The 72,089-nt window shown below is 39.7% G+C and overlaps 1 protein-coding gene across 1 annotated transcript; it reads right to left on the bottom strand.

Annotated features, from left to right (window-relative positions):
* Nucleotides 1-34,178: 34,178 nt before the first annotated feature.
* si:dkey-90m5.4 (leucine-rich alpha-2-glycoprotein) lies at nucleotides 34,179-43,720 on the bottom strand. Its single transcript, XM_062468142.1, has 3 exons — nucleotides 42,747-43,720; nucleotides 34,382-34,475; nucleotides 34,179-34,199 (listed from the first exon to the last, which is right to left on the bottom strand). Exons 1-3 carry the CDS (start codon nucleotides 43,718-43,720, stop codon nucleotides 34,179-34,181), a joined length of 1,089 nt encoding a protein of 362 aa, XP_062324126.1.
* Between the last annotated feature and the right edge of the window lie 28,369 nt (nucleotides 43,721-72,089).

Consider the following 72,089-nt stretch of genomic DNA (forward strand, 5'->3'; position numbering starts at 1 on the left):
TACAGCATCCGGATGCGGATTACAACAGCTGTATGTTGTGCACACGACTTGACATGGCCTCCATAGCACTTGTGCAACAATTAAGTCACAACAACCTGTTGCATTCATGCAACACACCAAGTTTGGATGAAATATATGTTTGCGTTCAAGAGTACTAAGAGTTCAAAGTAATGTTTCTGGTATAACACTGCAGGCCTCCTCTGCTCCTCATGGGAACGATGGAACCCAAGTTTGGTGACAATCGGACAAATGGTTGCTGAGATATGTTCTTGCGTCTCGTTTGGCGGCTTCGCCACCGCTTTTGATTGGCTATACAGATTTTAAATTGAAAATCCATCTGATTCCTTTTTTGAAACTGGGTCTAAAGATCATCTGTGTCAAATTTGGTAAACATTGGACAAAATTTGGGGCGTGCAATAGATTTTTACACTTTTCCATGAAATCCAAAATGGCGGCCGCGTCAATTTCGGTTGTTATGAAATATTATCGATGGTCAGGCTTGGGATCTCACAAGACATCAAGAGACAAAGAAATGACTTTATTAAGGTAAAAACTTCAACAGTTATTAGCCAAAACACGTTTATGCCTCCGGCCACGCCCCCTTTTAGTCACATTACACCATTTTTGGAGGACAACCTCAGAATAAGGTTCCGAGTAGGCGTACCAAATTTGGTGTCACTGCCTCAAAGAACTACTGAAAAATGACCACTTCCTGTTTGGTGGCTTTTCTTCTGACCGGTGTAAAGATTAGGTCAATTTTTACACCGGTCTGCCCAATTTATTCGTTTTGTTTCAACGATGAGGCTGCCTATTGCAGGGGAAATGAGAAGACATCTATTTCATTATACACTCCACTCGTATTTTCAGTTGTAAATGAGCAGCAAAAAAAAAATGCTTTTAAATCTATGTCATCTTTATAAATAATAAGTATGCATTTTTATATAAAATATACAGAAATATCAGTTGTAAAAATGTCATTCAAAAATGGACCCCTGTGCAACCGACGCAAGCAAGCACACCCTACAATCAAACGTCATTTTAAGTTTTTCCCTTCTCATGATATTTTCAGGCATTTAGCCTACTCATTGCATTCATTCATTAATAAAAAACCCCCTTTGAAGATTATTCTACGACGTTGCCCGGCAGTAGAAGATGGAATCGCGATTCAAACAGTACCATCTGCTAACGGAAAATATGCCCTCCAAAACGTAAATAAGCTTGACATTTATTTAGTGGAAAATCGCTCATTCATAAAAAGCTCACTGGTAGCAATCATTGTCAGTAACAACGCAAAATGCGATATAGCCCTGTGTGGAGAAGCTGCCCCGGTAAATTGTACTACTACGGCACAGTACTAGACTACTGCTGTGTTCGTCTTGGTAGCGATTGCGTTGGTTGAATTGGATTTAACGTTCCGTTGTACGGTTTAAGCTGAAATTAATTATTTTCATGAACAGATTGACAACGTTTAGGCTGTGGCAATGAAGTTCAGGTTAGTAGTTAGATAGACTTTTGATTTAAGTAAGGAGAGTGCCGAACATGTTCTGTCGCCGTTTGACTTCCTAAACAGCTGTGTAGTGTAGATGTTTTTGTAGTGTGTCTCACGTAAGCTACAGCGTTGCAGTGAGCTACACTGGTTTGAAACCACAGGTAATGGTAATTTCACCAACAAATCGTTTACTAATGTCAGAATAAATCCTACAACGAAAATGTATATGTGAGGAATGTTTATTTTAACGATTGAAAACATAACGCTACATCATAGACCACTGTAGTATGTGTTGCCCGGGCAACACAGGCTAATGTCATGATGCTAATACTTCAGTGAAATAGTAGACTACTGTTTCCGAAAGTAGATGTACTTCCTTATTAATATCAGCTTATACTGTACATTACACATGACAATTGTGTGTCATATCACAAAGTAAAATGAGTAAATAGTTATCACCCTGGCCTCTTTGCTTGTGGCGTTTCTGCAGCTTCCTTGCAGTAAAGCTATAGTTAGCCTAGCTATCCCCCAAGTTAACAGATGCGAAACGAATGTTCTGCCAAAGGTAGTCACGCGTGTTTTCGTGACGTTAGTGACGTTAGTAACGTCAGTGACTGTGGCTAGCAAATTAGCCACCGTTAGCTTCACTTTTCGCCACAAAAACTTAACTTCAGCCTAAACCATGCAACGGAACGTAAATTCCAATAGAAGCAACTCAATCGCTACCAAGACGAAACTTTTGACACCTACTTTGTCTATGTAGGCCAAATATTGACTGAGTTTTAGGGGGGCAAAAAGAATAATAATAATAATAATATATATGTGAGAGAACAAAGGTTGTGCCCTTGCCGAAGGCAAAGCACACCCAATAACTAGAGAGGGTACAATTTCTGGGGAAATTGTAGGGTGTGCTTGCTTTCGTCGGTTGCACAGGGGTCCGTTTTTGAATGACATTTTTACAACTGATATTTCTGTATATTTTATATAAAAATGCATACTAATTATTTATAAAGATTACATAGATTTAAAAGCTTTTTTTTTTTGCTGCTCATTTATAACTGAAAATACGAGTGAAATGTAGAATGAAATAGATGTCTTCTCATTTCCCCTGCAAGAGGCAGCCTCATCGTTGAATCAAAACGAATACATTTGGCAGACCGGTGTAAAAATGGACCTAATCTCTATGACTTAAACGTCATTTTAAGTTTTTCCCTTCTCATGATATTTTCAGGCATTTAGCCTACTCATTGCATTCATTCATTAATAAAGAACCCCCTTTGAAGATTATTCTACGAAGTTACCCGGCAGTAGAAGATGGAATCGCGATTCAAACAGTACCATCTGCTAACTGAAAATATGCCCCCCAAAACGTAAATAAGCTTGACATTCATTTAGTGGAAAATTGCTCATTCATAAAAAGCTCACTGGTAGCGATCATTGTCAGTAACAACGCAAAATGCGATATAGCCCTGTGTGGAGAAGCTGCCCCGGTAAATTGTACTACTACGGTACAGTACTAGACCACTGCTCTGTTCGTCTTGGTAGCGATTGCGTTGGTTGAATTGGATTTAACGTTCCGTTGTACGGTTTAAGATGAAATTAATTATTTTCATGAACAGATTGACAACGTTTAGGCTGTGGCAATGAAGTTCAGGTTAGTAGTTAGACTTTTGATTTAAGTAAGGGGAGTGCCGAACATGTTCTGTCGCCGTTTGATTTCCTAAACAGCTGTGTACTGTAGTGTAGATGTTTTTGTAGTGTGTCTCGCGTAAGCTACAGCGTTGCAGTGAGCTACACTGGTTTGAAACCACAGGTAATGGTCATTTCACCAACAAATCGTTTACTAATGTCAGAATAAATCCTACAACGAAAATGTATATGTGAGGAATGTTTATTTTAACGATTGAAAACAGATAACGCTACATCATAGACCACTGTAGTATGTGTTGCCCGGACAACACAGGCTAATGTCATAATGCTAATACTTCAGTGAAATAGTAGACTACTGTTTCCGAAAGTAGATGTACTTCCTTAATAATATCAGTTTATACTGTACATTACACATCACAATTGTGTGTCATATCACAACATAAAATGAGTAAATAGTTATCACCCTGGCCTCTGTGCTTGTGGCGTTTCTGCAGCTGCCTTGCAGTAAAGCTATAGTTAGCCTAGCTATCCCCCAAGTTAACAGATGCGAAACGAATGTTCTGCCAAAGGTAGTCATGCGTGTTTTCGTGACGTTAGTGACGTAGTGACGTTAGTAACGTCAGTGACTGTGGCTAGCAAATTAGCCACCGTTAGCTTCACTTTTCGCCACAAAAACTTAACTTGAGCCTAACCCATGCAACGGAACGTAAATTCCAATAGAAGCAACTCAATCGCTACCAAGACTAAACTTTTGACACCTACGTTGTCTATGTAGGCCAAATATTGACTGGGTTTTAGGGGGGCAAAAATAAAAAAAAATAAAAAATAATAATATATATGTGAGAGAACAAAGGTTGTGCTCTCGCCGAAGGCTTGAGCACACCCAACTAGAGAGGGTACAATTTCTGGGGAAATTGTAGGGTGTGCTTGCTTGCGTCGGTTGCACAGGGGTCCGTTTTTTAATGACATTTTTACAACTGATTTCTGTATATTTTATATGAAAATGCATACTTATTATTTATAAAGATTAAATAGATTTAAAAGCATTTTTTTGCTGCTCATTTACAACTGAAAATACGAGTGAAGTGTAGAATTAAATAGATGTCTTCTCATTTCCCCTGCAAGAGGCAGCCTCATCGTTGAATCAAAACGAATAAATTTGGCAGACCGGTGTAAAAATGGACCTAATCTCTATGACTTAAACGTCATTTTAAGTTTTTCCCTTCTCGTGATATTTTCAGGTATTTAGCCTACTCATTGCATTCATTCATTAATAAAGAACCCCCTTTGAAGATTATTCTACGAAGTTACCCGGCAGTAGAAGATGGAATCGCGATTCAGACAGTCCCATCTGCTAACTGAAAATATGCCCCCCAAAACGTAAATAAGCTTGACATTTATTTAGTGGAAAATCGCTCATTCATAAAAAGCTCACTGGTAGCAATCATTGTCAGTAACAACGCAAAATGCGACATAGCCCTGTGTGGAGAAGCTGCCCCGGTAAATTGTACTACTACGGTACAGTACTAGTAGACTACTGCTGTGTTCGTCTTGGTAGCGATTGCGTTGGTTGAATTGGATTTAACGTTCCGTTGTACGGTTTAGGCTGAAATAAATTATTTTCATGAACAGATTGACAACGTTTAGGCTGTGGCAATGAAGTTCAGGTTAGTAGTTAGATAGACTTTTGATTTAAGTAAGGGGAGTGCCGAACATGTTCTGTCGCCGTTTGACTTCCTACAGCTGTGTAGATGTTTTTGTAGTGTCTCGCGTAGGCTACAGCGTTGCAGTGAGCAACACTGGTTTGAAACCACAGGTAATGATCATTTCACCCACAAATCGTTTACTTGTAATGTAATGTCATAATAAATCCTACAACGAAAATGTATTTGTGAGGAATGTTTATTTTAAAGATTGAAAACAGATGCATCATAGACCACTGTAGTAAGGCTAATGTCATGATGCTAATGCTTCAGTGAAATAGTAGACTACCGTTTCCAAAAGTAGATGTGGGCCTACTTCCTTAATAATATCAGCTAATATTGTACATTACATTTCATAATTGTGTTTCACATCACAAAGTAAAATGAGTAAATAGTTATCACCCTGGCCTCTTTGCTTGTGGCGTTCCTGCAGCTGCCTTGCAGTAAAGCTATAGTTAGCCTAGCTATCCCCCAAGTTAACAGATGTGAAACGAATGTTCTGCTACAGGTAGTCACGCGTGTTTTCGTGACGTTAGTGACGTAGTGACGTTAGTAACGTCAGTGACTGTGGCTAGCAAATAATTGTCATGGAAATTTTGGAATACAGTTATAATGTGTGTGTTTCATATATGAGGAATGTGTTTTAACGGAAGTCTAAAGTTGATTAAGAGTCAACTACATTTGGTAGAGATGCCATTTGCAGTTTTATAACTAGGAGACGGGAAGTCTGGGTGACCTGAGAGAGTTCTTGTCACCTGGGGAGGAAGAGACAGTTGGTCTGGAGACAAATGTGGATTCAACTGTATTGTTATTGTGATCTGCTGCTCTGACCCTTCCTGTAGACTTGTTTGAAGTGGCCCACACAAAGGACAGTTGACCATTTGACTGGTGAACCCCTGTGGTTTTACTATCTACTGGTTTGGGGAGAGAGGCCACAATAAAGAACCGTGGGAACTTGATATGAAGTCACTGTCACTGAGCAGTGCTGACCAATCACAGAGTTCAGAATAACCATTTGATCTAAAGTTTATATAAGGCAGGGTTTTGGGGTTGTTCTGTATCACTCTGGCGAACGACCTGTGGCTAGCACCTCCTTCGTTATGACTGATCACAAAGTACTTTGTTAAATCATGATCTGTATAAGCAAAATAAATTTATTGTAACCGCCATCTCTTGACTATTCAAATCTACACAGTGCCGCTAGAATTTTTCCATATCACTTGGTGGCCCGTAAGGGGATCCTCGCCTGCTCGGCGTATCACGGACAAGGACTCCCTTAGAAAAGGTGATCTGATCAATCCGGCATTGCCGCCTTTACCTCTATCCAAAATTTTCAGAGAAAGCGGGGCCGATTCGAGGGGGTGCTTGACTGGTTGCGCTTTGACTGACGCGGGATCCTGAAAGAACCGGTAAATATTCTTTTGTGGCTTCTGTGTAATTTGAGTTGTCTAAATGTGTGTTGTTTAGACTATGGTCAATAATTCGGTTTAGTTAGTAATAGGGCGGAGACTGGAGAAGAGCTTTGTCCTGTACGTGCAAGTCGTACGAAATTAATAGGGCGGAGACCGGAGAAGATCTTTCGTCCTGTACGTGCAAGTCGTACAAATTAATCGGATAAGGCCGGAGAACTTATCCTTTACGTGAAAGTCGTAAAAAAGCATGCAGGGAAAGTGTGCTGACGAGCGCACAAAAGGGTGATAAATTCACATGTTATATCGTGTTATGTGTCTTTTGAGACCCTAGGATTAGAATATGTTGGGTTAGTGATAGTTTGAGAAATTGTATTGGCTTTGGTGGTCATAACAGTTCTTATTTATTTACGGCCAAAACGTGATTCTAAGTCCCGAGAGAAAAGTATACTAGTCAGCTGTGTGAGTGAGAGTGTTTACAAAGGGTTTGAGTCCCTGAAGGTGGAGAACAAAGAAAAGAAAAAGTTTAGGAAGTATAGGCCTGTGAAATTTCAAAGTAGAGGTTTTAAGTTTGCAACACGCGTGTTCATTTTTGTTTTATATGTTTTTTGAGGTTAAAAGAAGTATGAGTAACTAATGGTGTCTATTATTCAAGCTATATACACATTACAAAAATCAAAATTTTAATTACTTTTCGAAATTTTAATTATTTTTTTCGGTTTGAATATTTGTACTTTAAGATTGTGCAGTTATTTTCATTGAAAGTTGGGAAGTCGGAATTTAATTGTTTTTAGAAACGAAAAGGAGTAATTGTGTCTTTATTTTCCGTTGTTGGTTATCGTTTATGGATTGTAATTCTGAAAATGAATGGTCTGGAGACAGAATTTACCTGTCCAAACATCGATTACATGAAGCAAAAGTATGGTAACGATAGTTTATTGCAAATGCAAATATGGATTGATAAATGTGGATTTTCGAGTGTGGAGTCGTTTTGTTTTAAGGACCTTATTGTATTGCGAAATGGGTTCGTGGAGAGAAATAGATACACTATTTTTTTTTAGGTGGAGAAAAGAATAGATTTTAGCCTGATTGGAGAGCTTTTTCTGATTGGATGGAGATAGGTCAGATATCTTCTGACATCTGCCATCTTTATAGATTTGCTTTGGATTCCCGCAAAGATTGAAGCTTGTGCCTTGACTTGCAATTGCCATTGTGTTTTAAAGAAGGAAAGGTTAAAGTCCTCTCCGGAACATAGGGTTTGAGTCCCTGTTGTGTTTGGAATAAGCGTGTTGTGGGCTATGGTCAAAGCTGATGCAGAGCGTGTTGACATGCTGTTGAAAAAACATGTAGGCCAACACGAATTGCTAGGTCAATCCAAAATGTGTGCTTTAATTGTGGGAATTTGAGCAAAATGTACGTGAATGTCCGGAGATGTGTCATCTTTGTTGAAAGTTTTCTGGAAATTGTGAGCGAACTCTCGCAAAATCAGAGGGGTTCGTGACCGGAAGTTGAGTTTCGAAATGGTGGCGTACAATGTTTATCGGTTGACACTGTTGGTAGAGGAGAGACGATTGTTTTACAACTCTGTGTTAACCGTTATATGTTTGATGTTAGACTTTACATCGGTCTGATTACCGCCAGAAGGCATTTGTTTTTGAAGACGGAGACATTCTGTTTTGAAAATGCAAATGTTAATTCTTTGACTGAATTCTCCACTTGAAAAGAGGCGCATGCGCTTGAGCCTAGCGGAAGTTGATTCTTTCAGTGAAGCTCATTCTGCGTGCAGTGCCCACACGTGAGTGCAAAAAAAAAAAAAAAAAAAAAAAAAAATTCACTCATTTTATTGAGAATTTGACGTTGAATTGTGAAGTATATTGTTTGGGAAAACAGATGTGTGTTTCTGTTTCTTTGTCGAACTTAAGAAAATATTGTGAGTTGCCATACTCTTGATTTGGAAATTAGGTACAGACCGATTTTCTATATTATGAGCTTGATTCGTTGTTGAATAACGCGCTGGAAATTTAGTGTTTGGGTAGGATAATTGGTAAAAGGCCAGTTTTGGCAATAAAAGCGGTATTCATTTGAAGAATTACAATCCCGGGGTTATTGAAACTTTTATAGAAAGTTATGTGTTCAAACGGAAATGTTATGTTGTTTAAGGAATATTTTTGTTTATGTCTGGAAATGTTCGATGGTTTTATTTTTAATTTTGTGGGAGTTCACAGATGTTACTGTTGTTTAAAGAAATATGTAAAGGGTTATGAAGAAGTGATTAGAAAGATTGAGCCAGTCCGAGGGACTTAAGTGTATACAAGGGGAACTAGTTAGAGAGACTGAATTGCGATTGTTGTCAAGGGCAAAGGTACTACATATGTGTGTTTATTGCTGCTGAGATGATTTGTTGAAATGTGTTGGGTTTGGTGGTATTCATATTTACCTATTTAAATGGACTTGAAGTTGAAGCTTTGTCCAACCAGAATGCTAATACATGGGTAAACTGTCATTCTCTGACGAGTGATATTAGGTGCATATGTTGATTTCGGAGCCAAATTTTTAAGTTGAAAATAAAATAGTACTAATGGTTGATAGAATTGTAAAGGTTGTAATTGTAAAGAAAATCTAGGCTGTGACTTTGTTGGTTAATGGCTAATGGTGAAAACGTGGAGGAAGTGCATTTTGCTCTGTCCTGAGACAAAGGAGAGTCCAGGAAGTTGAATTTGCAACTATGGCAACGACATTGGCTAACAAACTAGCACACCGACAGGCGGGTACAGGCTAGTAAAGGAATTGCAGCTTGATATTTGAGATCCAGGATGAGTAACCGCATGACGCATGCGCAGATGGAAGTTGAGAAATTTACAAAGACGCAAATTTAGAGAAATAGATACATTTGGAGCGAATTTTACATATTAATTTGGTTACTTTTGAAATATGTTACGTGATGAGTATTTTGAGACATTTGCTAACAAGGTTTTTGTTTGTTTGAGGACATTTTAAATGAGTTTCAGAAATTCCGAGGAAAGGTGGGGGCTACAAAAAAAAAGTCCCGTTACGATGAGTTTTACAAAGGTGATCCCAGAGGGTGTAATTCTGCATAATTATGTGAGTATTAATGGTGAAAGATGTGTCCGTTTAGATGAATTCGAAGTTTGGTGGTTTACGAATGTATGATTTAACATTTGTTCTAAATCCTAGCCAAACAGGGAGGTAGGAGCCTTTCAGACCAGAACTTGTATTTACGAGCGGAAAATCTGTGGTGTGTGATGGTCTCCATAAAAATGCAGAAATTAGACCCTGGTTCATAAATTAGTTCTAATTGGATTGGCAAAGTTATACTTTAGCAAAATTAAGTGAATAGATGGTAAACGCCAACCATCTGTGTTGTTTAAAAGAGAAAAAAGGTTGAGAGTTTTTTGCTTTGTTCCAGAGGGCGCTGTTTGTTTGATTCGAGTTTTGAAATGCGCGATTGTTTATTTGAGTTGATTCACTAACAAAGAGTAATTGAGATTGCTGGTAAATATAGGAATATTCAAAGGTGTATATATTACATGCATTGATAAAACTTTTGAGGTGTTAAAGAATAAGGTTTTGTTTTACGGGTTTATGTTAAATTGTGAATTTAAAGGTTTAAAAGAAAAAGGGAGAGTTTATATTTTCTTTTGTCTTAAGGGCATGGTACACTGTTTTGGGATAAACAGTTAGGCTGTGATGATGTTGTTTTATTATGCTATTGGTTCATAAAGAGGGTTATGATAATTTGGTTTTGAAATAATTTGGGAAGACTCATTAAGTCTGATAAATTGTGGTGTGATGGTTGGAACGAAGTAGCTTGTTCTGGACTGCAGCCAAAGCAAGTTATGAAGTTCTACCTATCTAACCTATATAGAAATATAGATGGGGTATAAGTTTGGCTAATGGTTACATTAAGAACATTTTATGGTCTATGTTTTATTTTGGAATCATACAGATTAAATTCTGGTTTAGGGTAGTGATGCTGGTTTTCTACATGTCTTGGAAAAAGAGAGATTTGATTTAATGAATTTAAATACAAAAAAAAATTAAAAGGGAATCTGAAATTTAAAGGTATTCATTTGAACTGTTCCTAAAGGTTTTTGAAGAAAAGATAATAAGAGACTAAAAGTTGAGGTTATTCGTAATTTGGCTGTTTTCTAAAAATAGTTTTATTTTATACAAATTGGTTCAAAGGTTGGTTGCTTCAGTGTAAGCTTGTTAATTCATAAAAGGGAAAAGAGTTAACATATTTACTGATAGTTAAATACATCATTGGTGTTACATATGATTTTGGGAAAGGTATGGAAACAGGAAGTTTCTTATTTTCACTTATAGAACAACTTGCTGTATGCAAATGTGGAATTCACTCTAACAATTATGATTATTCCACAGGGAAAATGCTAGTGCTGATACTAGCTGGAGCAGTTTCTAGATTGCCTGAATGCATTGATGAACTAACTAGAATATGTTTTTGATGTTGATATGTTTACAGGAAGTGATGAGATGATGTTGCTATGTCCGGATGAGCCTAACTTGACAAATTTGGGCTTACAGGACTCTTTTGAGGAAAATTGTTGTGTGACCTTGATACAACATTTGTTACAGATTCTTTAAGGGAAGCGCAGGCTTCTTAGAGAGGAAGAGGTGACGTTTAGGAATTTATGACTGACTGATGACTGACTGATCCAAACAGAGTGACTATGGGGATTTTATGGTTTTATGAATTTAGTTTCAGTAGTTTGGATTTGTGATAGGATTGTGAGGGTTTGATATGATATTGCTGAGTTGAAAATATTGGACTGTATTTAACCCAGAGTGAGAATTTTGTTTTGTTTGAGTATATTTGATAAGAATTACAGAATACAGCGGACAGATGGAGAAAGGAATGGTGGAATGGAGATTCGAACTTGGACTAATCCACAAGAAAATGCGTTTTGGAAAAAGGAAGGATATGAGAATAAAAAATGGAGGTTGTATGGTCTGCATAAAACATTTATCTTGAGATTTTGCTAAGTTAACACATGGAAAGATCATGCCTCTACAGTTTGTGTGATATCAAGAAGAATGCATTATTTTAGCATACAAGAGGATTTGTAATGGATGCATAGTCATTTTGTTAATACTTCATATGTGGGACAAGTATTATGAGAAAAGGAATTTAAACACGATAAGCTTCACAGTTAAGGTTAGAGAAACCATTTGGGTATTGATAGATGGATTTTGTAGAGTTCAATTTTTGGAGAAGTGATACTGTTTAATGATTGTTGATGGGAAGAAGTTTTAGACTTCTCAGGGGCTCAGTGATCAAGCTTTTGTTAATTTAGATTATTTTCGATGGGATTTTTCTTTGAGGATATGTAATGATAATGGGTCACACTTGTTTAAGGAAGTTATTTTGGTGTTGATAGGATTCAACATTGTGTTAATCACTTCAGTTGAATGAGAGAACAGAACTTTGAAGACGAAGTCAGACGACAAGAAGTCAGTTACCTTTAACTCTGTGAGAATGTGCTTGTTTATCACTGTGCAACCTTTTTGGAGTCTATTTTGTGTGAGATTCACAGGCAGGTGAAGGAGGCTATTCCTATGACTGGACCGCTGCATGATTTGATACCAGAGGACTGGATCGTGGTGAAGGACCTGAAACTCCTGGTAAAACCCAAGGTGGACGGGGCCATACCAGATTCTCCTGACGACTAATCCGGCGGTTAAGATCGAGGGGAGAGCAACGTGGATACACGCTAACCATTGCGTGCACCTTGTCTGGAAACGGAAGCATTGGATACGCGTTCTGCGTAGTACCAAGGAAATTTCCGAGCTGTACGCGAAGTGCAGTGTCGTTGAAAGTTGCCCTGAGCAATTTGATCGTCGTTTGCAATCGATTCGACTAGACTACACCGCCTGACAGAAGTTTGCCTACATCCAACTGAAGATGGCATCCGTTCCGACAACCTGGACTTTGTGGTGTACGGGGTACAATGGGTTTTGTCTTGAGACTAGCATTTCTTATGTTAATGTTTGAATTATTTTTCTTAATTAACTGTTTGGGTTTATGGAATTGTAAAAAAAAAAAAAAATGGAATTGGAAATTTTGGAATACAGTTATAATGTGTGTGTTTCATATATGAGGAATGTGTTTTAACGGAAGTCTAAAGTTGATTAAGAGTCAACTACATTTGGTAGAGATGCCATTTGCAGTTTTATAACTAGGAGACGGGAAGTCTGGGTGACCTGAGAGAGTTCTTGTCACCTGGGGAGGAAGAGACAGTTGGTCTGGAGACAAATGTGGATTCAACTGTATTGTTATTGTGATCTGCTGCTCTGACCCTTCCTGTAGACTTATTTGAAGTGGCCCACACAAAGGACAGTTGACCATTTGACTGGTGAACCCCTGTGGTTTTACTATCTACTGGTTTGGGGAGAGAGGCCACAATAAAGAACCGTGGGAACTTGATATGAAGTCACTGTCACTGAGCAGTGCTGACCAATCACAGAGTTCAGAATAACCATTTGATCTAAAGTTTATATAAGGCAGGGTTTTGGGGTTGTTCTGTATCACTCTGGCGAACGACCTGTGGCTAGCACCTCCTTCGTTATGACTGATCACAAAGTACTTTGTTAAATCATGATCTGTATAAGCAAAATAAATTTATTGTAACCGCCATCTCTTGACTATTCAAATCTACACAGTGCCGCTAGAATTTTTCCATATCATTAGCCACCGTTAGCTTCACTTTTCAGCACAAAAACGCAATTTCTACTTAAACCATGCAACGGAAGGTAAATAAAAATACAACCAACGCAATCGCTACCAAGACGAACCTTTTGACACCGCCGTTGTGTATGTAGTCCAAATATTGACTGATCCTTAGGGGGGCGAAAATAAACAATAATAAATAAATAAATATATATGTGAGAGAACAAAGGTTGTGCTCTCGCCGAAGGCTTGAGCACACCCAAATATAGCTGCAAGCAGCAATGGCGGATTCCTCCTAACATTGTGAACCATTGAAAAATGTATGTTCTTCACAAATTGTCACTGTATAGAAAAATCCATGCTGTAGACTTACCAATGGGATACTAAATCTGAAATGCAATACCATCAAGATCCACAAGGGCTTTTATCTCAAGCCAAGGAATGAAAGGAGGGGGCTTGGTGAGCCTACCCATTCCAGAAAGCCTTGTATCTTTGTGTATCAGGGCGTGGCCTGTAGCGTCACCTATGGGTGATATTGGGCCATTTGTGGTGTGGTAGTTACTCTTGGCCTATACTATCAATGTTTCAGGATTTTGAGAACTTTTTACCATTGCACACAAAATCGGAAATGCAATACCATCAAGATCCACAAGGGCCTTCACTTCAAGCCAAGGATCACGCCCAGTGATCACATGACACCAAATTGTGTAGACATCCTCAGAAGAGGGTTCCGAGTCATCATACCATGTTTGGCGTTGATATCTCAAAGATTTGCTGAGATATGACTTCACTTCTTGTTTGGCGGCTTTTCTGCTGAATTTGATTGGCTGTACCGAACAAACGGTTGTGAGAATCAAAATTATTTTCGATAACTTTTGTGAGGCTTGGTCTGAAGATCATCATTGGTAATTTTGAAGAAGATCTGACAAAAATTGTAGGAGGAGTAGGCTTTCAAAGGTTTTTGATAAAACCGGAAATGGCGAAAAATCTTTATAACCGGAAATTGACGTCATAGGTAGCGTCACTTATGGGTGATATTGGGCCATTTGTGGTGTGGTAGTTACTCTTGGCCTATACTATCAATGTTTCAGGATTTTGAGAACTTTTTACCATTGCATACAAAATCGGAAATGCAATACCATGAAGATCCACATGGGCTTTTGCTAAAGACCAAGGAATGAGTGGGGGCTTGGTCAGCCCACAATTGCCTGAAATGTTGTGTATGCGTCTCGCCAAGCTTGCGCGTGTGTCAAGGGAAAGGCTGAGTGTGTGAGAATGTGGAGCGCGCGCGCTGAGGAGCAGGGGAGACATTTCATTGGAAATTTCCTTAACAATTAGCCAAGCATGCATTTTTCAAATATTCACCAAAATTCAACTTTTCATCTTACAGTCAACCTTTTCTGAGATTTGTGTACTAAACATTCTCAAGAGTCTTCATGAACTTGTGAGAGTTTTTTGACTGGCGGATGTGTAAAGCATTATTTTAGCGTTGGAAATAAATTAGATTTCCTTTATTTCAATAATTTTTTAAGATATTAATTTGCCTTCTCACATTGGAACATGATGTAGTGTCTTCCACGTGACACACCAAGTTTGGTGTTGATATTTCAAAGATTTGCTGAGATTTGATCCAACTTCCAGTTTGGTTGCTTTGTCATGTCAACGGTTTTGAAATTAAAAAATCTGTTGAACAATTCATTGAGGGTTGCTCTGACGATGATACCTGCCAATTCTGGGGAAGATTGGACAAAAATTGTAGGAGAAGTAGCGAAAAAACGTGTTTCCTAAATCTTTATTGTACAAAAAAATCCAATATGGTGGCTGTTATAGGTTCTTGAGGCTTTTTTGTTCCTCATGAGAAATAAGGCATAACTAATGAATTTCAGAATTTTGGGACAAATGGGATGCAAATGGCATCACTTTGTAAATGGACAATTGGGGCGTGGCCGTAGCGCCACCTATGGATAATGGTGCGTCATTTGTGGTGTGGTAGTTACACCTAGAGGTTTAAAAGGTTACCTTTGCCTAAACTGACATGCACCAACTCAGTTTCAACAGCCGTTTACACATTTAGTCTCTATTTGTTACTCTATTCTTAACCCTTGTGTTATCTTCGGGTCATTCTGACCCATCAGTCATTGTGACCCACCGTCGTATTGCGACAGATTTACCGCATACAAAGACAAAGTGAAGCATTTTCTTTTAACCGTTGGGCTGTCTCAGACCCCCCACATTGCAAAGGTTAAAAGAAAATTATTTTAATTTGTTTTTGTATTGGGTAAAATTGGGTAAACACAACGATGGTTCGTTATGAACCTTTGGGTCATGTGACCCGAAGGCAGCACGAGGGTTAAGGCATGTTTAACTTAATGTCTGCACCTCTCTGTCACCAACTGTCTCTGCAGTGGGGGCTTCACAGGGTGTCTACAGGTATAAACAAGTTAAATGTAAGACCTTTTAATACCACTTCCAAATGAAATTAAAGACCAAACTTACGATGGAAATACAAATCAAAAGTGGAAATATACAGTCATCTTTCCAAGTAAACACTGATGTCTGTTCAATATGAACAGTATGGTAAAATGACAATAATCGGTTGAGTTTAAGAACATTGACTAAATGTGTGTAATGCGGAAGGATAACACAAAAATGTAATTGCTGTCCTAAATTATACTTATTATTACACTAGGGTGGAAATGGTGGAGCAGAAACTAACAATTCAATGAATCCCATGGAAACAAAGGCAAATGTGTGAGATGTACTGATGTGGAGCACAAATGCTCCAAGAAGCAGTACTTTTCTTGAGTGGTTTTTATTCAGATGAATAATCATTGGATTCAGGTCAAAAGTCTATCACTTGAACTAGTTTCATCACTTAAGACACAAAGTCAGCAGCTTGGCATACTGGCACATGGAAAGGATTAAACATTTAGACTTTCATCAAAGTAATGCTGGCTTGTCCTTTTTCATCAATGTCCTCAAAAAAGCAGGCTGCAGAGCTACTGTGTCTGTGGGGTGACTGTCTCTGGAGGGCTGGCAGGCAGGGGCAAGCAGGGCCTGCAGGCAGGCAGGCAGGCAGGCCAGCTGGATCAAGCTGTTCTGGGGTCAGGGCTGAAGAGAAGCTGTCCAGCTAGAGAGGGGTAGTCCAGCAAGGGGTCTGTGTGGATCTCACCATCCTCGAGTCTGTTGCATCCTCTGTTGAACTCTGTTGAGCAGGCCTCTGCATGACCCTCCAGACCTGTCAAAGTGAAGAAAGGGTCCATGTCAGTTGTGAAAAATGAAGCTTTTCCCATCTACACTTGATACAGACTTCAGTTTTGACTGTGAAATGCAGTGTCATTACTTGAACTTGAATCCAAATGTGTTGACGTCATGGAGACCCATGCAGTCACTCAAAACACAGGTTCGATTCCAGGCTCTGGCAAGAGTATTTACCTCTAAACTGGTCAATATATACACATCTGACAAAAGACCAGCTCGACCTTTGCTTGTAAACAGTGATTCTGACTGTAAGAGACCTTTAAATAGCCTGACTTACCGAAATTGGCAAAACTAGCCTGGCTAACGTAGGTCGCTTTCTCAGGGCATATGACGAATGAAACAGGCTCGCCTTGAAAAAGTCTCCCTGCCGCATAGGCTTATTACAAAGACTTTCACGCCAAAAATCACCATTATGAGCCGACAGGTCTGTGGGGAATTGCTTTTTCTCCTAAAGGCTGCTCTCCTCGACCTTTTTGATGAACAATTCGCCGAGATGCAAAATGACTCACTAATTAAAAACACAGAGGAAAAAAGCTAGAGCTACAGTAGCTACTTTTCGAGTTTGGTTTTCCGTCACTTCAGAATCACGATCTATAAGGTCTAAAAGTGCTAAACCTTCACCATAATTCAAGAGTAGTGTACTTTCACAAACCCAATCATTAATTCTAGCTTAAAATGTGTAAAACCAGGACTTACCGAAAGTGGCTGCCTCCAACACGGCTTTCACGGGAGACGACTTTCACGGGACACGGGAAACAACAATGGCCGCCGAAAAATAATTTGTATTCGTAACAGCGAGCTGCGATTGGAAGCGAAATGAAACAGGGGCTAAAAAACGAGGGTGGGGGCTTGGTCAGCACACATTTTCAAGAAAGCATGCGTGTGTCAAGGGGCTCTGGCCCCTTGTGTGTGAGAGAATGTGGAGCACGCGCGCACAGGAGCAAAGGGAGAGAGGATTTGGGGAAACAGCCCTAAAAATTAGCCAAGCATGCATGTTTCAAATATTCACTAAAAATCGAGTTTTCATGTTACAGTCAACTTTTTCTCAGATTTGTGTACTCAACATTCTCAAGAGTCTTCATATGAACTAGTGATTGAATCAGAGTATCAGTTTTTGGCCGGCGGATGTGTAAAGCATTATTTTAGCATTAGCAATAAATTCAATTTGCTTTATATCAATCATTTTTAGAGGTATGAAGTTGCCTTTGCACATGGTAACATGTTGTAGTGTCTTCCACGTGACATACCAAGTTTGGTGTTGATATCTCAAAGATTTGCTGAGATTTGACCAAACGTCCTGTTTGGTTGCTTTGTTGCAGATTTTGATTGGCTCTACCGGACAAACGGTTTTGAAAATCAGAAATCCCTACGATAACTTTTGTGAGGCTCAGTCTGGATATCATCTATGGCAATTTTGAAGAAAATTCGACCAAAAATGTAGGAGGAGTAGGGAAAAAACGCGTTTCCTTAATCTTTATTGTACAGACAAATCCAATATGGTGGCCGTTATAGCTTCTTGAGGCTTTTTTATTCCTCATGAGAAATAAGGCATATGTAATGAATTTCAGAATTTTGGGACTTATGGCCTGCAAATGGCATCAATTTGAAAATTGACATATTGGGGCGTGGCCTGTAGCGCCACCTATTGTCTCACATGGCCCATGTTTGGTATGGTAGTTACTAATGGTCTGCAGTTTCAACATGCCAAATTTCACAACTTTTTACGGTACTGGTCTAGGGGCTGCCATTGACTCCCATGGGTAAAAAATAATAATACCACCAATAACAATAGGGTTCTCCTACCGGAGGAACCCTAAATATAGCTGCAGGCAGCAATGGCGGGTTCCTCCTCAGCATTGCAAACCATTACAAAATTGACATGACACAGACATGTATTTCATACATGTACACAACATTTCAAGACAATTGGATCAATGGCTGATTTGAAGTCATTTTTTGAAATTCTTCACAAATTGTCACTGTAGAGAAATATCCATGCTGCCGACATTATGGGTTCTTGAGACTTCTTTGTTCCCCATTGGCAATAAGGCATGCGTACCAACTTTTAGACATGTTGGACTGACAGGGTTAAAATTCCACCCTTTTGAAAGTGACAACTTTGAAGCGTGTTCTGTCAGGCCACCTGTGCTCTGGTCAGGCCCATCATGCAGAGATCCATTCTTTAAAAGCTTTGATTACAACAATAACTTTATGAAAGTCAGAATACACTTTAGTAAAGGACGTGTGTAGTTTATGTACTACTACTGCTTGCTCTGCCCACACACTTTCCCCATCCATGCTGTTTCCCTCTTTGCCAGTGCGGGTGGTGCGGTGGCCGCATGAGGTTTAGGTGTAGTCCAAAAGTTGCCTCCCACAATCAAAACATATTAACCGCAACATTGTTTTCAAACTTTCTCAAAGATGGCTTGAAAACCACAGATATTGACTCTCTTCTTGAGTAGATCTCTTTCCAGAATCTCAGTCAATCCAGAATCAAGATTAGCCTCATAGGCAATTGGTCTGGTCTAGGGCACAGCCCACGTTCAGCTCCTTGCAAGTATAGCCTGTGATAGTAAAATGGCCGACTCTCTGTTCCCATTAAACTACACAGCATGCACACTCAAGGTGACCAACAAGATTATATTAACTAACAAACAATGGCCGGGTTTCCCAGATTCGTTAAGAAGCTCTTAACGCTAAGAGCTTCTTAAGAGCGTTCTAAGAACGCTCTAGAACGCTCTTAGAACGCTCCTAAGAAGCTCTTAGCGTTAAGAGCTTCTTAACGAATCTGGGAAACCCGGCCAATAACATTACAAACATCTAACTGAACGAACACAACAACTGAAATCCCTTGCGTAGCTGTTGTTTTTTTAACATGCCGCACTGCATGCTGGGTACCCAAGAGCGCTGACGCTGATTATCTAGCTGTGCTCCGACTGCGTGATATGACGAGATGCTAGTGGTGCGCTGAGGTCTCAGAGTCTCCTGCCCGAGTTCAAGTTCTGCCCGATTAGCAAGCTATTTTTACTAATGTTTTGTTAGCAATTGAATGGTAATGCAAGCTAGCTAAAAACAATGTTAGTTAGCTTGGCTAAACTGGTTTTCATAGCAACAGAAATCAACAAATCAGATCAGTCGAACTTTATTCAGAAATGGGGGGATGGCGGGAACATTAAAGGTGTAGGTACAGTAAAAGTGAAATGGAACGCGTCTTTCTGCCTTGAAGCTGCGTGCGCATCAACAAGACCCCATCTATATGTAAAGATAACATCCAAGCTAACAATTTCGCCAAATCTGACTGCAGCATTGTATACCATATGTACCGTGTTATGGTTGTTTGAGTTAAACAACTTGCTAAATGAATTAAATGTCAAATCCAACTATAAATGTATAAAAGAGAGTTCCAATCAAATCTGAATTTGTTTTAAACCTAGAGGTTTAAAAGGTTACCTTTGCCTAAACTGACATGCACCAACTCAGTTTCAACAGCCATTTACACATTTAGTCTCTATTTGTTACTCTATTCTTAAGGCATGTTTAACTTCATGTCTGCACCTCTCTGTCACCAACTGTCTCTGCAGTGGGGGCTTCACAGGGTGTCTACAGGTATAAACAAGTTAAATGTAAGACCTTTTAATACCACTTCCAAATGAAATTAAAGACCAAACTTACGATGGAAATACAAATCAAAAGTGGAAATATACAGTCATCTTTCCAAGTAAACACTGATGTCTGTTCAATATGAACAGTATGGTAAAATGACAATAATCGGTTGAGTTTAAGAACATTGACTAAATGTGTGTAATGCGGAAGGATAACACAAAAATGTAATTGCTGTCCTAAATTATACTTATTATTACACTAGGGTGGAAATGGTGGAGCAGAAACTAACAATTCCATGAATCCCATGGAAACAAAGGCAAATGTGTGAGATGTACTGATGTGGAGCACAAATGCTCCAAGAAGCAGTACTTCTCTTGAGTGGTTTTTATTCAGATGAATAATCATTGGATTCAGGTCAAAAGTCTATCACTTGAACTAGTTTCATCACTTAAGACACAAAGTCAGCAGCTTGGCATACTGGCACATGGAAAGGATTAAACATTTAGACTTTCATCAAAGTAATGCTGGCTTGTCCTTTTTCATCAATGTCCTCAAAAAAGCAGGCTGCAGAGCTACTGTGTCTGTGGGGTGACTGTCTCTGGAGGGCTGGCAGGCAGGGGCAAGCAGGGCCTGCAGGCAGGCAGGCAGGCAGGCAGGCCAGCTGGATCAAGCTGTTCTGGGGTCAGGGCTGAAGAGAAGCTGTCCAGCTAGAGAGGGGTAGTCCAGCAAGGGGTCTGTGTGGATCTCACCATCCTCGAGTCTGTTGCATCCTCTGTTGAACTCTGTTGAGCAGGCCTCTGCATGACCCTCCAGACCTGTCAAAGTGAAGAAAGGGTCCATGTCAGTTGTGAAAAATGAAGCTTTTCCCATCTACACTTGATACAGACTTCAGTTTTGACTGTGAAATGCAGTGTCATTACTTGAACTTGAATCCAAATGTGTTGACGTCATGGAGACCCATGCAGTCACTCAAAACACAGGTTCGATTCCAGGCTCTGGCAAGAGTATTTACCTCTAAACTGGTCAATATATACACATCTGACAAAAGACCAGCTCGACCTTTGCTTGTAAACAGTGATTCTGACTGTAAGAGACCTTTAAATAGCCTGACTTACCGAAATTGGCAAAACTAGCCTGGCTAACGTAGGTCGCTTTCTCAGGGCATATGACGAATGAAACAGGCTCGCCTTGAAAAAGTCTCCCTGCCGCATAGGCTTATTACAAAGACTTTCACGCCAAAAATCACCATTATGAGCCGACAGGTCTGTGGGGAATTGCTTTTTCTCCTAAAGGCTGCTCTCCTCGACCTTTTTGATGAACAATTCGCCGAGATGCAAAATGACTCACTAATTAAAAACACAGAGGAAAAAAGCTAGAGCTACAGTAGCTACTTTTCGAGTTTGGTTTTCCGTCACTTCAGAATCACGATCTATAAGGTCTAAAAGTGCTAAACCTTCACCATAATTCAAGAGTAGTGTACTTTCACAAACCCAATCATTAATTCTAGCTTAAAATGTGTAAAACCAGGACTTACCGAAAGTGGCTGCCTCCAACACGGCTTTCACGGGAGACGACTTTCACGGGACACGGGAAACAACAATGGCCGCCGAAAAATAATTTGTATTCGTAACAGCGAGCTGCGATTGGAAGCGAAATGAAACAGGGGCTAAAAAACGAGGGTGGGGGCTTGGTCAGCACACATTTTCAAGAAAGCATGCGTGTGTCAAGGGGCTCTGGCCCCTTGTGTGTGAGAGAATGTGGAGCACGCGCGCACAGGAGCAAAGGGAGAGAGGATTTGGGGAAACAGCCCTAAAAATTAGCCAAGCATGCATGTTTCAAATATTCACTAAAAATCGAGTTTTCATGTTACAGTCAACTTTTTCTCAGATTTGTGTACTCAACATTCTCAAGAGTCTTCATATGAACTAGTGATTGAATCAGAGTATCAGTTTTTGGCCGGCGGATGTGTAAAGCATTATTTTAGCATTAGCAATAAATTCAATTTGCTTTATATCAATCATTTTTAGAGGTATGAAGTTGCCTTTGCACATGGTAACATGTTGTAGTGTCTTCCACGTGACATACCAAGTTTGGTGTTGATATCTCAAAGATTTGCTGAGATTTGACCAAACGTCCTGTTTGGTTGCTTTGTTGCAGATTTTGATTGGCTCTACCGGACAAACGGTTTTGAAAATCAGAAATCCCTACGATAACTTTTGTGAGGCTCAGTCTGGATATCATCTATGGCAATTTTGAAGAAAATTCGACCAAAAATGTAGGAGGAGTAGGGAAAAAACGCGTTTCCTTAATCTTTATTGTACAGACAAATCCAATATGGTGGCCGTTATAGCTTCTTGAGGCTTTTTTATTCCTCATGAGAAATAAGGCATATGTAATGAATTTCAGAATTTTGGGACTTATGGCCTGCAAATGGCATCAATTTGAAAATTGACATATTGGGGCGTGGCCTGTAGCGCCACCTATTGTCTCACATGGCCCATGTTTGGTATGGTAGTTACTAATGGTCTGCAGTTTCAACATGCCAAATTTCACAACTTTTTACGGTACTGGTCTAGGGGCTGCCATTGACTCCCATGGGTAAAAAATAATAATACCACCAATAACAATAGGGTTCTCCTACCGGAGGAACCCTAAATATAGCTGCAGGCAGCAATGGCGGGTTCCTCCTCAGCATTGCAAACCATTACAAAATTGACATGACACAGACATGTATTTCATACATGTACACAACATTTCAAGACAATTGGATCAATGGCTGATTTGAAGTCATTTTTTGAAATTCTTCACAAATTGTCACTGTAGAGAAATATCCATGCTGCCGACATTATGGGTTCTTGAGACTTCTTTGTTCCCCATTGGCAATAAGGCATGCGTACCAACTTTTAGACATGTTGGACTGACAGGGTTAAAATTCCACCCTTTTGAAAGTGACAACTTTGAAGCGTGTTGTGTCAGGCCACCTGTGCTCTGGTCAGGCCCATCATGCAGAGATCCATTCTTTAAAAGCTTTAACCAAGCTATTTGCGTTTCCACAGCTATTTGCGTTTTTGGTGTGCACTGCATGCTGGGTACCCAAGGGCGCTGACGCTACAATATTTATTATCTAGCTGTCTTCCGGCTGTGTAATATGACGAGATGCTAGCGATGCAAACATGAAAGCTTGTCTCGGGGGGTCATGCATGTGATCTCACTACAAGCTTTTGATTACACGTGAGGACTGTTAGCAAAGTATTTCTATTCGTGTTTTGTTAGTGATTGAATGGTAATGTCAGCTAGCTAAAAACAATGTTAGTTAGCTTGGCTAAAATGGTTTTCATAGCAACAGATATCAACAAATCAGATCTATCTAACTTTATTCAGAAGGGGGGGGGGGGGTGGGAACATATAAACTAGAGGTGAAATGGTAGGCATTGTTCTGCCTTGAAGCTGCGTGCGCATCCTCATTGTTTGTAACCACCAACCCATCTATATGTAAAGATAACATCCAAGCTAGCAATTTCGCCAAATTTGACTGCAGATTTTTTACACCATATGTACTTCGTTATGGTTTTTGAGTCAAACAACTTGCTAAATGATTAAATGTCTGTTAAATGTCAAATCCAACTTTAAATGTATAAAAGAGAGAATTAAACCTAGAGGTTGAAAAGGCTACGTTTGTCTAAACTGACATGCACAAACTCAGAGCACTGAGTTTCAACATCCATGTACACATTTTGTCTCTATTTTTTACTCTACTCTTTAACGCATGACTATGTTTAACTTAATGTCAGCACCTCTCTGTCATCAATTGTCTCTGGAGTGGGGGATGGGGGCTTCTTATCCAACAAATTACATCCCTGAACTTTTAAAACATATCAATGGCCTACTACAATTGTAAACATCCTTTGGCCTTCCCATGCTGGGAAGAAAACTACAGTTTTTCTTTGATTAAACGTTGACCTTGAATAAACGCTGCACCAAAAATGAACATTGTGTAATAAATGGCACCTTCGATTAAACGCCTCCCCCAAAAAATCAGAAAACGGTTATTTAATTGGTTAAAACACAGTATTTATTACACAAGTAATTTACAAGTGTAGCATACTATTATCCCATGAAACACTGGCAGGCACAAGTGTCTTTCTTGCTACAGATTTATTTGAAGCTTTTTCTCCAAATCCACCGTTAAAACTAAACTCACGCTGTAATGAGAAAATAAAGACCACATTAGCTTAATATGAACATGCAATGACATGCGCAGCATGTAAATAACATTCACCAAAGTCAAATACAGACACAAAACAACATACTTTGTTGGCTGCATGCTGTAGCCTACACAAGGGAATAGAGGTTTCCTTAGATTGCTAACAACCTCTATAACAACCTTAAACTTATCACTTAGAGTGAATGTGCATAAAGCTCCAGGACCTGACAACATCCCTGGCTGTGTTCTCAAGGCCTGTGCTCCTGAACTGGCAGAGGTGTTCACTGACATCTTTAACCTCTCCCTGTCGCAGTCTGTCGTCCCCAATAGGTTCAAGGGGGCCACCATCATCCCAGTCTCTAAGAAACCATCAGTGAGCTGTCTCAATGATTACCGCCCTGTTGCCCTGTTGTGATTAAATGCTTTGAGACTTTAGTCAAAGACCACATTACATCCTGCCTGTCACCTGCATTAGACCCACTCCAGTTTGCATATAGGCCGAACAGGTCTACAGATGATGTTGTAGCTTTGGCCTTGAACACTGCTCTCTTTCACTTGGATCAGAACAACATATACGTGCGGATGCTCTTCATCGACTTCAGCTCCGTTTTCAACACCATAGTACCATCCAGGCTCATCATAAAACTACAGGACCGAACATCAGTCCTTCCATGTGCAGCTGGACAGGACACAGGCAGTACGGCTAGGTAACATCACCCCACCAGTCTAACACTCAGCACTGGTGCCCCACAGAGTTGTGTGTTAAGCCCACTGTTGTACTCTCTGTTCACCTATGGTTGTGCAGCCACAAAAAGGTCCAACACTATCATTATGTTTGCTGATGACACCACCATTATCGGCTGCATCAAGAATGGTGATGAGTCTGCCTACAGAGCAGAGTTGGCAACAATGACATCCTGGTGTCAGCATAACAGCCTGTTGCTTAATGTAGCAAAAACCAAGGAGTTGATAGTGGACTACTGGCGGCTGCAGGGAGAACATGCACCCATTCACATCGCGGGCACAGCTGTGGAGAGTCAAAAGTTTCAGATTTTTTGGTATCAACATCAGTGAGGATCTGAGCTGGACACCATATTGGTGTGGTTACAAGGACAGCGAAACAGAGGCTCTTTTTTCAGCGGCGACTGTGGAAATTTGGCATGGACTGCACTATACTGACCAATTTTTACCGGTGCGCCATTGAGAGCATACTGACTGGTGGCATTACAACATGGTTTGGCAACAGCACTGCCCATGACAGGAAGACACTACAAAGAGTGGTCAAATCTGCACAGCGTATTACAAGGACTGCATTACCATCCATTCAGGACCTTTACAGCCAGCGGTGCAGGAGAAAGGCCAAGTGGATCATTTCTGACCCTAGTCATCCCTGCCACAGTCTTTTCTCCCTCCTGCCTTCTGGAAGGCGATACAAGAGTATAAGGTCCTGTACCAGCAGATACAGGGATAGTTTTCTCACACATGCCATCAGGATGCTGAACTGTCCTTGAAATATCTTTTTGCACTACAATTTTTCTTATTTTTTCTACCCTTTTTCTCCATTCTTTAGTATTAAATTTTTTTATTCTGCAAGTTGAACGGACATTGAGCACAAAGAATTTCATTACTTATAAATGCTGTTTATGAGTATATGATAATAAACTTGAACTTGAAACTTTTATCAGAGCTTTAAATTGTCTGTGCTTCGCTTGCTGTTGTCGACTCTCTCACTCATGAGCGTCCCAAAAGGCCTTCAAAATAAAGTCACGTAATAATTCTGAATACAATTATATAATTCTAAATTAAGACATTGCTTGAAAAAAAATTATACATTATTATAATGCAATTGCGACAATTGCATTCAGGCCTATAGATAGTTATACATATTGTATACAATATGGCGAGGTAGCTGACTTAACCATTCCTGAATGTGCTTTTCATCAACACCAAGTTTGCGTGCTATAGATCTGTTGCTGGTGGTGAGTGCTTTCTGCACAGGTTTCTGTTTGAAAGCTGTAAGAATGTTACGGCATGCTGCGTCAGATTTGTACACAAAGTAGAGACACGCGCGGCATACATTTTACACTGGGCTTTTGTTTGACTTCCTTGTCTATTCTGTGTTTGTCTATGGCTGCACTGCAGCTACAATTCACTGAATCTCTCTTACCAATTAAACGTTGCCCTTGAATGAACGCCACCCTCGAATAAACGCTGCACCACTAACTGCTCTATTAAAAGGGTTCACTATGAAGCAAACCATTCTAACAAAATAATAACAACATTTACAATGATTTCAACAAGAAGTCTCTCTGACTTGACAACTCTCTAAACAAGCAACTTTCCAAAGCAAAAAGCAATCTCTGACCAGTGTGGTAATTTTATGTTGACAACTAAACCGCTGATTGGAAGTGCGCAGCTGATTGCCAATCACGAGATAGGGAGACTGATAGCCAACCGCCAACAAACGCTGACTAGACCATACCTGCATGCAGCGAATAGAAAGAAAGAAGGGAGAAAAGAAAAAACACACAACCACAACTATACAGACTGAATTAGGACATTTTAAACATGGGTCCGTAACAAAGACATTGTTAAAAATGCTCATTCACATTCATTTTTCTCAATTAATCTTATCACTTAAACACACTGGTTTAGCATTTTTTCCCACAAGGAAGTCTAACCTCAACAGTGGATCCTTGGTCCCTGGATCTCTTGCTGGAACATGGCATCTAAAAAACACATAGAAAAACCATCAAAAACTATGAAATGTAACATACCACACTACTGCTTAACAATTTCATAGTCTTACATTATCATAACTTCATACTCAACAGTTGTAGTATACAGACCTTTAAGAAAATATTGAAATGGTTAGGATTCTCAAAACACCAATCTCTGTACTTAAAAAAAATATTTAGACATCCATTATTTACCTTTATTCAATTTACACTGTCTACATTCAAATTTAAGTCTGTAAAATGTAAACAGAGAAACGGACTCGACTATAAATACAAATTAAGACCAATTGAGAACAATTTATCTTGCAAATGGTTTTTACTTTAAATTCATGTTTCACCAAAAGAATCATCACAGTTTAACACAAATAACCAAACCTTACTGTTAAAATACTGCCAAGCCACTGACTCACATTAGAAAATTAAAACAAATAAACATAGCCTAGAAGATGTACCTGTAGGTCAATTACATAATCAAGAGCATGGAGTAGGAATGGATGGATGACAAAATACCCCGCCGAGCCCAATCCATTAAATATTTCCTACCCATAAGTTAATTTCCTGAAATGCAATAATTCACCAACATTTTGACAATTTCATGCTCCAAACTTTGTGGGAACAGTTTGGAGATGGCCCCTTCCTGTTCTAACATGACTGTGCAACAGTGCACAAAGCAAGGCCCATAAACACATGGATGAGCGAGATTGGTGTGGACGAACTTGAGTGGCCTGCACACAGTCCTGACCTCAACCCAATACAACACCTTTGGGATGAATTAGAGCAGGGACTGCGAGCCAAACCTTCTTGTTCCACATCAATGTTGGACCTCACAAATGCACTTCTGGAAGAATGGTAAAACATTTCCATAAACCTCTTAAACCTTGTGGAAAGCCTTCCTAGACGAGTTGAAACTATTATAGCTACAAAGGGTGGTCCGACATCATATCCTATGGTTTAAGAATGAGATGTCACTCACGTTCATGAGCGTGTAAAGGCAACCGAGCGAATACTTTGGCAATTTAGTGTATAAAATTGATACAAATATAAAATGTTATCAAGAGATAGGAAATCGTGCAGCATGGTACAAAATGCCGATTACAAACGTATTGTAGGTCTATAGGCTTTCAATGGAACTCCTAAACGATCAAACCATGAACCCAAACAAAGCTAGCAAGCAAAACAACCATGGTACCATTGCTACTTGCTTATGCTAGGTAGCTCTAACTGTGCAGCAAACTAGGCTACCTAGCTACAGTTTCAAAAAGAATAACTTACAATGTGAAGACCGTCAGAAAAACTTGGAACGAACAAACAAAATTACATCAACAATGACATGTAGCTAAAGATAGAATAACCCAACCGTAGGTAGGTACAGTACATAAATTTGAAACGCCGTCCACAAAAGCAAAAACTAGCCTTAAGGGTTATAGCTTGCTCGGCATTTATCTGACCTTGTCTATTTGTTTGTGTATGGCCGCACTGCAACTACAATTCACTGAATCTGTCTTACTAATTAAACGTTGCCTTCGAATAAAAGCCGCACCACAAATGATCATTGTGTAATACACGCTGCAGTGTTTAATCGAAAGACACATTTGGAACTCACCGTACTAATTTAAATTACATCAACAATGACATGTAAAAATAGAACAACCCAACCGCATAGTCACGCACAGTATACAAATTTCAAACGCGTCTCACAGAAGCAAGTATAATGTTAAAGATTTTACGACTTGCTAGCCTGTAATACTGTCTGTACAAAGAGATATTCTTAGCTCAGCTAGCCTACAGTAGATAGATTAACTGCTATCCTGTTTACGACAGTATAAAAGTCTTCAAGTTATCATACGAATACAAACGCTAAAATACATGTTTTGTACTGCCATTGTAGGATCTTATTACTCACTGTCAAATGTAACAATGAAAATCTCTGAGGGCTGCAGGAGTTCTCCAACGATAAAATAAAATGGTCGTCTTCTTGTGCGTGTACCAAGCTCGCGCGTTTGTCAAGGGGCTCTGGCCCCTTGTGTGTGAGAATGTGGAGCACGCGCGCACAGGAGCAAAGGGAGAGAGGATTTGGGGAAACAGCCCTAGAAATTAGCCAAGCATGCATGTTTCAAATATTCACTAAAAATCGAGTTTTCATGTTACAGTCAACTTTTTCTCAGATTTGTGTACTCAACATTCTCAAGAGTCTTCATATGAACTAGTGATTGAATCAGAGTATCATTTTTTGGCCGGCGGATGTGTAAAGCATTATTTTAGCATTAGCAATAAATTCAATTTGCTTTATATCAATCATTTTTAGAGGTATGAAGTTGCCTTTGCACATGGTAACATGTTGTAGTGTCTTCCACGTGACATACCAAGTTTGGTGTTGATATCTCAAAGATGTGCTGAGATTTGACCAAACGTCCTGTTTGGTTGCTTTGTTGCAGATTTTGATTGGCTCTACCGGACAAACGGTTTTGAAAATCAGAAATCCCTACGATAACTTTTGTGAGGCTCAGTCTGGATATCATCTATGGCAATTTTGAAGAAAATTCGACCAAAAATGTAGGAGGAGTAGGGAAAAAACGCGTTTCCTTAATCTTTATTGTACAGACAAATTCAATATGGCGGCCGTTATAGCTTCTTGAGGCTTTTTTATTCCTCATGAGAAATAAGGCATATGTAATGAATTTCAGAATTTTGGGACTTATGGCCTGCAAATGGCATCAATTTGAAAATTGACATATTGGGGCGTGGCCTGTAGCGCCACCTATTGTCTCACATGGCCCATGTTTGGTATGGTAGTTACTAATGGTCTGCAGTTTCAACATGCCAAATTTCACAACTTTTTACGGTACTGGTCTAGGGGCTGCCATTGACTCCCATGGGTAAAACATAATAATACCACCAATAACAATAGGGTTCTCCTACCGGAGGAACCCTAATAATAATACTAACAATAACAATAGGTGCCTCGCAACTTCGCTGCTTGGCCCCTAATAATAATAATAATACTAACAATAACAATAGGTGCCTCGCAGCTTCGCTGCTTGGCCCCTAAATATAGCTGCAAGCAGCGATGCGGGTTCCTCCGCAAAATGGCTAAATATTATAAACATGTACACTGTAGAAGATCGAGACTTGGACAACATGAGAGCAAAACTACTTCATGTTTGGCCAACGACAATAGGCTGAATGGGGATTTGAACTCATGAGCATAAGGTTACAAGTCAGTCTCTCTACCCTCTCTGCTACACAGCAACTGTTGAGATTTTATGAATAGAAAGGGTAGAGTATTAGCTTTTTATAGGATATTGAAACTCTTGAGTTGATCTCTTTCCAGAATCTCAGTCAATGCACAATTAACAATAGTGATGTGGGCAACGGGGCTAGGCAGAGCTCACGTTGCTAGGGTTAGGGTCAGCTGCTTGCGAGAATAACTTGTGATAGTACAGCAGCCGACTCTCTGGTCCCATTAAACTACACAACATGCACAATCAAGGTGACCAACAAGATTATATTAACTAACAAACAATAACATTACAAACATCTAACTGAATGAACACAACAACTGAAATCCCTCGCACGGCTGTTGTAACCAAACTATTTTCCACAAGTCTTTGCTTTTTTTGACATGCCGCACTGCATGCTGGGTACACAAGGGTGCTGACGCTGATTATCTATCTGTGCTCCGACTGCGTGATATGAGTATTAGCTTTGGTCAGCTTTGGGACAAAGGTTAAGAAACGGTTGACATGTCAAGGTAAAATTGCAGTTTCGCAGGGTATTTCAGAATGATGTCATCCTGTTTAACTAAACAGATAATCAAAATTATGACATTCCCAAAGGCAGTGGCTGGATTCAAACCTGTGACCTTGCACTTTGCAGGACACCGTTTCAATCCACTGAGCTACCGTCAAGGCTGAGAACATGTGGTCAGTTACTGTATATAACAAAGAAGCCGTTTCTCCTGTAGCACACATTGTTCGATTCAGCCAAAATTTAAACAGCTGTAATTCAATGATCTTTTGACATATCAAGGTAAAATTGCGCATGGTACTTCAGAACGATGTCATCCTGTTTAACTAAACAGGTATTCAAATGTAAGCCAATTTAGCCAGCCAATTGAGCTCCTCAGCCAATTGAGCCATTCCCAGACATGGATGACACAAAGTTCAGCAACTGGATAATAAAAAAAGCAGTTTCTCCAATGGCAAGCATTGTCAGATTTGGTCCAAGTTCAAACAGCTGTAATTCAGTCATATTTTGACATATCAAGGTGAAACTTTGCATGATACTTCAGGGGCATGTCACCTTAAAGCCTATTAGGTTTGAACCATCCTTCAAAAATACATTTGATTTAGTGACACAAACATATTGAGGCAATGTGGACATTTACATAAATACACCCATTTCAGCCATTTTGTACTTGATTCAATTTCCTTAAGTAACGTTTTTAAATACGTCAATGATACATATCTGTACCAAATTTCAAGTCAATTTCACCTTTGGTTCAAAAGAGGAATTTTGAAGGTTTTCCCAAATTATCACAGTACAGGAAAATCCATCATGGCGGACCTTATGGGTCCTTGAGGCTTTTTTGTTCCTCATGAAAAATGAGGCATGCACACCAAGTTTCAGAAGAATTGGAGCAATGGGGTGGAAATGCCATCACTTTGAAAATCGGACTTTTGGGCGTGGCCTGTGGCGCCCCCTATGGTCCGATGTGGCCCATATTTGGTGTGGGGGTACCCACTTGGATGTAGTATCCATGTGCCAAATTAGAAAATTTATGACCAGGGACTTTTGGAGATATTGGGGCGCAAGGAGAAGAAAAATAAAAATAAGAATACCAACAATAACAATAGGTTCCCTCCTACCGGAGGAACCTAATAATAAGAAAAGGTAGAAACACTTAAGTGGCTTCGCCGCTTCGCGGCTTGGCCACCAATAAATATAGCTGCAAGCAGCAATGGCGGATTCCTCCAAACATTGCAAACCATTGAAAAATGTATATTCTTTACAAATTGTCACTGTATATAAAAATCCATGCTGCAGACTTACCAATGGGATACCAAATTTTAAATGCAATACCATCAAGATCCACAAGGGCCTTTATTTCAAACCAAGGAGTGAAGGGAGGGGGCTTACTGAGCCTACCCATTCCAGAAAAGTTATTAATAGTCAGGCTTTATATCTCACAAGACATCAACAGACAAAGAAATTACTTTATTAAGGTAAACACTTCAACCGTTATTAGCCAAAACGCGTTTATGCTTCTGGCCACGCCCCTTTTTAGTCACATGACACAATTTTTGGAGGACATCCTCAGAATAAGGTTCCGAGGCGGCGTACCAAATTTAGTTTCACTGCCTCAAACAACTGCTGAGATATGACTTCACTTCCTGTTTGGCGGCTTTTCTGCTTATTTTGATTGGCTGTCACGGACAAACGGTTGTGGGTATCAAAATGCTCTACCATAACTTTTGTGCGGCTTGGTCTGAAGAGCATATCTGGTAATTTTGAAGAAGATTTGACAAAGATTGTAGGAGGAGTAGGCTTTTAAAGGTTTTTGATAAAACCGGAAATAGCGGAAAATCTATATAACCGGAACTTGACCCCATAGGGTGTGTTGAACTCGTCTTGGTCCAGGGAATCCAATGGTACCTCGCAGCTTTGCTGCTTGGCCCCTAATAATACTAACAATAACAATAGGTGCCTTGCAGCTTCGCTGCTTGGCCCCTAATAATACTAACAATAACAATAGGTGCCTCGCAGCTTCGCTGCTTGGCCCCTTATAACTAGAGAGGGTACAATTTCTGGGGAAATTGTAGGGTGTGCTTGCTTGCGTCGGTTGCACAGGGGTCCGTTTTTGAATGACATTTTTACAACTGATATTTCTGTATATTTTATATAAAAATGCATACTTATTATTTATAAAGATGACATAGATTTAAAAGCATTTTTTTTTTGCTGCTCATTTACAACTGAAAATACGAGTGAAGTGTAGAATGAAATAGATGTCTTCTCATTTCCCCTGCAAGAGGCAGCCTCATCGTTGAAACAAAACGAATAAATTGGGCAGACCGGTGTAAAAATTGACCTAATCTCTATGACTTAAACGTCATTTTAAGTTTTTCCCTTCTTCCCTTCCCATGTGGCACGGCCGGGAGTCGAACTTGCAACCTTCTGATTACTAGCCCGCTTCCCTCACCACTCAGCCACCTGACTCCCGGAATGCACTCACATTTGTGTAATAAATACATTGATTTTGTGTTGAACTTGTCTTGAACTCATCTTAACAATTATTTTCATTGACTTGGTACTTTCAGACCAATTGGGTATTATCTAATACGTCTTCAAATTTCAAAGCTTAAAGTTCCAGATTCCTTTTCAGCATTTTCCTCCTCATCCTTGGTTTGACATATATTTTCAGAAGTGAGAATGGAAAAAGTCATCTCCTGTCAGATTTTTGCATTGTGAAAACTTCTGCAGAAGCTGTTACAATTACTTCTTCAAACCGCTCCTATGGAGCGGTTTGACTCAGCCAGAGTCAAACTGTCTCACATTGCGAGACAATAATTATGAAGATTAAATCTGACCTTTCTGAAAGCAGTGAAATTATATAGTAGACTAGACCTCCAAGAAAACAATTGCATGCCATTATCTCAAACAATTCTCTAGTCTTTCTCTGTCCAAATCCTTTGTGGTAGAGCGATTTCTTCCTCTTGGCCAAGGTTTAAAAACAGCCCATGGGTACAGTAGAAATGTATAGAGAGGGCTGTTGTACAATACAAATCCATTCCACTAGAAGTATTAAGGACGTGAGCAGTACCGGTCCTAGCACATTTGGCAAGATTTATCACGAGCACCCCCCCCCCCCCCCCCCCCCGCCGGGAGCGCAAATCGGGGTGCCGCCCCCCCCAGCCCCGGCACGAAGATATGACGTGGCGCGGTTGACACCCTTTGCTGGTAGTGCGGGAGGGTTAATTAATGGATGCACTTCGGAAAATTATGCCGCCCTAGGCGGCTGCCTATGTCTCCTATAGGAAGGACCGCCCCTGGAGGTGAGTAATCTTTTCCTGAACCAGTGCATTACTTCCCACAACATTTTACAGATACACTGATCATGTCAGTCCTATGGACCAATAAATTACACCAAATACAAAATGATAATCAGATCAAATAAATTTAATAAAATCCATAATAAGGACCATCAAAACATAAGTTCCAGACTGAGAATACTGTTAATACAGCCCTCCTTTGAAACCAACACTTTACTAGACACATTTAAATTTAATAGGTGCATGAGCATAAAACATCCAACATGAATTGTTGTAAATTGCCAGTTGGATTGATTAATATCTATATTTCTATACCGTTTATACCAAGTTTTGTCAGAAGAGAAAAACAAGTGCACATGGCTAGTTGACATGTCTTTGCAGCTAGGAAATGGTACAAGGAACAGTCCCACAGGATACCACCATATAAAACCAACTTTATTGGACAGCTATATGAAGACTGGTTTTGTGTAAAGATAAGTGATCAGTCCCATCAAAATATTAAAATGACTTGTACAATTTGCTTAAAATGTGTCTCCAAAATATTCACTTTAAAAGAAGCAAACTTTGCTGTCAAACATCAAGTTATGGACAATTAACCACCCACACATGTATTTGCACCAATTGCTGTACAGCTCTAAAGGTGTCTGAGCATTTAGTCTTCTGTCACCTATCTGACCCACATCTCTCCTTCCCACAGCTTGTTGTGTTGCACTCTTGACAGACAGCCTTTGGTTTGAAAATGCTTTATAGAAGGCATATTTCCTCACACCAGGCATGTTGTCCAAATGGTATTTCAATTCACCTGATAAATGGATAGACATCTTATTAAGAAAATGGACCATGATAGATTGAGACTGTCATGATGGATCAAGTTGCTGATCATTCTACTGCCAAAGTTTCACATTTTATATACTGTAACATCGCTTTCCAATCTCTTTTTGTATTGCACAATGATTCATAATTATTCATTGCAGGCATATAAGCAAATTGAGTTTGTTTCATATAACTTATTCCTCCTATGGGCCTCTCAAATTTACAAGCAATGTGTTAACCAGAAGTGAAAGTGTTACAACCACGTTTGCATGCATGTAAACAGCTCCAGGCTATTGCTAGAGGGTAATCTAACGTCTCCCTAACTCTGGATGCAAATGGGCAAACTATGTAAATAACACTTTAGCAAATGCATGGGAAGAGAACATCTCTGTCGCACATACCAGGGGACCTCAGTATCCTAAAAACAAGAACCATACCGTAGAAGACCAAAGAGGCCACAAACTGACTGCAATAAGACAGCATCAACAACAGCTTAGAGGTCAGATATAGACAACTGGGTAAATCCCAACAGGATAAAAGATTTCAAAGACAGTCACATTTATAGGACATTCTACAAGACGAGCTTGGTGGTCAAGCACCAGATCTACCTAATCTCAGTATTACAAAAGACAAAAACATGACTCCCAGTAGTCCTTTCCTACTTATCCCAAATCCATCTAACACATAAGGGCACAGGGAAAAGTTAAAAGCCCAGCTAAGCTGTATCTGTGGAAAAGCAGACAAGGAGTCAGCGTCTTTGGGACGAAAGTGCACGAGGTCTTTACTTGGAATAAACAAGGTTTAACAAAAACAAGGGTCAGGAAACAAAGGTCAGACGCCACACGGCCATAACATGAAAGAATAAGACTCCACAACGAAGTGGAAAACATCTCGGCTTATATAGCCGTCCTAATTAGTCCCAACATAAAACAGGTGCGCACTAGAACTCCGGTGACGCAGACCGGTGCACCGTCGCCGTGCGCTCCGTGACAGTACCCCCCATTTGAGGGGCATCTCCAGATGCCTGCTCCAACCGCCGGCGCGGACGACCCCGCGGGCGTGGCGCCGGTCGATCAGGTCGGCGCTGATGAAACTCCGACACCAGCAACGGGTCCAGAACGTCCACCGCGGCCTCCCAGGACCTCTCCTCTGGGCCATAACCCTCCCAATCCACCAAGTACTGCAGACGCCCCCCTCTCCTGCGTGAGTCGATCAACTCCCTGACAATGTGTGCCGGGGACCCCTCCACCATGATAGCAGGCGGAGGGTTGTCCGATCCGGAGGGATCAGACACCTGGAGCGGACCTCGAACCATGGGCCTAAGGAGGGAGACATGAAAAGAGGGTGAGATGCGATACTGCGCCGGCAATTGGAGTCTGTAAGTCACCCTGTTGATCCTCTTCAGGATCCGGAACGGTCCGATGAACTGGGGGCTCAGCTTTCTGCAGGGAAGTCGTAGCTTTATATCCCTGGTGGAGAGCCATACTCTCTGTCCAGGATGATAGACGGGTGCCGCTCGGCGATGTCTGTCTGCCTGAGCCTTTTGCCTCTCCTTGGCCCGTTCCAAATGGCGACGAGTCTCAGTCCAGACGCAACCACTTCTCTGGAACCACTCGTTGACTGCAGGGACGTTCTCGAGTGCCTCGTTCCAGGGAAACAGGGGGGGTTGGTAACCGAGAACACACTGAAAAGGCGTGAGACCAGAGGACGAGTGCCTTAAGGAGTTTTGAGCGTACTCCGCCCATGGTAGAAACTGACACCAGTCTCCTTGGCGGTCTCCGCAGTAGCTGCGGAGATGACGCCCCAACTCTTGGTTAAGCCTTTCGACCTGCCAGTTGGCTTGTGGATGGTAGCCTGAAGTCAGACTCACTGTGACCCTGAGCCTCTCCATGAATGCTCTCCATACCTGAGAGGTGAATTGTGGTCCTCGGTCTGTCACTATGTCCTCTGGTAAGCCGTAATGTCAGAACACATGCTTGAACAGCGCCTCCGCTGTCTGGAAAGCAGTGGGGATGCCAGGTAGGGGCACAAGACAACAAGACTTAGAAAACCGATCCACTATAACCAAGATGGTAGTATTACCTTCGGATATGGGGAGGTCTGTGACAAAGTCCACAGAGAGGTGAGACCAGGGACGTTGCGGCACAGGCAGTGGTTCGAGAGTCCCTGTGGGTAGATGGCGTGGTACCTTGGCCTGCGCACACACAGGACATGACGAAACAAGCTCCTGGACCTCCCGATGGAGGGACGGCCACCAATAGCGGGAGGACAAGAGCTGTTGGGTCCGGGTGACACCCGGATGGCCCGTAGCGGTTAACAATCTTGGTGCGCACTGACCTGGGGATATAGGTTCTTCCTGGTGGGCACCCCTCTGGTTCGGGGTCTTGCCCTGCTGCCTCTTCTATCTCCCGGTCTAGATCCCAACGAATGGGAGCGACCAAACAGGTTGGTGGAATGATGGTCACTGGTGAAGCAGGAGCCTCTCCATCGTAGATCCTTGACAGCGCATCAGCCTTGATGTTCTTCGACCCTGGGCGATAGGTAATGATGAAGCGAAATCGAGTAAAAAACATCGCCCACCTGGCCTGACGTGGGTTGAGGCGTCGTGCTTTCTTGATGTACTCCAGGTTCCGATGATCCGTATAAACCACGAAGGGCTGTGCTGCTCCCTCTAGCCAGTGGCGCCACTCCTCCAGAGCCAACTTGATGGCCAGTAACTCCCTGTTTCCAACATCGTAATTGCATTCCGCCTGGTTGAGCTTACGAGAAAAAAAAGCACATGGATGTACCTTCTGTGGGTTACCTTGTCGTTGGGAAAGGATGGCACCTACCCCCACCTCGGACACGTCCACCTCCACCACGAACGGCAACGTGGGATCAGGGTGCTTCAACAGGGGTGCGGAGGTGAACCGTTCCTTGAGGACACCAAAGGCCCTCCCTGCCCGAGCCGACCAAAGCAGATGTCGAGGCGCCCCCTTCAGTAAGGCCGTCAAGGGTGCTGCAACGGTGCTAAAGTTCCTGATGAACCGCCTGTAAAAATTAGCAAACCCCAGGAACCGCTGCAACTCCTTGATCGTCTTGGGAGTAGGCCACCCCAGTACAGCTTGTACCTTGCCCTCCTCCATCTGCGCACCGTCGGGGCTCAAGACATACCCTAGGAAAGACACTGAATCCTGGTGGAAAACACATTTCTCGGCCTTTACAAAAAGACGGTGGGACAACAACCGAGATAACACCGCCCGAACGTGACCAACGTGTTCCTCAAAGCTGGCAGAGTAGACCAGGATGTCATCGATGTAAACCACAACGAACCGATGGAGCATGTCACGCAGAACCTCGTTCACGAATGCTTGGAAGACTGATGGGGCATTGGCCAACCCAAACGGCATGACCAGATACTCGTAGTGACCAGTAGTGGTGGAAAATGCAGTCTTCCATTCGTCGCCCTCCCGGATCCGTATCAGGTTGTAGGCACTGCGTAGATCTAATTTTGTGTAGCACCGGGCTCCTCGTAGCTGTTCCAGGGCCGCCGGCACCAACGGCAAAGGATAGCGATACTTTACGGTGACCTCGTTCAGTCCCCTGTAATCGATGCAGGGGCGTAATCCACCATCCTTCTTCTCCACAAAGAAGAACCCTGCGGACGCGGGGGAGGTGGAAGGCCTAAGGAACCCCTGTCGTGTAGCCTCCTCAATGTACTCCTCCATGGCTGCAGTCTCGGGTAAGGAGAGAGGGTACACACGGGAATAGGGCGGCATGGTTCCTGTCAGCAAGTCGAGTGCACAGTCACAAGACCTATGTGGAGGGAGCTCAGCAGCTTTGGCCCTGCTAAAGACCTCTGCGAGATCTTGGTATTGGGGTGGCACGGAAAGCTGGGCCAGGGGTTTAGCAAGTGCTGTTACGCTACACTGCATCGGAACACATCTCTTGGTGCATGTGGGTGACCATGACAACACCCTCTGGCTCGACCACGACAGAAGGGGGTCATGTTTGCGTAACCAGGGAAGCCCAAGAATGAGTTGATGACTTGGTGCGTTGATCACAAAGAGAGACAAGCGTTCTGTATGTGTTCCACCACACGTCATGGGGAGCATGTTGGTTCTCTCCGTTACCTGTCCGAAACCTAATGGTTGACCATCGAGAGTACTCACCAACAGTGACCACAGGCTGTGGTGGGTATATTCAGGGCTTGAACTAACCTAACATCAATAAAACTCCCTGCGGCACCAGAATCTATCATGGCTACCACGGAACATGACGACTGTTCCCACCTTAGTTCGACGGTTATTGAGAACGATTCAGAAGGTAAGTTCTGTAAAGAGGTACTTACATAGGGCACGGCAGGCTCCCCACCTCTAGTCGGCCGGAGTTGACACTGGGATCTGTAGTGGCCCGCCTCGCCACAGTACAGGCACAGTCCCCTCCTCATCCTGCGTTGCCTCTCCTGGGGAGTGATGTGGGTCTCACCGACCTCCATGGGCTCAGGAGCCGATGTTGGAAAGGGAGACGGGAATTGCTGCCTGGGCGTTGAATGGGATGAGAGACGCTGCTTAGGCCCTCTCTCTCTGAGCAAGTTATCCAGCCGTATGGCAAGCGCGATGAGCTGGTCAAGAGTGAGGTCATCGTCTCTGCAGGCCAGCTCAACTTTAAGGTCCTCCCTTAATCCCTGTCGGAAAACCACCAACAACGAGCCCTCGTTCCACCCGCTGCTGGCTGCAACAGTCCGAAAAGACAACGCGTACTCTGCAGCCGTCTTGTCTCCCTGCCGTAGTTTCAGCAACCGTTCGCCGGCCCCCTGGCCCTCCTTAGGGTGATTAAACACTGCCCGAAACCGTTGCATGAACAGGGCATAGTCATCTGTCGCCGGACCCTGTTGTTCCCATACAGCCATTGCCCACTCAAGCGCTTTGCCAGTCAGTAAAGAAATGAGGAAAGCCACCCTTGCTGTCTCGGAACGAGACTGACCGGAGTCCTGTGAGAGGTATAACGCGCATTGCAGGAGGAAACCTCTACATCCCTCCGGTGAGCCGCCATATCTCTCCGGTAGAGCCATTCGGTTCTCCCTGTGTAAGGGTGGCGCCGGCCGTTCCTCCTCAAGAAATCCTGTGTCGGGCTGCGCTGGCGTATCGAGTCGCTGGAGCAGCGTTCCCATAGCTGTGTTCAGCTGGTTAATCTGTTCCTGCTGTTGACCTAACAGCTGTCCTTGTGACCTGAGAGCATGGCCCATGTCGAGATCCTCGGCTTCATCCATCCTTAGTGGTGGAGTCTTCTGTGGAAAAGCAGACAAGGAGTCAGCGTCTTTGGGACGAAAGTGCACAAGGTCTTTACTTGGAATAAACAAGGTTTAACAAAAACAAGGGTCAGGAAACAAAGGTCAGACGCCACACGGCCATAACATGAAAGAATAAGACTCCACAACGAAGTGGAAAACATCTCGGCTTATATAGCCGTCCTAATTAGTCCCAACATAAAACAGGTGCGCACTAGAACTCCGGTGACGCAGACCGTCGCACCGTCGCCGTGCGCTCCGTGACAGTATCATTGCTTGAGTGAAACTCGACTAAACTGACAAAGCTTTGTCCTTCCACAGTGTTTTTAACAGGATGTTTACAGATGGACACCAATATGGAAATCTGCCTACCCTTAGGAGTAGTAGGGGAAGTGGCCCCAATAAGTGGCCCCATAAAGGTGGATACAAAAAAATGTGGTAATAACAATCTTGGTAGATGTAGAATCTATGTTTGAGACTGAAGTGACATTCGAAAGGGGTCAATACTTAGAAACTTAAATGCCAATTACAGGGGAAACAATAAAAGAGCTGCATGGTCATTCATCAGTTGGATTCAATAAAAATAGCGGTGGAAGAAGTCCAGACTGTGCTTCTTGTTTCTTTGTTGGAGAGAGAGAATGAAGAGGGTCTTATGTTTTTTTGTGTGGAAACGGCAGCATTGAGCCCTCCAAGAATAGTTCTTTAAAGCTTTACACTTCTCCTCTCCAGTTACAGCATGTCCTCTGACAGTCTATGATGGTGTTAAATTCCAAGTCCAACATCCCCTGTCTCATCAGGTGATTGTTTTGGCAGCGTTTAGCTGTGCAAGGGTAAATGATATGATAATGCCTGGGTAAAATGATATTTTTTGCATATCTTTTATAAGTGGCAACTGCAAAAACAGTATTTTCAATCAATCAATTTGTGCAGAAATATTTACACTCACTATGTCACAATTAATTGACACACTTGAGATACATGCAATTAGAGATCATAACCGTAATGGCCCTCTTGTTACATACCTGTGTATGAGACAACAAATTGCTAATATTTTTACTGACAAATAGATTAGTAGTTGGAGGTTATAAAGACAGATTGATCATCCTCAACGTTAATAGTGTATTAATGTGTCTTACTCTGTCTGTGGCAATTTAAAAGCCTTCATCAAAGCTGTTTTCCCTTCCATAAAACTGGCCAGATTTGTTTTGTGGTGTACCCAGCACCCTTAATGGACTGGATGCAATACCTCCATTTCTCATTGGTCATTTAGAATATTCAGTTAATGGGTGATGGAGCCTACCGTCCTCTCTTTCTGAAGTTAACTGTTAATTGTTAAAAATACTTAAATGTTCTGCTGTTTTTACATGGATTGCGGGTTAATGACAATGACACATGGAAGTTAAGCATGAAAAAAAATGAAACCAAACAGGATAAAACACAACTTTAAATTAAAACTTGTCTTCTATAAATGTATTTTTTCAACTGACTGACCTTGTTGTCCCTGTTACTAAGCACAATCTGATCACACATGCAAAGTTTGATAACCCAGCAAACCCATCCAGCAAATGTAATTTTACTTCACCTTGTCTTCCAAGGGGTGGAAATTCAGTATGGCCAGACATTTTATGGACATGAAAAATAGTGACAAATAGTGAATGAAAACTCAAATTAAAATGTATTTCCATTGTCATTAGAGTGTACACCATAGCTGCCAAAATCCATGTTCCATCTGTCCATGCTGATCAGCAAGGAAGGTAAACTCACTCCATAGTATAAATAACGCCCATCACACCATCGAAGAGCTAGCTTTTTGGGTGGTGTAGCTGGTTAAATCTGTGTTTATATAAGGTGGTTGTCATGTTCATAGGTCAGAGGGCCCAAGTTTGAACCTGGTGTGGGCAGGATGGGGAGAAAACAATACTGATGGCCTACTTAACTACATCTGTGACATAAAGTTGGATAGGAAATGAGAGCTGCTCCGTGCCTCCATATATGGACTCCAAGTTTCCTCCCTGTCCTCAGACAGCATTTATGATCAGGGTTTAATTTTCTTAAGTAGCCGCCTTAAGAGAAAGCTATGAGAAAGCCCTCTTTACAGGAATCATAAATAATTGGCTTTCTCACTCACTGTGATCAGGGCTTCTTAAGAACACAGAGGCACGTACCTACTTAGAGGACAAAGACATGCACACATACACACTTAAATACACCACACTTCACAAATACACACACACACACAGGCAGGGATGACGGGAGTTAGAGAGTTATGAAAAGAGTGAGATGCAAACAAACAAAGAGGCCTACATTTCCGTAAAAAAAAATCATGACCTGCCCACAAATTGCTCACACACTCCCACACACACATGGATTCTAACATCATTAAAGACAAAATAGGAGAAAGCTTTTGTTCAAGGAGAAAATTAGGACAAACATTTTTTTATCAAAGAGAAGACAAATATGTACTTCTTGAGACTGAACCAATGCTTTATTGGGCAAAATATCATATTATACAATACATTTTTGTTGTATTTACCGATCGTCTTTCCTCAGACATTTCTCTTGCAAAAAACATTAAGCATCTAATTCCATCTAGTGGCTTGAGAAATAGCTTTCCTTATTTTGTATTTATTTGTATATATATATTTTTTTTTATAAGTACGTTTTTCTAAAAAGGGTATGGGACAGTTGATCAATTACAGATATTCACTGACACAGTCAAGTTTTCAAATCCAGCAGCAAAACTTATCTACTTTAGATCAGTATGAGTTTGATATAGTATTGATAAAATAGGAATAGAAAAAATATGAATGGGAATGAGTGGGTATGTATTCTTGACTTAAACAAGCTCACTTTTGGTCAATGATAGAACTGGACGCTCTTTTAAGGACTTGGGACTGGCACATGTGGTGTTTTCTACCAGGAAGGTTTTCTCCTTGTTCTTCTGCAGCCACCTCCAAAGGTACTCCATCTTTCCATCACACACCCATGGGTTGAGAGTAAGGTCCAGTCCAATACATTCCAGAGAGATGAGATGGTCCAGGACACCAGGAGGGATGTGACTTAACCGGTTGTCATTCAGACTAAGGTCCTTAAGACTGTGGAGCCCTTCGAAGACATCTAGGGGAAGCTTCTCCAGTCGGTTTTCTGACAGGTACAGGTGAGTCAGATTCCCGTTGGTGCTGAAGGTTCCTGGCTCTAGACTGCTCAGTTTGTTTCCCTGCAACTTGAGTCTCTCAAGCTTGGTCAGAGGGCTTAGTGAATCACCAGCCAACTTCTCCAGGCGGTTGTGGGAGAGGTCTAGAATCTCTAGGTGGTGAAGCCTCTGCAGAAGGACTGTTGGTGCAGCAGTTAAGCGGTTATTTGATAAATCCAGCCAGGTGACATTACTGTCCTCTGGCAACCACCCAGCATCTGCACTCTGGATCAAGTTTCTTTTGAGAACCAGACTTTGCAGTGGAGCATGACTGAAGACCTTTTCGGGGAGATGATTTAGCTGGTTTCCTGTGAGGTCCACAATGCGCAGGCGTGGAACCCCACGGAAAAGATTGGAGGGAAGCCTCTTCAGTTGGTTGTGATACAGGTGCAGCTCTTCCAAAGCAGGTAGAGCAGTGAGTTGGTCTTCAGAGATGAAGCTGATGTTGGTGAACTGGATGGACAAGGAAGTGGTGTTTCTGGAGAGATCTTCAGAAGGAAAGTCTGTGAGAGGGACCTCATTACAGACCACCTCAGCCCTTCTTGGGTAGCATGTGCAAAGTTCTGGACATGAGATAGTTCCATGGCAACAGTATACCAAGAGCAACAGAACAAGGAGGAATTTCATTGCTGAAATTTGAAAAAAGAAGTAGACACATTTAACCTCTGACCTATTTACTCTCCATGATGATCATAAAGATTAAATTTTACCAAAAAAAAATTACCAAACTAATTCAAACAGCCTGGTATGATACAGAAACTAATCCAACTGAAAAATAAAACACATCCTTGATCGATTTTTGTATGTATCTCTATGTATTTTTACATGTTGTGGCATTATGGAAGCCCATAGAGGACTATATTCAAATGATACTGCAATATCAGAAATGCATGATCATTTTCAATATATGTAAGTGTTATTTGAGACAGTATTCAAATGCCCATGTCATATGGGCGTTCTATGACAAACTGAAAAAGATGTACCCCTCTTTGCAGTAGACTATATTCAAACGTTAATGCAAATGTGAAAATGTAAACTAAATTTGTAATTTGCAATGTAACCAATTTTTCCATTTGTGCAAGACTTATTTGTATCTCAATAAAAATTCAAATGCAGTTTTTAACTATTTGAAAATGGAAATTAAAACGGCATTTGAAAGACTAGAAAGTGCTGTACAGCTTACCACGGTAATGCAGTAAACTGAATAGCGCCATTTCTTTTGAATATTGTCTCTAATAACACCTACATATATTTTCCCTTATGGACTTCCATATGGCATTAAGTAACATTTCTTTAGACAAAACTTACCTTCCTATTATAGTTCAAAGGGAAATAGTTGTTTCACCTACTTCAGTTTTATGCTAAAACTGCACAACTGGCCCTTTATATAAACAGAATTGGGTCAGTCAGTGTTTCATCATTTACAAAAATAACACAACCACAGTCATTATTTGATTACGCAAATATTGACATTTCAGTGGACTTTAGATTTGTGCCAAACAAGCTCTTTGCATGAACATGCAAACATGCACACACACAGAGGGAATAAATACAATGTTAAAAAACAAGGTTATAATGTAGAGCTCATCCAATAAATAATAATAAATGTCCACATCCATGTATAAATACAGAAATACATAAATAAAATGAATACATACATCGATTTAAACCTAAGTAAGGATAACATTTTTGAGTGAGGAAATGTAAAAAAGATTATAGATAATTGGTTCCCTTTAACACTAATATTTCTATATTTTTATATTCATATATTTTTTTATTTCTGCATTTATTTTTTTATTTATTCATTCATTCATTTCTGTATTTCTTCATCTCAATATGTTAATAAGATCTGTCAATCAAAAATAGGTAGGTGGTATTTGACACACCATTGGCTAATCGTTGTATTCGATTATGTCCATACATCCATCCTTGCTGTCCTGGACGACATAAATAGAGCAATTGCCAGAGACTTGGCCAGGCTGGCCGACCTCGTTGAAAACGAAGATTTATGTTCCGGCTTCCTACTGTTCCGTGTAATGCCTGGGACACCAGTGGCGATTTTAAACTCTTTTTAGGGGTGCTCAAGCACACCTAAATTTAATCTCAGCACCCCTAAAAATAATAATAATAAAAAATATATATATTATCATGAATTATTATCTTAAATACGTTTTATTTCTCTAACGTGTTAAAACAATGTTTATTTATTGTTGACAAATCTTTATCATTTCATTTGATGAAGAAAGGGACTTTCTTCGTTTATTGGGTGTGCTCAAGCCTTCGGCGAGAGCACAACCTTTGTTCTCTCACATATATATTTATTTATTATTTATTGTTTATTTTTGCCCCCCTAAAACTCAGTCAATATTTGGCCTACATAGACAACGTAGGTGTCAAAAGTTTCGTCTTGGTAGCGATTGAGTTGCTTGTATTGGAATTTACGTTCCGTTGCATGGTTTAGGCTGAAGTTAAGTTTTTGTGGCGAAAAGTGAAGCTAACGGTGGCTAATTTGCTAGCCACAGTCACTGACGTTACTAACGTCACTACGTCACTAACGTCACGAAAACACGCGTGACTACCTTTGGCAGAACATTCGTTTCGCATCTGTTAACTTGGGGGATAGCTAGGCTAACTATAGCTTTACTGCAAGGCAGCTGCAGAAACGCCACAAGCAAAGAGGCCAGGGTGATAACTATTTACTCATTTTACTTTGTGATATGACACACAATTGTGATGTGTAATGTACAGTATAAGCTGATATTATTAAGGAAGTACATCTACTTTCGGAAACAGTAGTCTACTATTTCACTGAAGTATTAGCATCATGACATTAGCCTGTGTTGCCCGGGCAACACATACTACAGTGGTCTATGATGTAGCGTTATCTGTTTTCAATCGTTAAAATAAACATTCCTCACATATACATTTTCGTTGTAGGATTTATTATGACATTAGATTACAAGTAAACGATTTGTGAGTGAAATTATCATTACCTGTGGTTTCAATCCAGTGTATCACGGCAACGCTGTAGCCTACGCGAGACACTACAAAAACATCTACACAGCTGTAGGAAGTCAAACGGCGACAGAACATGTTCGGCACTCCCCTTACTTAAATCAAAAGTCTATCTAACTACTAACCTGAACTTCATTGCCACAGCCTAAACTTTGTCAATCTGTTCATGAAAATAATTAATTTCAGCCTAAACCGTACAACGGAACGTTAAATCCAATTCAACCAACGCAATCGCTACAGAGACGAACACAGCAGTAGTCTAGTACTGTACCGTAGTAGTACAATTTACCGGGGCAGCTTCTCGACGCAGGGCTATATCGCATTTTGCGTTGTTACTGACAATGATCGCTACCAGTGAGCTTTTTATGAATGAGCGATTTTCCACTAAATAAATGTCAAGCTTATTTACGTTTTTGGGGGCATATTTTCAGTTAGCAGATGGTACTGTTTGAATCGCGATTCCATCTTCTACTGCCGGTAACGTCGTAGAATAATCTTCAAAGGGGGTTCTTTATTCATGAATGAATGCAATATGAGTAGGCTAAATGCCTGAAAATATCACGAGAAGGGAAAACTTAAAAGGACGTTTAAGTCTTAGAGATTAGGTCAATTTGTACACCGGTCTGCCAAATTTATTCGTTTTGATTCAACGATGAGGCTGCCTCTTGCAGGGGAAATGAGAAGACATCTATTTCATTCTACACTTCACTCGTATTTTCAGTTGTAAATGAGCAGCAAAAAAATGCTTTTAAATCTATATAATCTTTATAAATAATAAGTATGCATTTTTATATAAAATACAGAAATATCAGTTGTAAAAATGTCATTAAAAAACGGACCCCTGTCCAACCGACGCAAGCAAGCACACCCTACAATTTCCCCAGAAATTGTACCCTCTCTAGTTCATTCATTCAATATTTTGCATAATATTTTTATTATTATTATTATGCAATGAAATAATGTATTAATTGTTATCCAGTAAAATTAGTGATTTATTAGCAAGGGGGTTTAACACTTTTGCAAGGCACTGTATCCATGTCACATTCTCATTGAGGGCTGAGTCCCCCTAAAGGTCTGAGAATCGCCTAGAATCGCCCCTGTGGGACACACTGGCTGCGAAGTGCCGCGATTAGCTGCGAAGCGCCTGGAAGCACCGCCTTTTTTCTTTCGGCGCCTATGTTATCAAATTGGACCAGCAACACAGGTTGCGTGGCGTGGTGCTGCGTGGCGCTTGAAAAAAAAAAGGTTTTCATTCAAATATAGATTTTACTACATTAATTGTAGACTACGGTGAACATTTGTAAAGTTGTAGACTTTATAATAATTTTTTAAATATTACTTTGGAGGCCTACGTATACTTTATCAATATTCACCCTATATAAAAACTAACTAGGGCCTACACAATGTTGGTAACGAACGGCCGTTCCATGTGGTTACCCTGATAAAAACGAATGAATATAGACGTAGTTGTTTTGTTTGTTTGAGAGAAACGAGTTGTCATGCGTTGCACACAATGCTCACGCGTGCAGACATAGCCTACCGAGAGAGAACCCCCAAGTCGATTTTGAAAATCAGCGAGAAATTCAAGTAGATGGACGACATCAAATTAATTCTCGAAGTTGAAAAGCACAGGGAGTTGTATGACCCCTAGCACCAATTTTACAAGGACAACGTAGAGAAGGATCAATGCTGGGATGCTGTTGGGGCGGCTGAATAACACATATACATTATACAAATATATAAATACATTAACATGTACTTATGTATTTATTTGTGTATTTATTTATTTATTAATTTGTGTATTTATTTGTGTATTTATTTGTGTATTTATTTGTGTATTCATTTATTTATTTGTTCATTCATTCATTCATTCATTCATTGTTACTAATAGGGTAATGAGAGGAGGCCTGACGGTGTGGAAACTGGCTTTCAGACATTGCAATCAATCCAGAGCCATAGATTCAATCTAGCTAACGCCTGGGACACACTATCTGCTCAACATTTTATAGCCAATTCTTTGGCCTTAATACGTCCACTGCAAATATTTATCATATTCTCATGTACAGTTAGGTCCATAAATATTTGGACATTGACACATTTTTCATCATTTTGGCTCTGTATACCACCACAATGGATTTGAAATGAAACAATCAAGATATGCTTTAAGTGCAGACTTTCAGCTTTAATTTCAGGGTATTTACATCCACATCAGGTGAACGGTGTAGGAATTACAACACATTTGATATGTGGCCCCCCCCTTTTTAAGGGACCAAAAGTAATTGGACAATTGGCTGCTCAGCTGTTCCATGGCCAGGTGTATGTTATTCCCTCATGGGAGTTCGTTATTTTATTGACAAGGAGCAGATAAAAGGTCTAGAGTTCATTTCAAGTATGGTATTTGTGTTTGGAATCTGTTGCTGTCAACTCTCAATATGAAGTCCAAAGAGCTGTCACCATCAGTGAAGCAAGCCATCGTTAGGCTGAAAAATCAAAACAAACCTATCAGAGAGATAGCAAAAACATTAGGTGTGGCCAAATCAACTGTTTGGTACATTCTTAAAAAGAAAGAACGCACTGGTGAGCTCAGCAACACCAAAAGACCCGGAAGACCACGGAAAACAACTGTGGTGGATGACAGAAGAATTCTTTCCCTGGTGAAGAAAAACCCCTTCACAACAGTTGGCCAGATCAAGAACACTCTCCAGGAGGTAGGCGTATCTGTGTCAAAGTCAAAAATTAAGAGAAGACTTCACCAGAGTAAATACAGAGGGTTCACCACAAGATGTAAACCATTGGTGAGTCTCAAAAACAGGAAGACCAGATTAGAGTTTGCCAAAAAACATCTAAAAGAGCCTGTACAGTTCTGGAACAACATCCTATGGACAGATGAGACCAAGATCAACTTGTACCAGAATGATGGGAAGAGAAGAGTATGGAGAAGGGAAGGAACTGCTCATGATCCAAAGCATACCACCTCATCAGTGAAGCATGGTGGAGGTAGTGTTATGGCGTGGGCATGTATGGCTGCCAATGGAACTGGTTCCCTTGTATTTATCGATGATGTGACTGCTGACAAAAGCAGTAGGATGAATTCTGAAGTGTTTCTGGCAATATTATCTGCTCAGATTCAGCCAAATGCTTCAGAACTCATAGGACGGCGCTTCACAGTGCAGATGGACAATGACCCGAAGCATACTGCGAAAGCAACCAAAGAGTTTTTTAAGGCAAAGAAGTGGAATGTTCTGCAATGGCCAAGTCAATCACCTGACCTAAATCCAATTGAGCATGCATTTCACTTGCTAAAGACAAAACTGAAGGGAAAATGCCCCAAGAACAAGCAGGAACTGAAGACAGTTGCAGTAGAGGCCTGGCAGAGCATCAGCAGGGACGAAACCCAGCGTCTGGTGATGTCTATGGGTTCCAGACTTCAGGCTGTCATTGACTGCAAAGGATTTGCAACCAAGTATTAAAAGTGACAATTAGATTTATGATTATGTTAGTTTGTCCAATTATTTTTGGTCCCTTAAAAAGGGGGGGGCCACATATAAAATGTGTTGTAATTCCTACACCGTTCACCTGATTTGGATGTAAATACCCTGAAATTAAAGCTGAAAGTCTGCACTTAAGGCACATCTTGATTGTTTCATTTCAAATCCATTGTGGTGGTATACAGAGCTAAAATGATGAAAATTGTGTCAATGTCCAACTGTATATGTTAGTGCATGTAAACCAACAGATACTATTTTAAAAGAAAAATTCCCGCATTAAAGTAATGCATCATGACAGTTTTTATGATTTGAAATGGTCATTTATTACACTAGCATTTAATTATCATGGCAAACAATTACACTGCACTGAACTGTAAGAAAGTACAAAAAAGTTAAAATAACAAAACCTTTTATTACTTGTGAACGAATATCATTCACGTCTTAGTCACCTGAAAGTGAATGAGGTAACGTGTTGTATAATGTATAAATTACAAGTAACTATTGATTGACAATTGTGCAATCATTAATAAATTAATTCATTTATTTATGTCTAAATGCATGGATGTGGACATTTATTTATTCATTCATTCATTTCTAAATATGGCAGGTTTGGTAGCGCAACAGAGTTTTTTGGAGAGCACAAGTTGAGAGTGTCCATCTCACAACCTGTGCAATGGAAGGTGAGAGTATATTCGTAAATTTCACAACTATCAGCACATTTGTTCTGTGTCTGGTTATCAAACTCCCTCAGATAATTATTGATAGATAAACCAAGACATCTAAATGGGTTTGCCTGGGAGGCTTGCTATTGGAATTAACTGGCGAACTCTCTCCGATCACAATGCATGTTCAAAAAGATCATACATTTTTTAATCCTGTAGTGTGGCATGTAATTTATGATGTAAAACCAGCCTTTCCCACCCATGAAGGACTGTACATTATGTGCTACTAGTGTTTATATTACTCAAAGTTTTTACTTTTAGGCCTACATTAAGCAGAGGTTCAAGACATTATAATGCCCCCTCCCCTGTATGAAATGTGAGATCATATTTACTGTCACCCAGATGTCCTCTACCGTCATTTTGAAATAAAGTTATTTTTTAAAAAGTTGTTTACTCCACAAGAGATGAAAAGCGGAGAGGAGCCTTAACTGGGGGGTTAAACTGTGTATTCTATACCGTTCTAAGTATAGCCATGCAGCTAGGGTGACTGTCACACTCCCCAAAAGATGAGAAGTGGGGGTAGTATCAGCTGACAACATTGTAAGGGCAAGACCACAGATCATGTTCCCCCAGGCTGACATCTGACTCCCTCATTCTAATGCCACCCACTGAGCCTCACAATTATGTGTGTTGGCATCCAAGCTCCCACATGTGTTATGTGGCTGTGTAGTAAGTTCCTGAATAGTCAAAACACTGTTTGTCTCGTTCTTTGATTTCAGATACATTGTGTGTGTCTCTTACCAGCTTTACCATGATTATCCAACCTCCACGTATCTGGAATACCCTATACTATTTGTTAGGTATTTTCTATTTGTAAGGTACTGTAACCTGTAGTCTACATTTCCCATCAAGCGTAGAGCCTAAAATCAATAAGAGTCAAGGAGTGAATATGCATGTAACTCTAAACCAATCTGTATATGATTGAGAAATGCTCAATGTACTCAATAACCTATCAACACATAGTTATAGGTAAGTTACCATCAACTAACCCTTAATTCATACCCTAATTAACCAGTTTTTGAGTATCAGTATAATTGTAGCTGACAATCTGTTTAAGTGTAACCTCAATGGGTTTCATGTGAATGTGTTTTTCTACAAGCAAGTCCTGTATGGTGTGCTTAATGCCTGAGTGGTCAAAAAGTGTTTGATTTGGGGATTTTATTATTATGAAAAATGTATGGCCTATTGTGTATTTTGATTTGTTCTAGTCACCACCCTGCTTCTTCTCATCCTTCACTACAATGGCAATTTTATAATTTAACATGACTGAAATTAATTTTTGTTTTCTGTTGGTAGTTAGCTAACAATTAGAGTGAGCCCTGAAAGACAGGTACTGGACATAACCTGACATAAATGTGGTTTATAAAAGTTTATAAACTCCTTCACCAGACTCTTATTTGTAACAGGTACGAGTCTGTAACAAGTATATGTCAGTAGTCCACATACTAAAACTTATATATAGTCACAACATCAATTTAAGCTGTGTGTGTGTATTTCTTGCCAGGACTTGCCACTGTTCAACAGAATTATGTCTTTAAGTTACATCACTGATCTTGAATAAAAATACAAGGAATTTGGCAGGGATCAAATAACTGAAAACTATACATCAGTTGCAAAATATTTATGTACTAAAAGTAACTCGAACATAATAATTTCTCCCCAAAAGATCAATCAAAAGTACCCACCACACATTATATATCTTCATATGCGTGTTCTATATTTATTATTAGGTATTAGGTATTATATAGAACACGCATATATGTCAATATATGATTGAATTCAATTGAATTGCTCCACAGCACGCGTGCTCCAAATTCTCAGACTCATCCTGCCCCTTGACACTAGGGTGACCACCTGTCGCGCTTTGCGTTGTGTCGCACAGCATTTTCACCCCTTGTCCCTCACGTCCCATATTGAAAATGCTGTACGATACAGCGCAAAGCGGGACAGGTGGTCACCCTACTTGACACACGCGCGAGCTTGGCGAGACGCACACACATCCTTTCTGGAAACTGTGTGCTGACCAAGCCCCCACCCTCTGTTTTTAGCTCCTGTTTCATTTCGCTTCCAATCGCAGCTCGCCGTTACGAATATAAATAATTTTTCGGCGGCCATTGTTGTTTTAAACTGGAATCGCCTGATAGTGTTGGAGGCAGCCACGTTCGGTAAGTCCTATTTTTACAAATTTTAAGCAAGAATCAATGATCAATGAATCAATTCATGAAAGTACACTACTCTTGAATTATGGTGAAGGTTTTAGCACTTTTAGACCTTTAGATCGTGAGTGAAATGACGGAAAACCGAACTCGAAAAGTAGCTACTGTAGCTCAAGCTTTTTTCCTCTGTGTTTCTAATTAGTGAGTCATTTTGCATCTCGGCGAATTGTTCATCAAAAAGGTCGAGGAGGGCAGCCTTTAGGAGAAAAAGCAATTCCCCACAGACCTGTCGGCTCAGAATTTTGATTTGGGGCGTGAAAGTCTTTGTAATAAGCCTATGTGCCGGGGAGACCGCATAGGCCATGTTTTGGTTGCATCATCTTCAAAAGTTCACCATTTTACAGTTAGGTCTACACGAAAAAGGTTGAGGAGGGCAGCCTTTAGGAGATGTGGGAATTGTGCTTTTAGCCAGATGCTCCGATTATTTTTGTGATTTGTGGACTTGCAATTGGAGTGATACTGCGTCCCGGGGGTACATTGTTTTGACGTTAGCCTCAGAGTCAGACTCGGCTTGCCCACTGGCAGTGTGTAAAGTAGGGAGTCAGATGGCTGAGCGGTGAGGGAGTCAGGCTAGTAATCTGAAGGTTGCCAGTTTGATTCCCAGCCGCGCCAAATGATGTTGTGTCCTTGGGCAAGGCACTTCACCCTTCTTGCCTCGGGGAGAATGTCCCTGTACTTACTGTAAGTCGCTCTGGATAAGAGCGTCTGCTAAAATGTAAATGTAAACAATTTTGTATTTCACTCAATTCTACTCCAAAAACGTCAGGGAGGACTGCTTATTGTAGACAAGGGCCTGCTAAAGATGACCAGTATATCTGATTTTTCAAGGCGAGCCTGTTTCATTCGTCATATGCCCTGAGAAAGCGACCTACGTTAGCCAGGCTAGTTTTGCCAATTTCAGTAAGTCAGGCTATTTAACCCGTGTTAAGGAGTAGCGTCACACATATGTGATTCTGAACATTCCAACCGACTATTTTCAGATAGACAAAAACTATATGACAAACGCTATAGTATGGCTTCAAAATTTACAATTAGGAGGCTAACAAGTAACACTAGCAGGTAGTAGCATTGCTACGAGTATTATGCTAGGTTGCTAGGTAACGGAAGCTAACTAAAACTAGCTAGCTTCCGTTTTGGAAAAATAACTCACTCCTTAAAAGGTTAAGGGTTTCTGACAGTCAGAATCACTGTTTACAGGCAAAGGTCGAGCTGGTCTTTTGTCAGATGTGTATATATTGACCAGTTTAGAGGTAAATACTCTTGCCAGAGCCTGGAATCGAACCCGTGTTTTGAGTGACTTTGCATGGATCTCCATCAGGTCAACATATTTGGATTCAAGTTCAAGTAATGCCACTGCATTTCACAGTCAAAACTGTAGTTTTTGTCAAGTGTAGATGGAAAAAGCTGCGTTTTTCACAACTGAACTGACATCGATGACCTGAATCCAATGATTATTCATCTGAATAAAAACCACTCAAGAGAAGTACTGCTTCTTTATAAATAGTATTTATGTATATATAATTGCGCAGCTACCCTGTCAATGATCTAGCACCTCCTCAGCACCTTTATGAAAAATTCTCTGGCGTTGTCCCTGCCCAGGGTTGATTGTAACTGGTGTTGGAAAACACATGTAGTAGGGCAGAATAGAGGGACTGGGCAAAGGGTGCTGGTGTGCAAAGTCCCCAAAAACTGTGCAGAATGGGCAGAAAATATTAGATGACATTGTATCGAGGCCCAATTGGAGAAGAAGCCATAGGATATTTACAATTGTAGAAGGCCATTAGATCTGTTTTAAAAGTTCAGGGGTGTAATTTGTTGGATATGAAGCCCCCACCCTCCACTCCAGAGACAGTTGGTGACGGAGAGGTGCAGACATTAAGTTAAACATAGTCATGCGTTAAGAGTAGAGTCAAAAATACAGATCCCCCTTTCTGAATAAAGTTCGACTGATCTGATTTGTTTCTGTTGCTATGAAAACTAAGCTAACTAACATTGTTTTTAGCTAGCTTGCATTACCATTCAATAGCTCACAAAACAGTAAAAATAGCTTGCTAATCGAGCAGAACTTGTTAATGCAGGAGACTCAGAGACCTTAGCGCGTCACTAGCATCTCGTCATATCACGCAGTAGGAGCACAGCTAGATAATCCGCTGTCAGCGCTCTTGAGTATCCAGCATGCAGTGTGGCATGTCAAAAAACGCAAAGACTTGTGGAAAATAGTTTGGTTACAACGGCCATGCGAGGGATTTCAGTTGTTGTCTTCGTTCAGTTAGATGTTTGTAATGTTATTGTTTGTTAGTTAATATAATCTTGTTGGTCACCCTGAGTGTGCATGTCGTGTAGTTTAATGGGAAGAGTCGGCTATTTCACTATCAGAGGCTACACTCGCAAGGAGCTCGACGTGGACTGTACCCTAGCCAGTTGCCTATGAGGCTATTCTTGAGATCTACTCAAAGAAAGTGAACATCCGTGGTTTTCAAGCCATCTTTGAGAAAGTTTGAAAACAATGTTGCGGGTTGATATGTATTGATTGTGGGAGGTAATTTTTGGACTACATCTAAACCTCATGCGGCTGCTGCAGCATTTCTGCTTTGGCATGACCTGCGCTGGGAGAGAGGGAAACAGCGTGGATGGGGATAGTGTGCGGGCAGATGTGTCTTTATATAGGGTGAAATGGAATGAGAAATGCAATACAAAATGTCTGAAAGGGGTGTATTTATGTAAGTGTCCACATTGCCTCGATATCTTTGTGTCAATAAATCAAATATAATTTTGACTGATGGTTTTTCAAACCTTATTGGCTTCAGGTGACATCATTCTGATGTACCATGCGCAATTTTATGCAATTTTACCTTGAAATGTCAACCGTTTCTTAACCCTTGTCCTAAAGCTGACCAAAGCTAATACTCTTCCCTTTCTATTCATAAAATCTCAACAGTTGGTGTGTAGCAGAGAGGATAGAGAGACTGACTTGTAACCTCATGTTCATGAATTCAAATCTCCATTCAGCCTATTGTTGTTGGCCAAACATCAAGTAGTTTTGCTCTCTTGTGTTCCAACTCTTGACCTTCTACAATGTACATTTTTGTAATATTTTGCCATTTTGCGGAGGAACCCGCATCGCTGCTTGCAGCTATATTTTATATTGTTATTATTATTATTGTTATAAAATGTCATTGCGGAGCTCTGGTAGGCTACCTTTTGCGCTGTTCACGGCTGTACTAACAACCAGAAATACAAACGGCTGGGTGATCATGTGTTGCTGGACCAGGGCACTACTAACCCACAAAAATTCCTAAATGAACACTTGCATCCCACCTTTACTGGCAGTACTGCAACTAAATCTGTGGAGGTCTTTCGTAGCCCAAACACAAAGTAGGATGCGCATTTCCTCCGTCGGATTTTAGTCCACAAAATGAAACGAGTACACATAAGATACAGTGTTTTGGGTGGTCTCTTCAAGGCTAGGTTTTTCAGCTACATTATTTGGTATTCCTCATCTGTTGGCAGGCGATGGAAACTGTACCGTTTGTCACAAGAACAATCCCTTTTTGTTGTGAGTGTGTGTTCAACACACTGTCGTTGAAGCCACAGAAGCTAGTCTGGTTAGTCTGGTTGTTAGTAAGCCACGAACAGCGCAACAGGTACCAGAGCTCCGCAATTACATTTTATAACAATAATAATAACAATATAAATAACATATGTTTAAACACAAACCAGTTTTAGTTAAATTATAGTAGAAACTAGAAAGGTACATTTCCTGAAGAAAATGTGTGTGTTTGCTGAAAGCAGTTGAAACGATTGTTTTGATGGCTTGAATAGTGAAGGTTTTACAAACATTTTAAAAGAGGTATGTGCTTTAAAAACAAAATGGTGAGAAAAAGTGTTAAAAGTATATCTGTCATTGTTATGCATTGCGATATTTTCTTATTGTTGAAAATGGAGAAAAAACAGTGATGAAAAGAGTATCTTATTGACTTTCATACATTTTTAAGCGTTAAAAGTATTAAAGAATGAAAGATTGAGAAACAGAAAAAAGTTTGAAGTTAGAAAAATGAGCAAATATAGTGATGAAGAGTATATTGCATAACAGTTATCAATATCATAGCAGACAAAAGTATGTCAGCAGTATGAAGGTGAAAAAAAGTGTTGCTTTGAAACCAAAATGGTGAGACAGTGTTAAAAGTATATCTGTCATTGTTATGCATTGCAATATTTTCTCACGGTTGAAAAAGGAGAAAAAAGAGTGATGAAAAGGGTATCTTATTTAATTTCATAAATGTTAAAGCGTTATGTTAGAGCCATTTTATTTAATTCTAAACCTTTTAAATTTTTAAACCCCTAGTATTAGTTAGACTTGTACACTTCTTATTTAAGATTCTTATATGTTTAATGTGTGCACCTTCCTGCCACAGTAAATTCCTTGTCTGTGTGATGTTTCTTGGCGAATAAAACCCATTCTGAAAAGTATTAATAATTGAAAGATGTAGAAACAGAAAAAAGTTTGAACAGTGGAACAGTGAAGAGCGTTGGCCAATCGGATTGGTTCCTTGTAACTTAGCAACTGTTGGTCATTGTCAACATTTCTAACCTAGAATCTAGGTTTTAGGTTCAAGATGAAGGAGAAAATAATCATGTGTGCCTGCACAACCAGTCCTGTTCAGACACTTAATTTAAAGATGACATCAAAATAATAATCCATAGTGCAGGGTTCCCGATGTTGTCGTTGTCCCTGGTGAGTTTTTTAAATTCAATCTCGTCACATTATGTGACTTTGTTGTGCAACTGGAAAAGCTAGCTACTCTAACTCAGAATGCTGCTGCAAAAAAAGCAGAACTATTGTGGGTGGTAAATAAGATCATGCTACATCTAGCCAGCGGATCATTTCTTGCAAGTGTGTCAAAGTGGTATTTTTACAGACTGTATTAACACCGTAGGCGTGAATAATGCATGCATCGTCATTGTCGTCCATCTTTAGCCGAAGAAGCTAGAGAGAGGATGCTATGGGAGATTTCCTACAGTAAGCTAGATACTGCTTCAAATTGAAAACGGAGACGATCTTTTGATTAAAGACAAGTTCCTTAACCTCTGCTGTCAATATCACCGATAAAAAGTAAATACTGTTACGAAGCATTTGTTTGTAGGTAACGAACGATAGACGTAGCCAGTTTCGCCGTTCTATGGCAGCTACAGTACAGTACTGTATGATGACAGTCGTAGCTAGCGTTGTAAGCACTCATCACTAGAATGGCCATAACTTTAAAACAAAAGATAATATTTCAAATCTGTCTGCTGTTCTACATTGCCCACACAATTATGTATATATATATCAACTCTAACATGGCCTGTATCTTGTATTGAAAGTGCTCGAAAATTAGCTTGTCTAATGTATGGTGGACTGAGAAAACATTTGTCAAAGCGGAGCGAGCGGATGTCGTGGGAGAATTCCTACTGTGTTAGATTTACTGCTTCAAATTGAAAACGGTGAAGAAATTTAGAGTAAAGACAAGTTTCTTAACGTCTGTGTTCAATATCGTCAACTAAAAGTAAAAACTTTTCAGTTACGAAGCTTTTGTTCGTAGTAACGCCAGCTGCAGTAAACCTTTCGTGACCCCGGTTTGGCTGTTCGTGACTGGCTGAGTCGGATATGACAGTGTTGAGCCTCGATTTTTGCAGATTTCTGTGAAACTTTCTTAAAGAAAAATAATCTAGCTAGATTATGTACACTTTAAGTTCAATGTACATACCTTGTTTGGCCAATTTGGTCGATTGTGGAAAAAAGTAGAACCGTTTTTAGTTATGGAGAGCCATCGCACTAGCTTGGAATTGCGTTATCCCACTCATCACTTCAGTGGTCATAACTTTTAAACAAAATAGTCTATCTTAAATCTGTCTGCTGTTCTGAATTCACGACAAAAGTACGCACATTTCATACGCTCTAACTTAACCTCTATCTTGTAGTGAAAGTGGTTAAAAAGTAGGTTTGCAGGTTAGTAATGCAGACGGAGAAGACTTTTGTTAGAATGGCTCCGTGAAATCGTCTTGATAAAGGATGATTTGCCGAACATGATCATATAAATATTGACATCATTAGAAAGCCCTAAATCTTGTCTTCAAAATGGTATAAACAGTTCAGGTATATTATTTGAAAAAGTCTGCATATTCAGGCAGGAAAGTGTTAAAGTGTCAAAAATTGACGCGGTGAGAAACAGTTCTGTCAGTGCATGACGTCACAATTGAATTTGACTTGAACATTCTGAACCATTGAAACCCATTAATTTTTTTTAGCACTTTAAACTTTAATACCTTAAAAACTTTAAAAGTTATCAATGAGAAAAGTAATAGCACACTAGAGCAGTTCAGACTTTATCAAATGAAGTTTGAACGGTGTTTCTAGTTTAAACGGTGTGAAAGGAGTAGGCGACGGAAAAAAGTGGGAGGAAAATGAAAAGAAAAACTAGAAAAGGCTGTTCCTGCGAAACAGCAGTGAGAATGCTGAAAACCTGAATGGGGATAGCTGACCATGCTAAAAAAGCTGAAAATAGTGAAAATTTAGTAGAAAGTTATAAGCTGAAGCTTCAAAGCAACCGAAAGGTATTTTTGAAAGGGGCTGGAGCAGCATTCCAACAATGATTTGAAAGGATTTACCATTACTTTTAAAGGGAGAATAATTTGCACAAAAACCTTAATATTTTAAAAAGTATAAAAGTGAGAAATGAGAAAATACCCGCAAGCTGAAATGAATTTCAAAAATGTGTGAGTGACACAAAAGAGGCAGTGTGGAAGCTGAACTGCATCATCTGCATCATCTTAACAAAGCTAAGAGCTAAAATAGCCTACAATGTGGGAGAAGCTGAAAGCTGAACTGTTAAACAGAAGAAGAAGTAGGCTAGCTAGTCGTAACAAGAATATTATCGTTTTAACAGATGAAATTATAGTTGGGATAGTAATAGCAGTAGCAGATGTAGCCTACCATTGAGTGCGTTTACTCGGCTTTCTTAGTAGGATTCAATGTGTTGATGGAATGGAACATACAGCAGTAGAGCCGATACAGGAAGACACGGCGACACTTTGTTGCAGAAGGATGATGGTGCAAGTTTTGGCCGTGGAGCATACAACGATTAATAAAAAAGAAGACGCGTTTATTGAGTAATCGCATAACTAATTACACATGTAAACGGAGTAATCGTATTATTGGCATAAACCGACAATTGCTAGTAATCGTGTTTCTCATGGTCAAGTAAACGTACCAATCACCTGTGTGAGAGACTGAGTGGTGCGTGTCTGTCGTTACGGTGATGGTGCAGCTATGATTGCTAACGCGCTGAGGGCAGAGAATAAGAGAAATGTAGCTAGAATCCACACCTCAAACAAGTTAACCTAGGCGCAAAACTGTACGTCCAATCCAAAATATAAGGATATTTTCCGAGACCCAAGACTCTGCCGAAACCAGAGATATTCTTTATATGTCTGTGCAGTCAGAAATACGACTCTACCTGCAGTTTCAAAAACGTGTTCCTTTTGCTTTCCTGGTGCTTGTTTGTTTGGTTGCCACGGTGATGGCGCAGCTGTGATAGCTAACGAGCTAGGCAGAGAGAAAAACGAACATTTACCTAGCATCCACACCTCAAACAAGTTGACCTAGACGCAAAACTATACGTCCAATCCAAAATATAAGGATATTTTCCGACACCCAAGACTCTGCCGAAACCAGAGATGTCCTTTATATGTCTGTGCGGTCAGAAATACGACTCTATCGGCAGTTTCAAAATCTTGTTCCTTCTTGCTTTCTCTGACTGATTTTACTCACCTCTCCATTGAAGTTAGTGAGAGAATTTGAAAGGCTGCTCTCGCTTCAAGGCTCATAGCTGAAAATCTGTAAATGTGAGCTCTTTAGTAGTTACATTGGCTGAAAGAGGACAATTTTTCCTACATTTTAAGGTATAACTTGTTTCTGTAAGTTAAACTATATGAACGTTAGAGGAATTTGTTTGACAAATTAGTTGAATATCAGAAAAAGAGCAGCAAGCCCACTCTGCTTGCTGCTCATTCATAAAAATCAAGAAGGAGCAAACATTTTAATGTATTTCAAACTGTCATAATTCAAAATTGGCTGAACATTTGAAAAAGCTGAATCATTTGGGAATAGCTGAATGTCTTGTGAACATTTTAAAGGTTGAATGGTGTCTCTAGCTGAAAGTAAGCTGAAGTAGTTACGTTTGAAAGAGGAGGAAGCTTTTTAATGATTTGAAAGGATTTACCATTACTTTTAATGGGAGAATAATTTGCACAAAAACCTTAATGTCTTAAAAAGTATAAAAGTGAGAAATACCAAAAGTCATAGCCATCATCTCCTGAAGGAGCTGAACGTTTTGATACAAAAGTTGTAGGAATCGGTTAAAGTATGCAGAACGAGTTAAAGGCCAAAAAACGGCGGAAGAACTGAGAAGTTGAAAAGCAATAGTGAGAATGCTTAACAGCATTCTCACAATAACTAGAAAAGGCTGTTCCTGCGAAACAGCAGTGAGAATGCTGAAAACCTGAATGGGGATAGCTGACCATGCTAAAAAAGCTGAAAAGTGAAAATTTAGTAGAAAGTTATAAGCTGAAGCTTCAAAGCAACCGAAAGGTATTTTTGAAAGGGGCTGGAGCAGCATTCCAACAATGATTTGAAAGGATTTACCATTACTTTTAAAGGGAGAATAATTTGCACAAAAACCTTAATATTTTAAAAAGTATAAAAGTGAGAAATGAGAAAATACCCGCAAGCTGAAATGAATTTCAAAAATGTGTGAGTCACACAAAAGAGGCAGTGTGGAAGCTGAACTGCATCATCTTAACAAAGCTAAGAGCTAAAATAGCCTACAATGTGTGAGAAGCTGAAAGCTGAACTGTTAAACAGAAGAAGAAGTAGGCTAGCTAGTCGTAACAAGAATATTATCGTTTTAACAGATTAAATTATAGTTGGGATAGTATTAGCAGTAGCAGATGTAGCCTATGCGTTTACTCGGCTTTCTTAGTTGGATTCAATGTGTTGATGGAATGAAACATACAGCAGTAGGGCCGATACAGGAAGACATGGCGACACTTTGTTGCAGAAGGATGATGGTGCAAGTTTTGTCCGTGGAGCATACAACGATTAATAAAAAAGAATCATGTAGACGTGTTTATTGAGTAATCGCATAACTAATTACACATGTAAACGGAGTAATCGTATTATTGGCATAAACCGACAATTGCTAGTAATCGTGTTTCTCATGGTCAAGTAAACGTACCAATCACCTGTGTGAGAGACTGAGTGGTGCGTGTCTGTCGTTACGGTGATGGTGCAGCTATGACTGCTAACGCGCTGAGGGCAGAGAATAAGATAAATGTAGCTAGAATCCACACCTCAAACAAGATAACCTAGACGCAAAACTGTACGTCCAATCCAAAATATAAGGATATTTTACGAGACCCAAGACTCTGCCGAAACCAGAGATATTCTTTATATGTCTGTGCAGTCAGAAATACGACTCTACCTGCAGTTTCAAAAACGTGTTCCTTTTGCTTTCCTGGTGCTTGTTTGTTTGGTTGCCACGGTGATGGCGCAGCTGTGATAGCTAACGAGCTAGGCAGAGAGAAAAAAGAACATTTACCTAGCATCCACACCTCAAACAAGTTGACCTAGACGCAAAACTATACGTCCAATCCAAAATATAAGGATATTTTCCGAGACCCAAGACTCTGCCGAAACCAGAGATGTCCTTTATATGTCTGTGCGGTCAGAAATACGACTCTATCGGCAGTTTCAAAATCTTGTTCCTTCTTGCTTTCTCTGACTGATTTTACTCACCTCTCCATTGAAGTTAGTGAGAGAATTTGAAAGGCTGCTCTCGCTTCAAGGCTCATAGCTGAAAATCTGTAAATGTGAGCTCTTTAGTAGTTACATTGGCTGAAAGAGGACAATTTTTCCTACATTTTAAGGTATAACTTGTTTCTGTAAGTTAAACTATATGAACGTTAGAGGAATTTGTTTGACAAATTAGTTGAATATCAGAAAAAGAGCAGCCAGCAGAGTGTGCCACTCTGCTGGCTGCTCATTCATAAAAATCAAGAAGGAGCAAACATTTTAATGTATTTCAAACTGTCATAATTCAAAATTGGCTGAACATTTGAAAAAGCTGAATCATTTGGGAATAGCTGAATGTCTTGTGAACATTTTAAAGGTTGAATGGTGTCTCTAGCTGAAAGTAAGCTGAAGTAGTTACGTTTGAAAGAGGAGGAAGCTTTTTAATGATTTGAAAGGATTTACCATTACTTTTAATGGGAGAATAATTTGCACACAAACCTTAATGTCTTAAAAAGTATAAAAGTGAGAAATACCAAAAGTCATAGCCATCATCTCCTGAAGGAGCTGAACGTTTTGATACAAAAGTTGTAGGAATCGGTTAAAGTATGCAGAACGAGTTAAAGGCCAAAAAACGGCGGAAGAACTGAGAAGTTGAAAAGCAATAGTGAGAATGCTTAACAGCATTCTCACAATAATAAAGAGAAACAGGAAAACAATAGTGAGAATGCTTAACAGCATTCTCACAACTAGAAAAGGCTGTTCCTGCGAAACAGCAGTGAGAATGCTGAAAACCTGAATGGGGATAGCTGACCATGCTAAAAAAGCTGAAAATAGTGAAAATTTAGTAGAAAGTTATAAGCTGAAGCTTCAAAGCAACCGAAAGGTATTTTTGAAAGGGACTGGAGCAGCATTCCAACAATGATTTGAAAGGATTTACCATTACTTTTAAAGGGAGAATAATTTGCACAAAAACCTTTATATTTTAAAAAGTATAAAAGTGAGAAATAAGAAAATACCCGCAAGCTGAAATGAATTTCAAAAATGTGTGAGTGACACAAAAGAGGCAGTGTGGAAGCTGAACTGCATCATCTGCATCATCATAACAAAGCTAAGAGCTAAAATAGCCTACAATGCGGGAGAAGCTGAAAGCTGAACTGTTAAACAGAAGACGTAGGCTAGCTAGTCGGAACAAGAATATTATCGTTTTAACAGCTGAAATTATAGTTGGGATAGTAATAGCAGTAGCAGATGTAGCCTACCATTGAGTGCGTTTCAGCTTTCTTAGTAGGATTCAATGTGTTGATGGAATGAAACATACAGCAGTAGAGCCGATACAGGAAGACACGGCGACACTTTGTTGCAGAAGGATGATGGTGCAAGTTTTGTCCGTGGAGCATACAACGATTAATAAAAAAGAATCATGTAGACGCGTTTATTGAGTAATCGCATAACTAATTACACATGTAAACGGAGTAATCGTATTATTGGCATAAACCGACAATTGCTAGTAATCGTGTTTCTCATGGTCAAGTAAGCGTACCAATCACCTGTGTGAGAGACTGAGTGGTGCGTGTCTGTCGTTACGGTGATGGTGCAGCTATGATTGCTAACGCGCTGAGGGCAGAGAATAAGAGAAATGTAGCTAGAATCCACACCTCAAACAAGATAACCTAGACGCAAAACTGTACGTCCAATCCAAAATATAAGGATATTTTCCGAGACCCAAGACTCTGCCGAAACCAGAGATATTCTTTATATGTCTGTGCAGTCAGAAATACGACTCTACCTGCAGTTTCAAAAACGTGTTCCTTTTGCTTTCCTGGTGCTTGTTTGTTTGGTTGCCACGGTGATGGCGCAGCTGTGATAGCTAACGAGCTAGGCAGAGAGAAAAACGAACATTTACCTAGCATCCACACCTCAAACAAGTTGACCTAGACGCAAAACTATACGTCCAATCCAAAATATAAGGATATTTTCCGAGACCCAAGACTCTGCCGAAACCAGAGATGTCCTTTATATGTCTGTGCAGAAATACGACTCTATCGGCAGTTTCAAAATCTTGTTCCTTCTTGCTTTCTCTGACTGATTTTACTCACCTCTCCATTGAAGTTAGTGAGAGAATTTGAAAGGCTGCTCTCGCTTCAAGGCTCATAGCTGAAAATCTGTAAATGTGAGCTCTTTAGTAGTTACATTGGCTGAAAGAGGACAATTTTTCCTACATTTTAAGGTATAACTTGTTTCTGTAAGTTAAACTATATGAACGTTAGAGGAATTTGTTTGACAAATTAGTTGAATATCAGAAAAAGAGCAGCAAGCAGACTCTGCTTGCTGCTCATTCATAAAAATCAAGAAGGAGCAAACATTTTAATGTATTTCAAACTGTCATAATTCAAAATTGGCTGAACATTTGAAAAAGCTGAATCATTTGGGAATAGCTGAATGTCTTGTGAACATTTTAAAGGTTGAATGGTGTCTCTAGCTGAAAGTAAGCTGAAGTAGTTACGTTTGAAAGAGGAGGAAGCTTTTTAATGATTTGAAAGGATTTACCATTACTTTTAAAGCAATAAAAGAATGAAAGTCTCAAAACTCTGAATCTAATGGCTAAATCTTGTCAGTAGAGTATGGATTAGATGATTTACAGTTGATTTGAGTCAGTGTGACCTGTTTTAGGCTGAAATCTAAGTCAAAGTAAAGTCATGTGAACTAGTACAATGCCAAATATTGTAAATGCATTGAAAACGCTATTCAGGAGCTGAAAAGCACTTTAAAGCAATAAAGAATGAAAGTCTCAAAACTCTGAATCTAATGGCTAAAACTGGTCAGTAGAGTATGGATTAGATGATTTACAGTTGATTTGAGTCAGTGTGACCTGTTTTAGGCTGAAATCGAAGTCAAAGTAAAGCCATGTGAACTAGTACAATGCCAAATATTGTAAATGCATTGAAAACGCTATTCAGGAGCTGAAAAGCACTTTAAAGCAATAAAAGAATGAAAGTCTCAAAACTCTGAATCTAATGGCTAAATCTTGTCAGTAGAGTATGGATTAGATGATTTACAGTTGATTTGAGTCAGTGTGACCTGTTTTAGGCTTGAATCTAAGTCAAAGTAAAGCCATGTGAACTAGTACAATGCCAAATATTGTAAATGCATTGAAAACGCTATTCAGGAGCTGAAAAGCACTTTAAAGCAATAAAGAATGAAAGTCTCAAAACTCTGAATCTAATGGCTAAAACTGGTCAGTAGAGTATGGATTAGATGATTTACAGTTGATTTGAGTCAGTGTGACCTGTTTTAGGCTGAAATCGAAGTCAAAGTAAAGCCATGTGAACTAGTACAATGCCAAATATTGTAAATGCATTGAAAACGCTATTCAGGAGCTGAAAAGCACTTTAAAGCAATAAAAGAATGAAAGTCTCAAAACTCTGAATCTAATGGCTAAATCTTGTCAGTAGAGTATGGATTAGATGATTTACAGTTGATTTGAGTCAGTGTGACCTGTTTTAGGCTTGAATCTAAGTCAAAGTAAAGCCATGTGAACTAGTACAATGCCAAATATTGTAAATGCATTGAAAACGCTATTCAGGAGCTGAAAAGCACTTTAAAGCACTAAAAGAATGAAAGTCTCAAAACTCTGAATCTAATGGCTAAATCTTGTCAGTAGAGTATGGATTAGATGATTTACACTTGATTTGAGTCAATGTGACCTGTTTTAGGCTGAAATCTAAGTCAAAGTAAAGTCATGTGAACTAGTACAATGCCAAACATTGTAAATGCTATTCCTGAGCTGAAAAGCACTTTAAAGCAATAAAGAATGAAAGTCTCAAAACTCGGAATCTAATGGCTAAATCTTGTCAGTAGACTATGGATTAGATGATTTACAGTTTATTTGAGTCGGTGTTACCTGTTTTAGGCTGAAATCTAAGTCAAAGTCATGTCATGTGAACTAGTACAATGCCAAACATTGTAAATGCTATTCCTGAGCTGAAAAGCACTTTAAAGCAATAAAGAATGAAAGTCTCAAAACTCGGAATCTAATGGTTAAATCTTGTCAGTAGAGTATGGATTAGATGATTTACAGTTGATTTGAGTCAGTGTGACTTGTTTTAGGCTTAAATCTAAGTCAAAGTAAAGTCATGTGAACTAGTACAATGCCAAATATTGTAAATGCATTGAAAACGCTATTCAGGAGCTGAAAAGCACTTTAAAGCAATAAAAGAATGTAAGTCTCAAAACTCTGAATCTAATGGCTAAATCTGGTCAGTAGAGTATGGATTAGATGATTTACAGTTGATTTGAGTCAGTGTGACCTGTTTTAGGCTGAAATCTAAGTCAAAGTAAAGCCATGTGAACTAGTACAATGCCAAACATTGTAAATGCTATTCCTGAGCTGAAAAGCACTTTAAAGCAATAAAGAATGAAAGTCTCAAAACTCTGAATCTAATGGCTAAATCTTGTCAGTAGAGTATGGATTAGATGATTTACACTTGATTTGAGTCAATGTGACCTGTTTTAGGCTGAAATCTAAGTCAAAGTAAAGTCATGTGAACTAGTACAATGCCAAACATTGTAAATGCTATTCCTGAGCTGAAAAGCACTTTAAAGCAATAAAGAATGAAAGTCTCAAAACTCGGAATCTAATGGCTAAATCTTGTCAGTAGACTATGGATTAGATGATTTACAGTTTATTTGAGTCGGTGTTACCTGTTTTAGGCTGAAATCTAAGTCAAAGTCATGTCATGTGAACTAGTACAATGCCAAACATTGTAAATGCTATTCCTGAGCTGAAAAGCACTTTAAAGCAATAAAGAATGAAAGTCTCAAAACTCGGAATCTAATGGTTAAATCTTGTCAGTAGAGTATGGATTAGATGATTTACAGTTGATTTGAGTCAGTGTGACTTGTTTTAGGCTTAAATCTAAGTCAAAGTAAAGTCATGTGAACTAGTACAATGCCAAATATTGTAAATGCATTGAAAACGCTATTCAGGAGCTGAAAAGCACTTTAAAGCAATAAAAGAATGTAAGTCTCAAAACTCTGAATCTAATGGCTAAATCTGGTCAGTAGAGTATGGATTAGATGATTTACAGTTGATTTGAGTCAGTGTGACCTGTTTTAGGCTGAAATCTAAGTCAAAGTAAAGCCATGTGAACTAGTACAATGCCAAACATTGTAAATGCTATTCCTGAGCTGAAAAGCACTTTAAAGCAATAAAGAATGAAAGTCTCAAAACTCGGAATATAATGGTTAAATCTTGTCAGTAGAGTATGGATTAGATTATTTACAGTTGATTTGCGTCAGTGTGACCTGTTTTAGGCTGAAATCTAAGTCAAAGTAAAGTCATGTGAACTAGTACAATGCCAAATATTGTAAATGCATTGAAAACGCTATTCAGGAGCTGAAAAGCACTTTAAAGCAATAAAAAATGAAAGTCTCAAAACTCGGAATCTAATGGCTAAATCTTGTCAGACTATGGATTAGATGATTTACAGTTTATTTGAGTCGGTGTTACCTGTTTTAGGCTGAAATCTAAGTCAAAGTCATGTCATGCGAATTAGTACAATGCCAAACATTGTAAATGCTATTCCTGAGCTGAAAAGCACTTTAAAGCAATAAAGAATGAAAGTCTCAAAACTCGGAATCTAATGGTTAAATCTTGTCAGTAGAGTATGGATTAGATTATTTACACTTGATTTGAGTCAGTGTGACCTTTTTTAGGCTGAAATCTAAGTCAAAGTAAAGTCATGTGAACTAGTACAATGCCAAATATTGTAAATGCATTGAAAACGCTATTCAGGAGCTGAAAAGCACTTTAAAGCAATAAAGAATGAAAGTCTCAAAACTCTGAATCTAATGGCTAAATCTGGTCAGTAGAGTATGGATTAGATGATTTACAGTTGATTTGAGTCAGTGTGACCTGTTTTAGGCTGAAATCTAAGTCAAAGTAATGCCATGTGAACTAGTACATTGCCAAATATTGTAAATGCATTGAAAACGCTATTCAGGAGCTGAAAAGCACTTTAAAGCAATAAAAGAATGAAAGTCTCAAAACTCTGAATCTAATGGCTAAATCTTGTCAGTAGAGTATGGATTAGATGATTTACACTCGATTTGAGTCAATGTGACCTGTTTTAGGCTGAAATCGAAGTCAAAGTAAAGCCATGTGAACTAGTACAATGCCAAACATTGTAAATGCTATTCCTGAGCTGAAAAGCACTTTAAAGCAATAAAGAATGAAAGTCTCAACACTCGGAATCTAATGGTTAAATCTTGTCAGTAGAGTATGGATTAGATGATTTACACTTGATTTGAGTCAGTGTGACCTGTTTTAGGCTGAAATCTAAGTCAAAGTAAAGTCATGTGAACTAGTAAAATGCCAAATATTGTAAATGCATTGAAAACGCTATTCAGGAGCTGAAAAGCACTTTAAAGCAATAAAGAATGAAAGTCTCAAAACTCTGAATCTAATGGCTAAATCTTGTCAGTAGAGTATGGATTAGATGATTTACACTTGATTTGAGTCAATGTGACCTGTTTTAGGCTGAAATCTAAGTCAAAGTAAAGTCATGTGAACTAGTACAATGCCAAACATTGTAAATGCTATTCCTGAGCTGAAAAGCACTTTAAAGCAATAAAGAATGAAAGTCTCAAAACTCGGAATCTAATGGCTAAATCTTGTCAGTAGACTATGGATTAGATGATTTACAGTTTATTTGAGTCGGTGTTACCTGTTTTAGGCTGAAATCTAAGTCAAAGTCATGTCATGTGAACTAGTACAATGCCAAACATTGTAAATGCTATTCCTGAGCTGAAAAGCACTTTAAAGCAATAAAGAATGAAAGTCTCAAAACTCGGAATCTAATGGTTAAATCTTGTCAGTAGAGTATGGATTAGATGATTTACAGTTGATTTGAGTCAGTGTGACTTGTTTTAGGCTTAAATCTAAGTCAAAGTAAAGTCATGTGAACTAGTACAATGCCAAATATTGTAAATGCATTGAAAACGCTATTCAGGAGCTGAAAAGCACTTTAAAGCAATAAAAGAATGTAAGTCTCAAAACTCTGAATCTAATGGCTAAATCTGGTCAGTAGAGTATGGATTAGATGATTTACAGTTGATTTGAGTCAGTGTGACCTGTTTTAGGCTGAAATCTAAGTCAAAGTAAAGCCATGTGAACTAGTACAATGCCAAACATTGTAAATGCTATTCCTGAGCTGAAAAGCACTTTAAAGCAATAAAGAATGAAAGTCTCAAAACTCTGAATCTAATGGCTAAATCTTGTCAGTAGAGTATGGATTAGATGATTTACACTTGATTTGAGTCAATGTGACCTGTTTTAGGCTGAAATCTAAGTCAAAGTAAAGTCATGTGAACTAGTACAATGCCAAACATTGTAAATGCTATTCCTGAGCTGAAAAGCACTTTAAAGCAATAAAGAATGAAAGTCTCAAAACTCGGAATCTAATGGCTAAATCTTGTCAGTAGACTATGGATTAGATGATTTACAGTTTATTTGAGTCGGTGTTACCTGTTTTAGGCTGAAATCTAAGTCAAAGTCATGTCATGTGAACTAGTACAATGCCAAACATTGTAAATGCTATTCCTGAGCTGAAAAGCACTTTAAAGCAATAAAGAATGAAAGTCTCAAAACTCGGAATCTAATGGTTAAATCTTGTCAGTAGAGTATGGATTAGATGATTTACAGTTGATTTGAGTCAGTGTGACTTGTTTTAGGCTTAAATCTAAGTCAAAGTAAAGTCATGTGAACTAGTACAATGCCAAATATTGTAAATGCATTGAAAACGCTATTCAGGAGCTGAAAAGCACTTTAAAGCAATAAAAGAATGTAAGTCTCAAAACTCTGAATCTAATGGCTAAATCTGGTCAGTAGAGTATGGATTAGATGATTTACAGTTGATTTGAGTCAGTGTGACCTGTTTTAGGCTGAAATCTAAGTCAAAGTAAAGCCATGTGAACTAGTACAATGCCAAACATTGTAAATGCTATTCCTGAGCTGAAAAGCACTTTAAAGCAATAAAGAATGAAAGTCTCAAAACTCGGAATATAATGGTTAAATCTTGTCAGTAGAGTATGGATTAGATTATTTACAGTTGATTTGCGTCAGTGTGACCTGTTTTAGGCTGAAATCTAAGTCAAAGTAAAGTCATGTGAACTAGTACAATGCCAAATATTGTAAATGCATTGAAAACGCTATTCAGGAGCTGAAAAGCACTTTAAAGCAATAAAAAATGAAAGTCTCAAAACTCGGAATCTAATGGCTAAATCTTGTCAGACTATGGATTAGATGATTTACAGTTTATTTGAGTCGGTGTTACCTGTTTTAGGCTGAAATCTAAGTCAAAGTCATGTCATGCGAATTAGTACAATGCCAAACATTGTAAATGCTATTCCTGAGCTGAAAAGCACTTTAAAGCAATAAAGAATGAAAGTCTCAAAACTCGGAATCTAATGGTTAAATCTTGTCAGTAGAGTATGGATTAGATTATTTACACTTGATTTGAGTCAGTGTGACCTTTTTTAGGCTGAAATCTAAGTCAAAGTAAAGTCATGTGAACTAGTACAATGCCAAATATTGTAAATGCATTGAAAACGCTATTCAGGAGCTGAAAAGCACTTTAAAGCAATAAAGAATGAAAGTCTCAAAACTCTGAATCTAATGGCTAAATCTGGTCAGTAGAGTATGGATTAGATGATTTACAGTTGATTTGAGTCAGTGTGACCTGTTTTAGGCTGAAATCTAAGTCAAAGTAATGCCATGTGAACTAGTACATTGCCAAATATTGTAAATGCATTGAAAACGCTATTCAGGAGCTGAAAAGCACTTTAAAGCAATAAAAGAATGAAAGTCTCAAAACTCTGAATCTAATGGCTAAATATTGTCAGTAGAGTATGGATTAGATGATTTACAGTTGATTTGAGTCAGTGTGACCTGTTTTAGGCTTGAATCTAAGTCAAAGTCATGTCAGGTGAACTAGTACAATGCCAAACATTGTAAATGCTATTCCTGAGCTGAAAAGCACTTTAAAGCAATAAAGAATGAAAGTCTCAAAACTCTGAATCTAATGGCTAAATCTGGTCAGTAGAGTATGGATTAGATGATTTACAGTTGATTTGAGTCAGTGTGACCTGTTTTAGGCTGAAATCTAAGTCAAAGTAAAGTCATGTGAACTAGTACAATGCCAAATATTGTAAATGCATTGAAAACGCTATTCCTGAGCTGAAAAGCACTTTAAAGCAATAAAAAATGAAAGTCTCAAAACTCGGAATCTAATGGCTAAATCTTGTCAGTAGACTATGGATTAGATGATTTACAGTTTATTTGAGTCGGTGTTACCTGTTTTAGGCTGAAATCTAAGTCAAAGTCATGTCATGTGAACTAGTACAATGCCAAACATTGTAAATGCTATTCCTGAGCTGAAAAGCACTTTAAAGCAATAAAGAATGAAAGTCTCAAAACTCGGAATCTAATGGTTAAATCTTGTCAGTAGAGTATGGATTAGATGATTTACAGTTGATTTGAGTCAGTGTGACCTGTTTTAGGCTGAAATCTAAGTCAAAGTAAAGTCATGTGAACTAGTACAATGCCAAATATTGTAAATGCATTGAAAACGCTATTCAGGAGCTGAAAAGCACTTTAAAGCAATAAAGAATGAAAGTCTCAAAACTCTGAATCTAATGGCTAAAACTGGTCAGTAGAGTATGGAT

This window comes from Osmerus eperlanus, chromosome 8 (genome assembly GCF_963692335.1).
Source record: "Osmerus eperlanus chromosome 8, fOsmEpe2.1, whole genome shotgun sequence".
NCBI lineage: Eukaryota > Metazoa > Chordata > Actinopteri > Osmeriformes > Osmeridae > Osmerus > Osmerus eperlanus.

Excerpts from the sequence above, each read along its gene's own strand:
- si:dkey-90m5.4 (XM_062468142.1), bottom strand. The coding sequence starts at position 43,720 with ATGAAATTCCTCCTTGTTCTGTTGCTCTTGGTATACTGTTGCCATGGA. Across the intron at positions 34,476-42,746 it reads CTATCATTGACCAAAAGTGA|ACTAAATGCTCAGACACCTT; the intron begins GCTTGTTTAAGT and ends AGGTGACAGAAG. Across the intron at positions 34,200-34,381 it reads ACTTGATGTTTGACAGCAAA|CTGCAAAGACATGTCAACTA; the intron begins GTTTGCTTCTTT and ends ACCATTTCCTAG.